Below are 62,259 nucleotides of genomic sequence, written 5' to 3'. Positions count from 1 at the left end.
AAGTGTACTAAATCCACAACCATAAAATTAGTCTGTATATGCAATAAAGCATGCTTGTTATACTCACTGTGGAACCTAAGGGGTTAATCCTCTGCATTGTGTAAAAATGCTGTTTGATCCGATCTTCTCTGATCCTCCCTTTATTCCACTGTCCTCCTCTTTATCTCCTGCTAAGACATATTGTGTGGAGATAGTCTCAGTTTGGTGTGTATTGCTAGAGGTTTTTTTTTCTTGGGCGTGCATGTGATCAGCAAAGGACCAATCAGCACTGTCCAGACAGAGGTCAGGGGTTCTACATCCTCCTAGAGCAGAAAAACTTCTCCTACAAGCTTTAACCAGTGCTCTGCTGGACACTGATAAAAGTTACAAGACTGCTCTAACTGCTGATGGGAAAAGGTATTTAGCAGTTTCCATTTACTAACATAATTGCACTTCCATGATTCGGTGTACTGTGGGAGACCAGATATAGTGAATGCACGGTCCTGGGTTTAGTAACAATTTTACCATGGCTGTGGAATGCTGACATTGTTTCTGCAAAACATCCATCTCTGCTTCTATTTCTGCTTTCTTTTGGCCAAAGGCTGCCTGAATTTTAGAAGCATCAGCATAGACTTTAATAAGTTGTTGGCTGAGAGTGGAAGATCTTGATTGTAGAGACTGGGCAGATCTTGGAGAGTGTCTCATATACAGTGCACAGCATAAATAAGTACTCCCCTTTGAAAAGTAAGATTTTAATCAATATCTCAATGAACACAAGAACAATTTCCACAATATTGACAAAACTGAGTTTTATAGAACATTTGTTTAGCTCAGTACATGAAAGTACGGTTAATAATATAACTTAGATTACTAAGTCTTCCGTTTTACTCAAATTAGTTGATGAAAAAATGAATACACTCCACATGGAAAACTACATCTAGTATTTTGTATGACCTCCATGATTTGTAAGGACAGCACCAAGTCTTCTAAGCATGGAATTAATAAGTTGGCAACATATATCTATTTCCATTCTTCAAGAATGACCTCTTTTAGAGCCTGGATGCTGAGGAGTGATGCTTAACTTGTCTCTTTAGAATTCCCCATAGGTGTTTGAATGGGTTCAGATCAGGAGACATACTTAGCCACTGAATCACTTCCACCCTGTTCATCTTCAGAAATGCAACAGTGGCCTTACATGAGTGTTTTGGATCATTGTCATGTTGGAAAAGTGCACAATGACCATGAGCACAGAGTGATAGTAGCACCTTCTCTTTCAATAGAGAGCAGTATATCTGTGAATTCATGATACCATCAATGAAATGCAGCTCTCTGACACAAGCAGCACTCATGAAGCACCACAGAAAGAAACTGCCACCACCATGTTTCACTATAGGCTCCATGCATTTTTCTACATACTCCTCATCTTTGCAACGCCATACAGTTTTGAAGCCATCAGTTTCAAAAACATTTGTCTTGATCTCATCATTCCAGAGTAGAGTCCAAGTAGTCTTTTTTTTCAGCATGGTCCCTGTCAAATTCTAGGTGGGCTTTAGGAGAGATGTCCTTCGTGGACAACACCCATGCATGCTATTCCTGCAGTGTACAACATATTGTGTCATGGGAAACAATCACCCCAGTTTGGCTTTCTACTTTGGCTAACTGCAGTGAACTTGCTTGGTGATTTTCTTCAACCCTTCTCATCAGAAGACACTCCTGTCGAGGTGTTAGTTTCCATGGATGGTCTGGATGTCTCTGTGAGATGGTTGCAGTTCCATCTTTGTATCACTTTTGCTACAGTATTCTGACTGATAAGTAAAGCTTTGCTGATCTTGTAGCTCTTAACTTTTGTTTCCATGTGGTGCCATTTGTTATGATTTTGATATATAAATTATTAAAGGAATACTCAAACAAGTTATGAAATAGCAGCTTTGTGAGAAACCAGTTGTGTGCCCTGTACAAGATACCATTTCAAACAAAAGACATTCACAATGATTCTCATATAATAAAGATGAGCCACAAAACCAGCTTAAACATATGGACATTATATAAAGGGTTATCGATAAGAGCCACTTTCATATTTCAGCAGGACATATATTTTAACAAAATCATACATAAGCGGGAAGATCACTCATAACCAAGTGAAAATGCAGTGCTGGTATGAAAAAGACCAGGATGTACTAGGCCACTGATGCTCACCAGTCACCAAAAGATAGTGCGGCACTAGTACTGGCACTCTGCTGTATATGAGACAAGTCATGCTTTTTATGCTTCATGGAGTCGGGTATGTCTGATCTTAACAGGGACCTCTTCTCCGTCATCTGAGCTACCTGACAGGGTGCCACTGCTTTTTACAGGTTTGTATTCTGAGGCGGATGCTGTCAGAGAGGCTTCCCCTTCTCTCATCTGACATGCTCAGAAACCTGTAGGGCTCTTCACTAATGTACCTCTTTTGGGATATTTTGGCCTCTAAATGTACAGGTACCTAATGTGACTCCTGGGAAAAAGAGCACCTGGCTGTCAGGTACTGTTTGAACTGCTACCAATAAAATTCATCTGCTAGTGCTAGCAGAGATCAGGCCTGATTCTGCCAACGCTGACATTTTGTGTGCAATATATCACAGGTGACAGTGATCATAAATTGCACTGCTAGAGCAGAATGAAGACTGCTCTAACTGCTGATGAGAAAAGGTGTTTAGCAGTTTATACACTGCTCAAAATGAAAGGAACACTTTTTAATCAGAGTATAGCACCAAGTCAATTCAACTTCTGGGATATTGATCTGGTCAGTTAAGTAGCAGAGGCGGTTGTTAATCAGATTCAGCTGCTTTGGCGTTAGTGAAATTAACAACAGGTGCACTAGATGGGCAACAATGAGACAACCTCCAAAACAGGAGTGGTTTTACAGGTGGAGGCCACTGACATTTTTTTCTCTACTCATCTTTTCTGCTTTCCACTAGTTTTGCATTTGGCTAGGGTCAATGTCAATACTGGTAGCATGAGGCGATACCTGGACCCTACAGAAGTTGCACAGGTAGTCCAAATCCTTCAGGATGACACGTCAATATATGCCATTACAAGGTTTGCTTTGTCTCCCAGCACAGCCTCAAGAGCATGGAGATGTAAGGAGACAGGCAGTTAATCTAGGAGAACTGGACGGGGCCATAGAAGGTCCTTAATCCAGCAACAGGACCAGTATCAGCTCCTTTGTGCCAAGAGGAACAGGATGAGCTTTCCAGAGCCCTACAAAATGACCTCCAGCAGGCCACTGGTGTGAATGTCTCTGACCAATTAAAAACAGACTTCAAGGAGGGTGGCCTGAGGGTCCGACATCCTCTAGTGGGCCCTGTGCTCAATGCCCGGCACTATAGAGCTTGATTGGCATTTGCCATTGAACACCAGAATTCGCAGGTCTGCCACTGGCGCCCTGTGCTTTTCACAGAAGAGGGCATGTTCACCCTGAGCACATGTGACAGACGTGAAAGGGTCTGAAGAAGCCATGGAGAACGTTAGGCTGCCTGTAATATCATTCAGCATGACTGTTGTGGTGGTGGGTCTGGGGAGGCATAGCCGTGGAGGGACACACAGACCTCTACAGGCTAGACAATGGCACGTTGACTGCCATTAGGTAGGAGGATGAAATACTTTAACCCATTGTCAGACCCTACACTGGTGCAATGGGTCCTGCATACCTCCTGATGCACAACAATCCCTGGCCTCATGTGGTGAGAGTATGCAGGCAGTTCCTGGAGGATGAAGGAATTGATACCATTGAATAACCCCCACACTCCCCTGACCTAAATCCAATAGAACACCTCTGGGATATCATGTTTTGGTCCATCAAACACCACCAGGTTGCACTAGGAGCTCAGTGATGCCCTGCTCCAGATCTGGGAGGAAATACACCAGGGCACCATCCATAGTCTCATTAGGAGCATGCCCCCCAACATTGTCAGGCATGCATACAAGCCCATAGGAGCCATATAAGCTACCGAGTACCATTTTGAATTGCTGCAATGAAACTTCAGCAAAATGGACTGAGCCTGCTGCATCATTTTTTCACTTTAATTTTTGTGGTTCACTCCCCTGTAGATTAATTTTCATTTCCATCAAACGATGGAGCAGCCTTACGTTCCTAACACATTACCCAGTCCATATCAGTGTCGATAACCAGCATGATATTTTTCCCCATTGAGATCTGATGTGTTAAAGTGTTCCTTTAATTTCTTTTAGCAGTGTATTTACTAAAATAATTGGACTTCCATGTTCTGTGTACTGTGGAAAACCAGATATAGTGAATGCAGGATGGGGTAAAAAATCACTAACATCTAAGAATTGGTAAGTTACAATATAATTCTTGGGCTTAATATCACCTTAAAGTGGTTGTAAAGACTCATTCTATGCATTAAGGTTTAAAAAAAAAAAAAACCTTCCACATGCAAAAGCCCCCCTACTCCTTACCTGAGCCCCATCGCGATCCAGCAAAGTGCACGAGAGCTTTAGCTTTACTGGCTGAGACAACAGCAGAAGACATTGGCTCCCGCTGCTGTCAATCACAGCCAGTGAGGAGAGTGCAGGGCCGGGCCGGGCCGGGCCGCAGCTGTGTGTAAACGGACACACAGAGCAGTGGCTGGGGAGCAAGCCTGCTTTAGGAGTGCCAGCAGGGGACCCAAGAAGAGGAGGCTGCTCTGTACAAAACCCTTGCACAGAGCAGGTAAGTATAACATTTTATTTATTTTTTTAATTAAGAACACCCAAAATATTCCCGTGCCCATGCAAATGTGCGCGATAATGCACACCATCCCCACACACGCCAGGGCCATCATTATGTTAACTCTACATAGTTGCACTGTAAAGTCTTTCTGTGGATTTTATCATATTTACAAACAAAAAAGAATTTAGTTAGGATTTGAGATCAGATTAAAAAAAAAGTGTTTAATCATCGCTCTTTTTTCTTTCTGGTATTTTGACACTAGCAATAAAAACAGCCAAACATACTTTAATTTGCAAAAAAAATAATAACAGATAACAACATTGATAGAGAACAGATTAACAGAGAACATTTAAATACCACACACTAAAGTTATATTTTGAGTGGCTTCTTTGATTTGCATATTAATGTATCCACACGACTGTACATCTCTACCAAGCTTTCTTTCAGCTGAAAATAAAGTAAATAGAAATACATATTAATAGAATGCATTTTTTTTTTACTTTAACCATTAGTGATTATAACCAGTAGAGCTAATTTACAAGCATGAGTTGCAAGATCTCAATTACACTGGTTAACCACTTGACCTCCAGTGGATTTACCTCCCTCCAGCATCCTTCCTGACCAGGCCTTTTTTGGCGATCTAGTGCTGCGTTATTTTAACTGAAAATTGCGCGGTCATGCAATGCTGTACATAACTGAAATTTATGTCCTTTTTTTGCCCATAAATAGAGCTTTCTTTTGGTGGTATTTAATCACCTCTGCTGTTTATGTTTTCTGCTATAAACAAAAAAAGACCGGCAGTTTTGAAAAAAGAAAAAAATAAATAAATATTATATATATATATATATATATATTTTTTTTTTTTTTTACTTTTTGCTATAAAACATATCCGATAAAAAATCAAATTTCTTCATAACTTTAGGCCAACATGTATTCTGCTACATGTCTTTGCTAAAAACAAAAAAACAATACCTGTATATTATTTAGTTTACATGAAAGTTCTTTTTATACCAGTAATGGCAGTGATCAGCGACTTATAGCGGGACTGCAGCAGGCATTCTGGCACTGTGTGGAAACGGATTAACTGCCACAGACATCCTCAGTGACACTAATACAGTGATCAGTGCTAATAAAAAGCACTGACACTGAACTAATGACACTGGGCAGGAAGGGGTTAACTTTTGGACGATCAAAGGGTTAACTGCATGCATTTAACTGTGTGTGCGGTTTTCTCTCTGCTGTGGTAAGAGATTAAAAAAACAGTATGTCTATGCTGACAGGGGAAAGACCTGTGTTGTATACACACAACGATCACGGAGTGGCGGCAGGGAATCTCCGGCCGGGACTCGGTGATTGACAGCCCTAGCCACCAATAGTGGCCCGGGTAGGGCGGCGCACGCACGTCCCCCCTACCCAGATATGCAAATCGTGTGTGTACACACACACACACACACACACACAATTTTGCACAGCCTTGCCGCCCTGTAGTAGTACTAAAGGGTGGCGGGCAAACGGTTAAGTTAAACAATAGAAAAAACAAAAAGACAGGCACACCAGCCTACTGCATTATCCCAGGGGTACTTTATTTGTAAATTATAAAAACATACTCACAAACAATGAAGACATTCCAGCATGTAAAGCTACCAACTCATTGCACAATGGGTAGTGGAATCCAGAAAGAACCAACACCCGATGGATGCCATCCAGGGTCCAAAAACTGCTTATGCTTTTCGAGGGTAACCCCTATTCATCAGAGCCAAATGTGTACAAGCCTAACCCACACACTTAAAACCCCCCCAAAAATGCCAAGGGCAAGAACTCAGGGTCCTCTTACCCACACCTCTTATATCTGTTCTAGACCAGGTTATGAATCTCCGGGTCTTTACTTAGCCCTATACGTCCCAGATTGACTATTCAGACTGCTTCTTTCTTGCATAACCGGTCATCTCCTACTTGGGTCAAGATAACCCTCTATAGCCTCTATACCAAAGACTCCAAGGACCGACGGGTCACCATCGTGGGCTTCCTTGAAATGCAGAGCAACAGAATATTTTTCTATATATTTTAATTGTGTTCCTTTTAATGGTTTTCTGGATATATTATGAGTACAAGTATTATTACTACTATTATTGCAGTTGGTTGTGCTAAGCTAGGGTCACATGGCCCATCTACAGGCACCGGCCCACCAAAAGGTGGGAGGACACAGAGTTTCCAATGGCATTTTTAGTGGGGTTTTTAAGTGCGAGGGTTTGTCTGTACACATTTGGCTCTGATGAAGAGGGGTTGCCCTCAAAACATGTAAGCTGTTTTTGGACGCTGGACGGCACTAGGCTAGTGCGCCCTCTGTCTTTTGTTTGTTCTAGTTGGTATCTGACTTCCCCAGCCATTAGAGGGCAGCAAGACCTGGCACCCCCTAGGATGTCGTTACCAAGAGAGATATGGGATTAGATCCTGGTCCACCACACTTATACGCAGGTGATGTTTTCTTCTTTGAGCTCAACATAAAGTTAAACAATACCTTATCCATGTGGAGCATACTATCACATATGGGTGCTCTGTGATGCAAAACTTCCCAGTTGCCGGTTCCTTTTCTCACAAGTTTTATTGCTTGATTAGCAAGACCACCCATCACAGTGATGGTCCAAAACAGACAAAGCTAGTCAGGATTTTGGCGTCAAGGTATATTCACCAGTAAATGTGAAGCGAGGTACCTGCCAACCATCTTAAAGAGGTGCTTTACATCCACTTTTAACCTCTTGAGGCCAGATCATTTTTGCAATTTTTCACTCACTGGTTTCAGAGTTTGTAAAAAGATCCCCTAAACCATAAATCTTACAAGCACAGAACTAGTGGAATTTTGATACTACATTTGTAGGTCCTACACTTGCACAAATGTTTATCAAAATATTTTCAGTAAAAATACACAAACATTTGAACAGACAAACACAGCATAACTTACAAAACTCCTACTGAATACATTTTAAAAAGTGCTTCTGTGAAACAGTGAAAATTGAAAGTACCATAAAAAGGTAATACGCAAGTTACACTAAAAATCCTTTGGTTGGCCTCACACTTATGTGTTGTGATAATGCTTGTTCTGCAATGTGCGTTCCACTCACCGGAAGTGACGTCACTCAGTTTTATCATCCAATCGTTGGAGTTGTTTCTGGAGGATATTTAGTACAGAGGTATCTAGGAGGACACGCCCAGTCACTTTAAACTTGATTGACTCTTTTGCCATATCAGCAAAGAGTCCACTCTATCTGGTGAGTGGGGATAGAGCATTAATCACGGATGGTGTCAGCACATTTGTTTGAAGAATTTTGGAGCACGTTTTTTTGGGGGGGGATTGAGCACAATTCATATATTTTGACAAAAATTTATTTTCTGTTTTTTTTTTGGACTTTTATTTATAGTATTTTAACTTTTATATATATATATATATATATATATATATATATATATATATATATATATATATATATAAATGTATTTACACTGTAGAGTGTTTATAAAAAAAAATATAAGACAGTGTCTTATTTTCAGGGAAACATGGTATCAAGGATCCACTGAGTGTAGCACTCATGTGTAGCACTTTTCCATTAGACTTATCTTTTGGACTTTTTCACATGATCTTAGCTGTTTATATATGTTTGCATCTATTTGATCACTATTTTATAATTATTTTGTTTCAAGCACACCTTTTGGCACAATGTATTAATTACAGTATCTCACAGAAGTGAATACACCCCTCACATTTTTGTAAATATTTTATTATACCTTTTCATGTGACAATACTGAAGAAATGACACTTTGCTACAATGTAAAGTAGTGAGTGTACAGCTTGTATAACAGTGTAAATTTGCTGTCCCCTCAAAATAACTCAACACACCGACATTAATGTCTAAGCCACTGGCAACAAAAGTGAGTACCCTAAGTGAAAATGTCCAAATTGGGCCCAATTACGTGACTCGTTAGTGTTACAAGGTCGCAGGTGTATTAAATTTGGTGTTCTGGGGACACTGAGGGAAGCGGATTGTGGGCTGAGAGCAGGGAGGATCAGTAGGGCGATAGTATCAGTTGGGGGGTAAAGGAGTGTCACATTTAAATGAACAGCTACAATCAGCAGCTTGTAAGCCGATGACCATATCTATCCATTTAATCATCCGAGTCAGGGAGACAATTCTACTTGTTCATGGTCGGGGAGCCTCTAGCAGAAAGGGGAATGCAAGGTTTGTATGCCTTACTGTACTGGCCAGTTGAAAGCAGTCATGTTCCAAAGCTATACATCCACAGCAGCAAAAAGGTTAAAATGTGTTTTCCACACTATACAAAATTCACAAAATTTTGTAACAAAAAGAGGTCCTCCTCTTATAAGCAATGCCTAGGCACAGTTTTACATTTACATGCTGAATGAAGGCTGTCCCTGCCAGTAAAATAACAGGGCCACATAGGAGTACCAAGAGATTAAAACAGAGAATGCAAATTAGGGAATACAGAACACTCAAGTGAAAAGGAAAAAAATCTTACATGTCACCACAACTAAAATCGATTGAAAATAAGATTTATGTATTCCTGTGAAATCTTTCTTTGAATCTATTGAGGGACACACAACTTTACTAATTCTTAGTCAAATGGGTTATACTGCTGCCTTCAGGATGTTGAGTTACTATCAAGCATGTGTTAGATCAGCACCTGTATAACCTCACCTCCAAGAGCCATGCTTACATTTTGTGAGCAAGCAGTACATAAAGCAAATAAATAGGGTCAGGATGCATGTTCCTCAATGTACTCAAAGAAAAAATAGTACCACTGACTACAAAAAAAAAAAAAAAAAAGGAATTTTAACTTGACTGTGAATTCATGCCTTCAGTTAATTGGATACTGACAGAGCAGTTGAAGACTCACCCCCATGGGGTGCTTCCCCTATAATCCTGCCTCAGTCTATAAATTATCAGTTTTGTACCAAGCAATAGTGGGGAGGATGCCTTGTGTACTTTACTGTACTCCAATATGGAATATGCATATATGTAAAAAATCCTCTCATCTTAGGCCTCATCCACATGGGGCATTTTGATTCACGCCCCACGCAGGGCAACATCTTAGCGGCATGGGGATGCACAGGTGCTGCATGCATCCTTTTGCTGGCAGTTCCATAGCTATCTATTGGGACACAGTGGCTGCACAGACACAGCTGCTGCTCCCAATGTGACATCTGTGCAGGTATGGGTGCAAGGCCCTGAACACATCCAGGGCAAGTTCATAGGCATGCACCCCCACCCAAACAGATGTCATAATGAGAGTAGTGGCTGTGTCTGTGCAGCTGCTGCTTCCTAACAGACATGATTAGGACTGCCCAGACAGGGATGCATGCAACACCTGGGGAACTCCTTGCAGGTAGTCATGGCCCTGCACGGGGTACGGATCAAATCATCCCGTGTGAAGGAGGACTAAATTGTACAGGAAAGGACACATGCATAGCATTCACTTAAAGTGCTTATAAACCTCAGAACATGAAATATAAAAAAGCATATCCTTCTATGCTGTGTACTTGCCTCTCTCCAAAGCATTGAGTGTAATTTATCTCTGCTGCCTGGTTCATTGGTTATCAGCATGGATCATTTCTGGCAGTTTTTTCCCACACCAAGAGTTAAAAAGATGATGGGGGGAGGGAGCTACAGAGCTGTTCTTGTTCTCCATGTGTACCTTCCCTCCACTTAGGGCTACTGTCAGCTCTGTGAAGGCTTCAGATCCCCGCCACCCCGCTGCTAGAGTGAAGAAGAAATCCTCTCTTCTTTGTGCTTTCAGAACAATCTACAATCAAGAAATGACTGCAGATAACCAGCCACAACTTATTTGGGAGGATTCATTTCATCTATGTTTATTACTTAATGCTAGTCACTTCACTGGATATATGTAAAGGTTTACAACCACTTTAAAGATTGACTGACTCGGCCTCAGAATTATGTGATCAGTGTAACTGGAACCACCATTGTCCTGGAATGGACATACCATATATGAGAAGATAAGTAGATAATCAGGCACTGAAAATATATTATACACCAGTCATAGCTTTATGACCACTGCCAAGTTAACTGAATAACATTGATTATCTCATTACAATGGCATCGGAGGATAAATTAAGCAGCAAGTAAACCCATTGTTCCTGAAGTCATATTAAACGCCGAGAAAAATGGGCATCACAGTTTGTTGTGTATGCAACTGTAGCCGCAGACCAGTCAGAGTATCCATGCTGACCTGTGTCCACAGCCAAAATCACCTACGATGGGCACACGAGTATCAGAACTGGACCACAGAGCAATGGGAAAAGGTGGCCTTGTCTGATGACGTTTTCTTTTACATCATGTGGATGGCTGAGGAAGAGACGGCACCAGCATGCACTATAGGAAGAAGGCAAGCCAGAAGAGGCAGTGTAATGCTTTGGGAAATGTTCTGCTAGAAAACCTTCATTCCTGCAATTCATGTGGATGCTACTTGACACATACCACCTACCTAAACATGAAAACGATATATCCTGATGGCAGTGGTCTCTTTCAGCAGGATAATATGGTCTGCAAAACTGCAAAAATAGTTAAAGAATGGTTTTAAGAACACAGACTTTGGGAGGTGTTGACTTGGTTTCCTAATTTTCCAGATCTCAATCCAATTGAGTATCTTTGGGTTGTGCTGGAAAAAACAATCCCAATCCATGTAGGCCCTACCTCACAATTTATAGGACCAAAAGGATTTGATATTGCCAGCTTATTGCTAGATACCACAGCAAAGCTTCAGAGGTCTAGTCATGTCCATGCTTCAATAGGTCAAGGTTGTTTTGACAGAAAAAGAAAAGAAAAAAAAAAAGGACCCATTCAATAGTCGGTGTGTGTATATACTTGTATATAAAATATATATCAGGCTTTATGAAACATGACAGCCCCCCCCCCCCCCCCCCACCCCAGAATTAACTACCAGGGTGTTAAATAAGGTTAGCTTGAGTGGCAGAGTAACATGGCCGAAAGCTGGTGTTGAGTGGTGACAGAATGCGAAGAACCCAAGTTCCACAAGCAGGACTTTAGGAGCGTTTTCAGAAAACACACCCAAGCCAAGGGACATAAGAGAAGTTTATGACAAAGAACAGCTAACCCACACCAAAACTGAAAGTACACTGTGCTGCAGCCAAAGCACAGAGGATCAGTGTGAAACTGCTCTTATGTATCCATATGTTTAACAAATAGGTCCATAGAAATTATGTCAGGACAAGTTGTCCCTGTTCTCTGAGGGAACAATGGATAATCGGTTTTCCAAAACATTCAGAATTTGTGCCGTAGAGATCGAGCAGTATCTGATCAGATCAAAAGGTAAGATTTAGCAAGTTAGGCTGCCTTACTTTAGAAGTAAAGTGAAGATTAAACAACACAAAAACAGCGCAAAATCTAAAATTAAAATAACACAAATAAATAAACCCTAAATTTATAATAAGTGTCCGTGAAAAAATAAGTCCTTATTCCCATCAAAACCAATAAAAAAATAAAAAAAAATAGAAAAAATATTCCAAATGTGCTTCCACCTAACCACCACGTGAGAAATAATGTTGACCGCACTCACCAGATGGAGGCAAGTAGTGAACCTTATAGGATATAAGGGATCCTATAACTCCTCCAAGGGAACTCAAATCTCCTTCACCCTGCTATGGTATAGCAATCGTCTCCACTCTATTTCTCCATGGATTCCTCAATAGTGTGCAGAGAAAAAAACTACATACTGTAATACTGCCACTCCATATAGAATATGAAGATAGAATAAGGCCACTCACATGTGTAAATAAAATTAAAAGCCTTGTTTATTAGCCTCAATGGCTTCAAGATAACCAATATCCAGAATGTAGATATAGGGATCTCACGCTTATATAGTCACTGCAGAGGATGAACAGCCTTCCCCCTCCAAGATGGCCACTTAAACCGCATAAGCCGGCGTGCGTTCCAAACACCGGAAGTGCCGTTAACCAGAATGACGGCGGACCGGAAGTGCGTCAACGCGTTTCGCCCCACCCACAGGGCGTTCTCAAGACCTTGACCTTAACCAGAGTGACGGCGGACCGGAAGTGCGTCAACGCGTTTCGCCCCACCCATATGGCGTTCTCAAGACCTTGGAAATGGAAGAGAGACATTCTGAGTTAGTTACCTAAACAAAGACCTTTTGTTTAAATAATCCTATTGACATAAAATACCTTTTTTTGTAGGGAGAGAATGTCATCTGCAGCAAGAAACTTCTGTGACTTTCTAGAAGAGTCAAGAATTGCAGGTACTCACAATGGGCATAGGGAATAGCGCAATGAATTTTATCCACAAGGGAAAAAAAAAAAAAAAAAAAAGACTGTAGGAATGTTTCTGGTCATAAACCAGACCCACACACCTTAAGGCTTTGGTATCTGGAGCCTGTATAGAATAAGTTTTGTAACCCATTAGGAACAGAAATTAATCCCTAGAACTGGAGTAGGGTGTTCTGTGATTTTGACTGACTCGGCAGAACAGAAGCAAAAATTGAGGCGGTAGAGGTGTAAAATCTACATCATAATGCTCAGAGCCTTTGCTGGAAATTCAAGGTCTGAGATGCCTGTGCCATGGAGAGCACACAGAGGCCCCCTGACTCCTAAGAGTGAGTATGGGCTTTCAGAGGAAGCGGAAGGCTTTGTAAAAGACTTGTTAAGCCTTAGACTTCTAGGCGTGTGTCTAAAACAAGGGTTACATCTAGATTTATTTGTTGCAGCCCAAGTGGAAAAACTAAGCGTTCTACAGTTTAAGGGGATAGAGGCTTTTAAAAAGGAGACTTTTGAGGGCATCCCCTCTAAAGGAATAACCTATTATTTTTTTCTACTGACATTTTTCATGAGACTGTCAGAGCATGAAGAAGAGCATCACAAAATAGATGACTGCCTTCATAGGCTAAACATATGAAGCATTTTTTGCATGCAGCTTTTACCAGTCATAAAATTCTACACATGTGGATGGAAATCAAAGCCATCCTAAAATATGTGAGATGACCAGTATAAAGCATCTACACAACGAAGTAGTAGAGGGAGTAAGCGTTGCAGGTGCTCTGTTAAGACAGGATTTCAGGAAACAGGATCACGCCAGTTGCACATGTTTCAAAGGTCCAGGTAGCTGCAGCCTGATGAGAACTACAAAACCTTAGTGCTCCTGTGTTTGGAAAGTGGGCCAAAAATGTCAGTAGGTTGCAATCATATCCTGGCTTTCATAGCATGCGCTCGCTTTGCTGCCCTCACGAGACTGGGGAAGTCTACAGATACTGCAATAACAAACAAAACAGAGGGTGCATTGGCCCAGTGCGTTATCCTTAAAATATGGCTTTATTGTGTAGAAGGGTATTATACCCACAGAGTAGGCCAAAAATACAAGCTCATCGCATGGAAACAGCACAGTCCAATCTACAGTGCATCATAGAGTAACAGGACGATGGAATCTCAACGGGCTGATGTGTTTCGAGAACTTAGCCTCTTCCTCAGAGCCAACCTGCAGTCTGATAGATAGAGAAAGTGACTTCTGGCTGCCGGACCTGCCAGCCTAAAGACAGCTCTTAACCACTTCCCGACCGGCCGTTGTCATTTCCCGCCCGGAACCACGAGATAGCCCAGCGGCCATTTTAACTTAGGGTCAGTATCATCGCTGCATACTCTGCTGTATATCATATACTTCACACAGCCATTACTACCCTGTACTCACCACTATATTTGGTCTAATAAATTTGTTTAAAATACTACACTATGGGCACCTGTCTTTTTGGCTCCTATTGGGAGCTAAATCAACTTGCAGAATCCCTGTAGTTTTAACCTACTACCACCAGAGGGACGGAGCTTTGGATTCTGGCTGAGCACCATACCATCCTTAAGGGGACCTCCGGACTTCCCATATATTTTCCCAGGCTGATTGACGTACAGATTGAAGTTTAACCTCTTCATCTACTATAAAGATTCCAGTGGATATTCATTATATGCACATTTTCCATGCGCGTCCAATGAGTGCGCATTCTTTCCATTGTTTCCTGGTTTCATCAGCTATCTTTTTGGGACTTACTCATATGAATCAATTTACTAACCACGGACTATCTTCTTTTACACTTTATATATTTTTTAGCGCTGCACTCTGTTTTACTTGTCATTTTATGGGTACACTGTGATTACCTTTAGTGCTTTAGCTGCTTACTCAGGAACGCTCACTTTATACCATTTTATCAGTACTTGTAGTTCATTCACAGAGCTCTGAATGAATGACAGTGTTGTGTGGGTGGAGCCCTGCAAACCTTTGTCCCAAACCTTGTAACTGCCACTTCTGCTGGACAACTTGGCCTGTTACAGGAAATATAAGAATAATGGGTCTAATGGCAGGATCACCAAATACAACTGTTAAAAGGGGAATTGAAAAAAAAAAAAAAGCCACCCATCCAGTTATTTGCTTTCCAAATAGGCATATACCATTCACATGATTAGTGCCCTCTATATGTATTGGTGTTCTTCTAGAGTCCTCTTTCACTTAGGCTGTTATGAAAAGTAGCCTCCACAGTGTCCACACAGCAGTTGCAGTCAGGGACACAGAGCACTGTGGCATCCTGTGGAGTGAAATTTCTTCTACTGGCTCATATACATACACACAAGGCTCCAGTAGCATGGCTGGAGATGCCATTCGTCTCCCGTAGCAAGTCTGCAGTCTGCTTATCTCACACAACATAGCTGCAGTCTTTTTATCATTTCTCAACATACATCAAATAAAATGCAATTATTGCCATTGAAGAGCTAGCAATAGTTTTAAAGGAGACAGAAATCCATGAACCTCTGGATTTTTTCGCTTCATCTTTTAGAACATGTATAGCGTCTATAGTTTGCTTTACAAAAAAGTGTCTCTTCTGGACAGTGATGTATTATGAAAACTGAGAAATGAATATACAGTACATATGTAAAAACAAATACAGGTGAAACTCGAAAAATTAGAATATTGTGCAAAAGTTTATTTATTTCAGTAATGCAACTTAAAAGGTGAAACTAATATATGAGATAGACTCATTACATGCAAAGCAAGATAGTTCAAGTCGTGATTTGTCATAATTGTGAGGATTATGGCTTACAGCTCATGAAAACCCCAAATCCACAATCTCAGAAAATTAGAATATTACATGCAATCAATAAAACAAGGATTGTACATAGAACAATATCGGACCTCTAAAAAGTAGAAGCATGCATATGTACTCAGTACTTGGTTTGGGCCTTTTTTGCAGCAATTACTGCCTCAATGCGGCGTGGCATGGAAGCTATCAGCCTGTGGCACTGCTGAGGTGTTAAGGAAGACCAGGATGCTTCAATAGCGGCCTTCAGCTCTTCTGCATTGTTCTGTCTCACTCATCTTTCTCCTGGCAATGCCCCATAGATTATCTATGGGGTTCAGGTCAGGCGAGTTTGCTGGCCAATCAAGCACAGTAATCCCACGGTCACTGAACCAGGTTTTGGTGCTTTTGGCAGTGTGGGCAGGAACCAAGTGTAGCAAACTTGCTCATCAGAGTTGGACGCGGAGTTCCCCTTTTCTTTTTATTTGAGGTATTCCTTGATCATTCACTCCCTACCCCCTCCCTGAGTGACAGATGGTGGGGGGTCAACACAAGTGAAGGCATCCCTAGTTTGGTGCCGAGCAGTCTGCGAAAGTGTAACCTTTCTCCCCCATCATAAAACAGATAAGGCAGCTTCTTCCCGGACTTGAAAGAAGTTGGAACCTCATAAAACTGACCAGCAGTTAATTGAACATTCCTCAGGTCAGCTGTCACCTATGTTTCATATCATGGAGTATGAAGCTGTTAGTTTTAATTGAGAGTCCACTGACATCCTGCCCAAAATATTGTATTGGGCAGACTCAGAGCCACTCCCCATCCTTGCAGAGGGATTTTTAAAAAAGAGACAGGCTGGCAAGCCTGGTAGAAGAAACACACATCTCCTGATCTTAACATCGTAACAGAGGAGATCAAAGACCCTTCCTGCTCTACACTTGGATCTGCTTACAAACCAAGGCACATTGGCAAGTAACTTAATCCTTTAACTTCCTTCCTATTATCTCTTTGCTGTGTTGTGGGTCATATATATATATATATATATATATATATATCTTAGTTACATGTCTTTGTAAATATTTTATTGCACCTGTTTGACTCTTAGTAATAAATCTTTCTTTCTGAAAGTGTTAAACTGTTTCTAAGCGCTTACTTGCAATTCACGAATTCCTGCCTCTGAAGAGACGCTACTGTGTTTGTTTAATCCTCTGCCCAATCGGCCTGCGGTGACCGTATTGGACAGGCGACTTTTCAATCATTATAGTGTATATTTGATAACGGGAGTTTACCAGTCTCCGACAAAAGTGGTGGTGGCAGTAGAGGGTTAGTTGCATAATTAACCCGGCCCAGTAACAAGCGCATTCAGGCTGCAGGCACCGATTGTAGCCCATTAGCTGGACAATCGCTGTGCAGGGTGCAGCTGGGTGTGGCCTTGTTACGTGCGTCACACCGCGGTTTTAGATCGGCCGGTCCTTCGGTCACGAGCTTGGTGAGAAGGTCTGGGGTCTGACGCCGTGGGCGTGACGTATTACTGTTCGTCGCGGTCGTGCGATTGTCGCATGTTGGTGGTGGCGACCGTGTGATCGTGACACTAAGTCCTGCTGGAAAATGAAGTCAGCATCCCCATAAAGCTTGTCTGCAGAAGGAAGCATGAAGTGCTCCAAAATCTCCTGGTAGACGGCTGCGTTGACCTTGGACTTAATGAAGCACAGTGGACTAACACCAGCAGATGACATGGCTTCCCAAATCAACACAGGCTGTGGAAACTTCACACTGGACTTCAAGCATCTTGCAGTGTGTGCCGCTCCATTCTTCCTCCATACTCTGGGTCCTTGGTTTCCAAATGAGATGCAAATGTTGCTCTCATCAGAAAAGACCACTTTGGACCACTGAGCAGCAGACCAGGTCTGCTTTTCTTTAGCCCAGGTAAGACGCTTCTGACGTTGTTTGTTGTTCAGGAGCGGCTTGACAAGAGGAATACGACATTTGAAGCCCATGTCCAGGATCCGTCTGTGTGTGGTGGCTCTTGATGCTCTGACTCCAGCCTCAGTCCACTCCTTGTGAAAGTCCCCAACACTTTTGAATGGCCTTTTCCAGACAATCCTCTCCAGGCTGCGGTCATCCCTGCTGCTTGTGCAACTTTTTCTTCCACACTTTTCCCTTCCACATAACTTTCTATTAATGTGCTTTGATACAGCACTTTGGGAACATCCAACTTCTTTTGCAATTACCTTTTGAGGCTTTCCCTCCTTATGGAGGGTGTCAATGATGGTTTTCTGCACAACTGTCAGGTCAGCAGTCTTTCCCATGATTGTGATTGTAACAGCGTACACACAGAGATGGACGCGGTTCAACCATTTTTGGCTTCAACCTCCATCTTGGCAAACATATTTCCCCCTCATTCTCTACCTCCCTCTCTGAGAGTCACAGCCACATTTGGCCAGTGTGTATGTGTGTTAGGATTGTCACAGGAGGCCAGGGCCTAGCAGGGGGCTAGGAGCTCTAAAGTCCCCAAAGGAGCTGGGGACTAGCTGTCCAAAGAACCTGTGCAATGTAACACCTTATATAAGATAAGGCAAGCTTTCCCAGGAGTTCAAAGAACATTCCCAGGAAACACGATCAGATAACCACTTTTCAAAATCCATTTTTCCCTATGTCTCATATCTTGGAATATGAGAGACTTACATAAAAACCAGACATATCGTCAGATTGGCTAAGAGGAGGTGAACAATTTGATAGGTCACTCTCCTTGTCTCGAATACATAGGAAAGTAGAAAAGTAGATCTCGGCAACCATTCAATGTATAATTTCATAATTCATATTTAATCAATCCTCAGACGTGTCTGCATAATAATCTACCCGCGGGTGGAGTGTCACTTGTGCATAGGAAAAGCTATGAGCCAAAATATGAACTAAACGAGATTTTGGCTCTAGTTTAGGTCCACGCCCAGAACTCCACACCCTAAACGGGGTATTGATCCTTGACTTCAGAGACACCCCCTGCTGGGGAACTACAAATTGGGCTGTCAGGCCTAAGAAAAAAAGAAGCTGAAGACCTCTCCCATTTTAACATCAGTACCACCTGGGGAGACCCGTGCCCTTTCGCTCTGAAACTTGGATATGCTAACCCAGGACTTTGGCAAGTACCTTAACCCTTTTACCTCTCTCTGATATCTCTTTGCTGTGCTGTTGGTCTCTGTATATTTATATATATTTCGTAGTTACATCTTTTTCTGTAAATATTTTTATTGCACCCGTTTGACCTTTTAGGAATAAATCTTTCCTTCTGAAAGTGTTGAACTGTTTCTATAGCGCTTTATTGCAATTTACGAATTCCTGCCTCTAAAAGAGACGCTACTGTGTTTGTTTAACCCTCTGTATAACCGGCCTGCGGTGACCGTTTTATACAGATGATTATCTCAACCATTATACTGTTATAGCTGATATCGCCGCGTTTCCTCTTTCTCTGTACAAAAAGGAGGTGGTGGCAGTGTGAAGGGTTATTTGCATAATTAACCTGACCCAGTAAAAAATCGCATTCAGGCTGCCAGTGCATCGATTGTGGTCCAATTAGCTGGAAAATCGTTGTGCAGGGTGCAGCTGAGTGTGGCATTGTTACGCAGTGCAGTTTTAGATTGGCTAGTTCTTCGGTCACGAGTTTGGTGAGAAGGGCTGGGGTCTGACGTCGCGTTTGTGACATATTGGTGACAGCGACCGTGGGATCGTCGCATATTGGTGGCAGCGATCTCGCGTCCGTCACAGTGATTCCTACTGAACCAGACTGAGAAACCATTTAAAGGCTCAGGAACCCTTTGCAGGTGTTATGGCTTAATTAGCGGATTAGAGTGGGACATTTTGAGCCTAGAATATTCCACCTTTTCACAATATTCTAATTTTCTGAGATTGTGGATTTGAGGTTTTCATGAGCTGTAAGACATAATCATCACAATTATGACAAATCACGGCTTGAACTATCTTGCTTTGCATGTAAAGAGTATCTCATATATTACCGTATTTTTCGCACCATAAGACGCACTTTTTCCCCCCCCAAAAAGGGGGAAAATGTCAGTGCATCTTATAGAGCGAATATAAAGCGGCCGGTCCGGTATTTTTGCGGCCACCATGTCAGAATACCAGGCCGGCCGCTCAGCTGTTGTCTCCTGCAGGGCCTTACCTGTTGCTCGCTCCAGCGCTGCACAGTCTTCCCGCGCTGGCTTCTGTGACAGCCGGGTGCCCACTGCGCATGTGCTGCGCTTTGTGAATGATCCGGTGTCTTCTGGGACACATGAAAGGTCCCAGAAGGCGCCGGGCCATTCACAAAGCGAAGCGCTTCTCGCACATGCGCAGTGGGCACCTGGCTGTCACAGAAGCCGGCCCGGGAAGAAGAGGGAAGGCAACTCCGCGGAAGTGGGAGCGGGTACCTGTCAAATTCAGGTACCCGCTCCCCCTTCCTCCCCAAAGGTCAGTGTCTCTGGTTATCCCCTTCACTGTCCGCAGTCTCTGGTCATTCCCTGCACTGTCCGCAGTCTCTGGTCATTCCCTGCACTGTGTCCGCAGTCTCTGGTCGTCTCCTGCACTGTGTCCGCAGTCTCTGGTCGTCTCCTGTACTGTTTCTGCAGTCTCTGGTCATCTCCTGTACTATGTCCGCAGTCTCTGGTCATCTCCTGTACTATGTCCGCAGTCTCTGGTCATCTCCTGTACTATGTCCGCAGTCTCTGGTCATCTCCTGTACTATGTCCGCAGTCTCTGGTCATCTCCTGTACTATGTCCGCAGTCTCTGGTCATCTCCTGTACTATGTCCGCAGTCTCTGGTCATCTCCTGTACTATGTCCGCAGTCTCTGGTCATCTCCTGTACTATGTCCGCAGTCTCTGGTCATCTCCTGTACTATGTCCGCAGTCTCTGGTCATCTCCTGTACTATGTCCGCAGTCTCTTGGTCATCCCCTGTACTTTATCCGCAGTCTCTGGTCATCTCCTGTACTATGTCCGCAGTCTCTGGTCATCTCCTGTACTATGTCCGCAGTCTCTGGTCATCTCCTGTACTATGTCCGCAGTCTCTGGTCATCTCCTGTACTATGTCCGCAGTCTCTGGTCATCTCCTGTACTAGGTCCGCAGTCTCTGGTCATCTCCTGTACTAGGTCCGCAGTCTCTGGTCATCTCCTGTACTAGGTCCGCAGTCTCTGGTCATCTCCTGTACTAGGTCCGCAGTCTCTGGTCATCTCCTGTACTATGTCCGCAGTCTCTGGTCATCCCCTGTACTGTGTCTGCAGTCCATTGGTTCAGAATATTTTTTTTTTTTCTTGTTTTTCATCTCTAAAACCTAGGTGCGTCTTATGGTCAGGTGCGTCTTATGGAGCGAAAAATACGGTAGTTTCACCTTTTAAGTTGCATTATTGAAATAAATGATATTCTAATTTTTCGAATTTCACCTGTATATAAATAAAAACAGACATATGGAAAAAAAATTAAAAAATACACGCCATGGAAATGGTTGACGGTTTCAACATATTTCAAACAAGCAAACTTCACGCCGGTCTCCCACAGTGAGATTTTTTAACTCTCCTCCATTCAAAATTTCTTTAGTTGCATGTCCTCTGTTGGTTTCCTGGCATGAACTGCCTGTTTCCAATCCCCTTACAACAATTCAATGGGATTAAATTCAGGGAAGTTGGTATATGTTTCTTTTCCTGAATTGTGACCAACAGGTCTGTGATTGCTATGACCAAGCCATATGGATGGATGGTTCAAGTTTAAAAGAACAGAAAACACACACTTGGAGTGTAAAAAAAATAAAAAATTAAAAAGAAACGGAAAGCTGTGGATTTTGGATTTGTGTACTACAGGTGCATCTCGGTAAATTAGATCATCAAAAAGTTAACTTATTTCAGTAATCCAATTTAAAAAAGTGAAACTCATATTATATAGATTCATTGCACACAGAGTGATATTACTAGCATTTCTGTCTTTTAATTTTGATTATGGCTTACAGCTAGTGAAAGCACAAAATTCAGCATCTCAGAAAATTAAAATATTGTGAAAAAGTTAAATATTGTAGACTCATGGCATCACACTCTAATCAGCTAATTAACTCAAAAGACCTGTAAAGGCTTCCTGAGCCTTTAAATGGTTTCTTGGTCTGGTTCAATAGGTTACACAATCATGGGGAAGACTGCTGACTTGACAGTTGTCCAGAAGACAGTCGTTGACACCCTTTACAAGATGGGTAAGTCACAAAAGGTCATTGCTAAAGAAGCTGGCTGTTCACAGAGTGCTGTATCCAAGCATTTTAATGGAAAGTGTGGTAGAAAAAGGTGCACAAGCAACAGGGATAACTGCAGCCTTGAGAGGATTGTGCAGCAAAGGCCATTCAAGAATTTGGGAGAGATTCACAAGGAGTGGACTATGGCTGGTGTCAGTGCTTCAAGAGCCACCACACACAGACATATCCAGGACAACTGTCACATTTCTTGTATCAAGCCACTCCTGAACCACAGAGAATGACAGAAGCGTACCAGTACCTGGTTTAATGACCATGGTACCCTGTGCTTGATTGGCCTGTAAACTCATCTGACCTAAACCCCACAGAGAATCTGTGGGGTATTGCCAAGAGAAAGATGAGAGACACCAGACCGAACACTGCAGACGAGCTGAAGGTCACTATCAAAGCAACCTGGGCCTCCATAACACCTCAGCAGTGCCACAGGCTGATCACCTCCATGCCATGACGCACTGATGCAGTAATTTGTGCAAAAGCAGCCCTGACCAACTATTAAGTGCATACTATACCGTACATGGACACACTTTTCATTAAGCCAACATTTCTGTATTAAAAATCCTTTTTTTTTTTTTCTTTAATTGGTCTTTTGTAATATTCAAATTTTCTGAGATACAGAATTTTGGGTTTTCACTAGCATTAAGCCATAAATCAAAATTAAAAGAAAGAAATGCTTAAAATATATCACTGTGTGTAATGAATCAATATAGTATACGAGTTTCACTTTTTGAATTGAATTACTAAAATTAACTTTTTGATGATATTCTAATTTATTGAGATGCACCTGTATAGGTTTAAGGAATATGGTTTGTGTTAGTTCACCAGGCCTGGTCTGTGCCTATATGTTCATTGGCAAGCTGTAATCCTGATTGAATGCTCTTTTGGACAGCAAAAGTTTTTACCTAGCACACCTCTCCTGTGTTAATTTGGTACACTCAGATTGTAGATACATGCACTGTGACATCAATTTTTATAAAGGGGTACCTGCACATCCCGCAATTACATTTTTTGGGTTTTTGAAGACTTTTTAGAATTAGTCAGCTCTTGGGCTGAATTTGCTGGGCCTGCCAGTTCTTGACAAATTAGCAGTAGTTTGAAATCTACACCACTTTTGTTCTAGGATTATTTTACTTCCAGTAAAACAGGGTGGATAAAAATCAATGATTTTTTAAAAAAAAAATAAATAAATAAATAAAATAGGATTTTTTTGATTTAAATCAGATTTTTTTAAATAAAATGCTTTTTGAGTATAATATATTACCATCCAAAGGTTATTCCATCATGAAATAAAGATTCGTTTTTGAATTATGTAGAATAAGGCTGTATATGTTTAATTTTTTTGGTAAATAAATTCCATGAATCCATTCACAATGTCATGCTCTTCCAGAGGTTTCTGTAAGATTATTGGGCAGTTTCTCTGTCTACAAGATATTATCACAGATGATTGGTTTACTTTTGCAGTTCTCAAAACTGCCTCTTCTTCACAGCAAAAATGTTATAACATGAACAGAGTTAAGAAAAAGACCTTCATCCTAACTTCTACAAACCTATGAATACAGAATCAACCCCTTCAGTGCTAAGTTTCAAGAAGTTCAGTGAATAGAATAGAAACAATATTTTTCTGATTGTTTGGAGTGGAATAGATCTGCACAAGAAGAAAGTGAAACTAAGTGTGAGGAGGAAGGGGCTGACAGTCTAAGTTTCTTCAAATATATAGATTTTGTTTAGCCAAATTAGTTACCAAACATGGATGTTTAAGCAAATAACATATGCTGGAATGTTATTGTTTCAGATGAATAAATCTATTTAAATTGTTATTATTAAGGGAATGATTATTTTTCTCCTTCCTAAGTACAACAGAAAAGTTGTCCAAATATGAATGATTAACCTATTAAACTGGGGATAAAAAAACTAATATGAAAAGTTATTCTAAAAATCTTCATCTACTTGCATATTAAAGTTATACCAGCAAGAATTAGTCTTTATGTAGAAAACTAGGATTTAAATCAAGCCTTACTGACTAGTGATTTAAATCAGTTTGATTTAAAGCAAATCCACCCTGCAGTAAAATAATTGATTTAAAATTTGACCATGCCTTGCAAGATTTATAGGTATTCAAAGCCTTTTTTTCTGAGGGCCTCAGATAGCTCCGCAGATCTTGGCATGATGACACCACACACCAATAGCAAAAAACACCAGACCCTAAATATTTGTGGTTTAGATATTCAGGTGAAACCTACCCTCTAATTTCATCGATTTTAAGTGGTGATATAGAGATGTGGTTACATGTTTTATGTGACAAAAAAAATCTGCATTTAAATTAGAGTATGAAAATTAGTATACCGTGTCAATTTTATATGTAATCTGTTCCAAACATCATCCCCAGGAAATGTAGGCAATGTCTGAATAAAGATATGTTATTTGCCTGTTCGAGTATGTAAAAAAAAAAAAAAAAAAAAAAAAAAAAAAAACAATTTCCATGGATTGTACACATTTTATAACATAGCATGCAAGCCAACATTTAAAAAAAAAACAAATAAATAAGATACTACCTCTCGTATGCGGTCTATAAACTGAGCAAAATCAAACTGCAGCTGAGAACCTTCAATGATGGTTTTACTTTCAATTAGGTAACTAGACGGAAAAAAACAAAAAAAAACAAACAGCCACAAGAATTATTTATTTTAGATGGCAGTGCACACTTATTACAAATAATAACTGTTTCTTGACAGCACTTTAATAGAAAAGTTGCCAGTCAGTGGCATTGAAATCTTGTTCGCCCTAAACGGTTTAGCCTGCAAACCGAATGCAATGACAAGGAGATGGGGCTTAGGGTACCCAGACAGTAATGATCTCAGCTACTGTAAAAATCATTTGTTCACAAAATACACATGTAATAGTGTATTTTGCTCAGCACTCAGGCATGACTACTTTCAAGAAAAAGACTTGGGCACTGCTGCATGAAGATCTCCAGAGCAGGGCTTACCCATGTGTCTATGTGTAAGAGAAGATAAGGCAGTACAGGTCAAATTCACTGTTATTTAACCATTTCAATACCGGACAATTTTACACCTTCCTGCCCAGGCCAGTTTTCACGTTTCAGCGCTCTCACACTTTGAATGACAATTGCACGGTCATACCACATTGTACCCAAACTAAAATTTTATAATTTTCTTCACACAACTAGAGCTTTCTTTTGGTGGTATTTAAACACCGCTGGGGTTTTTATTTTTTGCTAAATTAACAAAAAAAGACCAAAAATTTTGGGGAAAAAAAAAAAAAAACAACACATTTTTCTTTGTTTCTGTTATAAAAGTTTACAAATAAATAATTGTTCTTCATAAATTTAGGCCGAGATGTATTCTGCTACATGTCTTTGGTGAAAATAACCCAAATTAGGATGTATTTGTTAGTTTGTAGGAAAGTTATAGAGTTCACAAACTTTGGTATAGATCTGAAAATTGATCAATCCTGAAGTACTGACAGCCAATCTAATTTCTTGAGGTCCAAGAATGTCAGAATAGTACAGATATCCCCCAAATGACCCCTTTTTGCAGAGCAGACAGTCCGAGGTACTTCATAAGAGGAATGGCGAGTTTTTTGAAGTTGTATTTTTTTTTGTCATAATTTTTCGGAAAATGAAAAAAATAAAAAAATTATTTTCACTTTTTTTTTTTACATACTGTCACCAGTGCAGTACAGCGTCATCATATAACTGGCATGGCGGTGAACAGGGACACTGACTGGTGACAGTATGAAAAAAATATATATATATATATATTTTTTTTTTATTATTATTTTTACATTACATTTTTTTGATTTTTTTAAAGATCTTTTTTCATATTTTACTATGACCAAAGTAGTACAATCTTACCATAGTAACATTGTACTACTTTGGGGAAGTGATCAGTATTTTTTTTTTTTTTTTACACAATTTGCTTATAGCAAAGAATTACTTTGCTATAAGCAAGCATTTACCTGAATGACATCGATTCATTCAGGGTTTTTTTTTTTTGGTTTTTTTTTGTGCTCAGCTGTGATTTGGCCACAGCTAATCACGACATGTGCATGTGACCTGCTGTGACCATTCACAGCTAGGCACTAGTATACAATGGATGGCATGAATGAAGCCATCCATTGTATACAACTGTCATGTGACCTGCTGTGATTGGTCACAGCAGGTCACATGGTACCGGCAACGGGGGCCGGTACTCAGATCTGTCATCGGCCGTGTCCGAGGTACACGGCCGGTGACAGATCGTGCCCCTGTGCGGCTCTGCAACCGCGCATGTGCGGGAGGACGCCAAATGGCGTACACCCCGGAAAGCTAAAGCATTTTTGCGGCCGCCAAACGGCTATAGGCCAGGCGGCTAATGGTTAAAGAGGAGCTCCAGTCGTTTTTGTGGTTAAAAGTCAGCACCTACAAAAATGCTAGCTGCTAACATTTAGTAAATACACACGCACCTGTTCCAGGATCCAGTGTTCACCTGAGATGTCCCTTCTCTCCCTGGCATCTCATCTGTGGGCATCAGGCTGTGACAGCTTGCAGCTTCACAGCCGGGTGCTCACTGCGCATGTCACGCTGCGCCTCCTGAATGGACTGGAGGTCTTTTGGGATCTAGGAAGTGTCCCAGAAAACTGCAGGAGGAAAGGGGGGGGGGGGGCGAACTTCCGTTTCAATTGGCTGTTGCAAACTGAGACGTAAAAATTGCATGCCAAATGTGGCAGGGAGGGGGCGGTAGGGAGTACTTAAAGCAGAACTTCCCCTTCCCCTTTTGGGTGGAGCTCCGCTTAAAGCCATTTTCATTTATATTTTGTTATATAGCAAAAAATAAAAACCCAGTGGTGATTGAATACCACCAAAAGAAAGCTCTGTCCAAAAAATGATTTCATTTGGGTAGTGTTGCATGACTAATTGCCAAAGTGTGACATCACTGAAAACTTAAAAATGGCCTGGGCAGAAGGGGGTGGAAGTGTCCAGTGTTGAAGTGATTAAGGTGATTCCTGAACCACAAATCATGTAAATATAGGTTTATAAGTGCAGGTGAAAAATGTAAAACAGGTTTGGGAACTGCAATTGTAGCAGGTTAAAAAGGGTTTCAAAGAAAACATCCTTACCATAAAAGGTGGTCTTTAAGGAGGCAGAATAATCCCCGGAGGTGTGTATAGGGACGTGTTGCGGAATATAAATTAAAGCCAATGAGGGTATCACAACCTTTGCAAGACAGGCGGTTGAAAGCACTATAGGTAAAATAAATAAAAATTAGGATGTTAAAGTTGGGACAAAAATAGGACTTTTTACTTACCTGTATAATGCAATTCTTGGAGTACAGTACAGGACACGAGCAGATTCAGAGACAACTGGGTTATAGTGGACAGTTACCATCAGGCGACTTGGAAAAAAAAAAAAAAAACACATACACACACCACTAAGGACCCCCATATAACTCCCAGAGAAGACTGGGACATCTCCCAACAATACTGATGAGGGGAGGGTAACAACAAAATCAGACAACATACCCCTCACAAAAACCAAAAAGAGGTCCAGAACCATGTGAAACAGCAGCCTGAAAGCACTTTGCTGCCAAAAGCATCATCATTTGAGGGCCAAGCAACCACGCAGTAAAACTTACCTTACTTAAACATGTAAACCAAAGACTAGGTGACAGCCTTATACAGTTACAAGAAAAAGTATGTGAACCCCTTGGGATTACGTGGAGTTTTGCATGAATTGGGCATAAAATGTGCTCTGAACGTCATCTAAGTCACAACAATAGAAGAACACAGTCTGCTGAACATAATACTACACAAACATTAGATGTTGCCATGGTTTAATTGCACATAAAATGTAAACATTCACAGTGCAGGGAGGAAAAAGTATGTGAACCTTTGGACTTAACTGGTTGACCCTCCTTTGGCAGCAATAACCTCAACCAAACGTTTCCTGTAGTTGCAGATCAGACCTGCACAACGATCTGGAGTCATTTTGGATCCCTCCTCTTCACAAAACTGTTTCAGTGTAGCAATATTCTTGGGATGTCTGGTGTGAATCGCTCTCTTAAGGTCATGCCACAGCATTTCAATCGGGTTGAGGTCAGGACTCTGACTGGGCCACTCCAGAAGGCGTATTCTGTGCTGTTGCAGCCATTGTTTTGTTGAATTACTTGTATGCTTTGGGTCATTGTCCTGTTGCGTCACCCATCCTCTGCGGAGCTTCAGTTGGCGGACAGATGGTCGTACGTTTTCCTGAAAAATGTCTTGATAAAGTCTGGAATTCATTTTGCCATCAATGACAACAATCCGTCCAGGTCCTGAGGCAGCAAAGCAGCCCCAAACCATGATGCTCCCTCCGCCATGTTTTACAGTGGGGATGAGGTTTTGATGTTGGTGTGCTGTGCCTTTTTTTCTCCACACATAGTGTTGTGTATTCTTCCCAAACAACTCAATCTTGGTTTCATCTGTCCACAGTATATTTTGCCAGTAGTGCTGTGGAACATCCAGGTGCTCTTTTACAAACTTCAAACGTGCTGCAATATTCTTTTTGGACAGCAATGGCTTCCTCCGTGGTGTCCTCCCATGTACTCCATTCTTGTTTAATGTTTTCCTTATTGTAGATGTGTCAACAAAAATGTTAGCATGTGCCAGAGATTTCTGTAGGTCTTTAGCTGACACTCTGGGATTCTTCTTTACCTCATGCAGCATTCTGCGCTGTGCTCTTGCAGTCATTTTTACAGGACGACCATGCCTAGGGAGAGTAGCAACAGTGCTAAACTTTCTCCATTTGTAGACAGTCTGTCTTACCGTGGACACATGAACATCAAGGCTTTTGGAGATACTTTTGTAACCCTTTCCAGCTTCATGCAAGTCAACAATTCTTGATCGTAGGTCTTCTGAGAGCTCTTTTCTGCGAGGCATGATTCACATCAGACAGTGCTTCTTGAAACCAATAAACCCAAAACAGGTGTGTGTTTTTTAAGGGCAGGACAGCTGTCAGCAACACATCCAATATCATCACACTGATTGGAGTCAAGGTTGGCTCACTCCTGGCTCCAATTAGCTCTGGGAGAAGTCATTAAGCTAGGGCCTCACATACTTTTTCCTCCCTGCACTGTCATGTTATGTGCAATTAAACCATGGCAACATCTAATGTTTGTGTAGTATTATGTTCAGCAGACTGTGTTCTTCTATTTTTGTGACTTAGATGACGTTCAGAGCACATTTTATGCCCAATTCATGCAAAACTCCACGTAATCCCAAGGGGTTCACATACTTTTTCTTGCAACTGTAAATCTGCAACACAGAAGTCTGATGCCCCTGTGAGATTACCGTGAAAAAATAAAGAGAAAATCCGATCATCTCAACTTGGCTGTGGCAGCGAGGTAGACAAACAGTTTGAACCACTTCCAGAGTGGGAATAACCAATTACCGAGGATGTTTTGGATCAGGACAAAAAGGACAGAAAAAGCATGTCCTTACTGTGGTGAAAAGAGGACACCATAGACCAAAGAAATAGCAAAATGGGTTCCTTACAAGATAAGGTCGCCGGCTCTGTCAGAGGTGACAAGAGATCAAAAAAACACCTTGCAAGTAAGGTTCACCAAGGAAATATAACTAAAGGGTTCACGAGAGGAATCTTGGCACTGTGTGGAATCAATCGGGCACAAAGCCTACCTACTCAACAGAGACCTCCATCGAATGAAAAGAGCCTTGCTGGCAAGTAAGGGCACTCTTAAAGGACAAGGTGGTGGAATTTGAGTGAGGTTTAGGCCAGAAGTCAAGGCCTCAAGCTTGGCTCTCTTTAAAATCAGCCAATTCCCAAAATACCTTTTTTTTCCTCTTCAATACTTTTAATAAATGTGCTATATTCTAATCAGTTATCAATTCTGCTTAAATGCCAGATTTTATTTAGCTGTACATGCAGTGCCCCACATCATGTAACCACAGGTCTGACACCATATCGCCACAGAATATGGAAATTGAGGGCTCTTTCTATGTTGTGGAAGGAATAGGACCAGAAACAATTAGCAAAGACATCTAAAAAATATGCTTGCCAACAACATGCATCAGTTAAATCATAACTTTCATCTTTCAACATACCTACCACTGCAGACAAACTCCTTCCAAAAACCCCAGAAATATTTCCTGCATTTAGTCTATGCAGTGCGTGGCAGAATTGCTGTAATGTTGAACTTTATGTTCCTGAAATTGGGCTTTTTTCATATATATGCAGCTCTCCATGCCATATTTCTGCAGTTATGTCAGCCTATATATTTGAATAGGCTGCTGTGCCTGCATTTCCTGCACGTAAAAAGGTCCCTGCGCCTGTCTTTAAAACGCAGCTGCATAAAAATCACGATTCTTTTGCACCATATGGTTTCCATATGCAGAAAACCACATCACATTTTTCAGTGAGTGGGGGTGCCATTAAGATTAAGAGGCACCCTCCTGCATTTCCTGTGCAGCACCTCTTTTGTATGTAAATGTAGGAATGCATGCAATTTACATGCACTCCCACACTCACATATATGTGAACATAGCTATAGGCTACATTCACATATACAGTATGCCGGTGCAGGAGTGCATGTAAAATGCACGCATTCATGCACAAAATTAAAAAAAAATAATAATAATTTTGCCAAATTTAGGCCAAAAATGTTTTTGCTAAAAAAAAAAATCCCAATATGTGTAAATCAATTGGTTTACGTGAAAGTTATAGTGTTTACAAATGGCAATATATATACTGGGATTATTAAGAACTTTTTTTTTTTTTCACTAGTAATGGCGGAGCTCAGCGACTTATAGCGGGACTGCAGCAGCATTCTGACACTTGGGGGGGGGGGGGGGACTGACTGACTTTATGTCACTGACATCCCCAGTGATACCAATACAGTGATCAGTGCTAATAAAAGCACTGATACTGCACTAATGACACTGGGCAGGAAGGGGTTAAACGTGGGGCGATCAAAGAGTTAACGGTGTGCGGTTTTACTAGGGGTTGTGTGTTAGTGCTTCACTGTAAGCACACTACTTTGCTTGGCTGTGCCTATGCAGATACTCGGCAATCACCGTGCGCCAGCAAGTAATCACCGGCCGGAACCTGGTGATTGACAGTTGCGGCTGGTGCACGCCCCTACCCGGAAATGCGAAATCACGTATATACACACGTGATTTTGCGCACCCATGCTGCTCTGTAGCAGTACTTCTGCTATAGGGCAGACAGGAAGAGGTTAAGCCAATTAGGGGAGATCTCAGACATCCAGTTGTTGCTAAACAACCAAAGGCTTTACAGGACCTGGGAGGTTTTGCCAAGAAACGGCAGCTTTAAAACATTAGAAAATAAAGGTCATTTGTCACAACTATTACTGAAGCCATCATTTAAGTTAAAAGGGGGAAAATGGAAAATTGTTCTTTAACCTCCCTAGCGGTATGATTATTTCAGATTTTTGGTGCTGAAAGCGGTACCATTTTTTTGCATGGAAATATGTATTTTTTTTTATTGTAGACCTGCAATTTAGGAATAACTCACTGAAATCTGTCCGAACAAGAGTCTAGTAAACATTCCGGATATGATAAAACTAGAAACACAAAATCATAAATTATAATTTAATAAATAATCATAAAAAATAATATAATAATAAATAGCGCCAAGTTCGCACATCACTGAGCAAAGTCGCAGAATCGTTTTCAGTGTCTGATGACGAATTTCCCCCACGAATCATTATCACTCAATTCTGCAAGTGGTTCTGATTTACTATCGCTGTTCTCTAGTCGGTCAAAAACCGCTTTTGACCTAAAAGGGATGCTTTTTGGACTCCATGGACTTTTCTAAGTTTCCAGGCAGAAAGAACAGTCAAAATGCAGGCAGGGCACAGGACAAAGCACTTGGGACAAAATGTATGTGAAATGTTTTGAAACAGCAATGTTTTACTATGTAATAATCATTTTTTTAAAAAACGAAATTTTTTTAAAAAATGTCAGATCTGCCACCGGTTCCGGCGCCTGTACATCCCGACGTCACAGGGACCGGAACACGGAAGCCGGATGCCGGCATCGGCCGGAGGAGATGGCCGGGGATGCTGCAGGGGACACATCGCGGGAGCGAAGGACAAGGTAAGTGCTGGAGGGACTCCCTATGCAACGCCGCATGGTAAGCCTGAGTGTAGCTCGGGGTTACCGCTTTTGGTACTGAAACTTTACCCCGAGCTACACTCGGGAATACCGCTAGGGAGGTTAAAGTTACCGCAATTGCAGTATGAAAAACAATTTTCTGTTTTCCCTGGCAGCTCAATGGTAGCTTAGATTGTAATGTGAAATAAATGTATGTATAGAAGTCCACGTTGCTGCCTGGCATTTCATCATTGGCGACTTCCAGAAAGCCACTGCCCACAAAGTTGAAAGGGTTATACAATAGTGTAGATGCCTTTGAGAAACTAAATGATGCACACTCTAGTCAGGGAAATGTGAATAACACCAAAGTAAATATTAAACCTAAGGTAGAGGAAATCATGGTGTCCCTGTTTTATAAACTAAAGAATTTGTTAGAGAATGAGATGACCCAATTTTGAGATATTGTATCACTACAGAAATACCTGGAAATCAAAAGAGCACCTAGGGGTCTTTGGATAACAAAAGTGTAATTTTTTTTAGATGAGGACTGGTTCAATAGCTCCAGAGAGTGTGATAAAAAATTTTAAATAATCATACAACAGAGGGACAGAAATCCCATTAAGGTTCAGGCACAAATTACTTTACAAGATGAACTAGGGTCCCATGCACAATTGCACACCTTATTGGAATGGGATACGAGAATTAATGAAATTTGAAACGAAGCTGATTAGCACCAAATCTAGTAAATTTAAAAAAAAGATAGGAGCAGACTACTGGGTCATGAACATGGTTGGAAAAGAAACAGGTTGGAAGATCATGAGGGGAAAAGGCACTTACAACCCCGTAAACATGGTAACCCTCAGGTACAAACAACTGCCACACAGGGACTGTTGCCCAAATAATCAGTCTGGACGGGCACTTAGTGAGATACCCCTGAAATTTTGGAACATTGAGGGGCTAAGTCACCAGCTCCAGTCTGTAAGATATACAGTACATGTAAAAGTTTTGGTTTTTTTTAAAAAATAATTAGAAACAGTTTATATTTCAATATTTTTATTGAGAAATAAACATATTAAAACAAGATGGCAAACAATAAAAGAAAAAAAGAAAGGGCCCACCAACAAAATGGAACAAGATTCAGAATCATAAGCATAATACTGGTAGGTAAAAAAACAAAAAAAAAGAAATTTAGCAGATAATAGCATTACAATGCACATAAATAAAGTCACAGCCATCAAAACATATAAGTTTCAAAGATCAATAAACAACAATTATATCAAAATAGAGCAAAAATAACAAAGAAAAATAAAAATGTTTCAACAAATAGTAGGAAAAGAGAGAAAAAAAAAAAAAAAAGAAGAAGAGATGAAAAGGAAAGTACTCTTAATTAAAAGAAAAAGGGGAAAAATAGAAAAAGGAGGGGGGGGGGGGTCAGCTGCCAGACACTCACGATACAGTAATATAAGCAATCCAAGGATCCCAAGTCCTCTCAAATCTGGACACATCATCAGAGACGATACTCGTCAGTTTATCATTAACCATTATCCAATTCAGTTTTTGAATTAGAAACAGTTTAGATATTCATATGGTAGCAGTCATGTACAAGGTGATGCAGGCAACAGCACTCCAGAACAAGGTAGTACTACAAAAGAGATCGACATCCAGGGAGGTTAGAAGCAACATGAAGGGTCTTCCCCAAGCGGAGTGTCAACAGAAGTTAGAGGAGAAGGAGCATACTGAATATCAGGGAGACGTCACAAATTGCCCTGACACCATAGAGGTGGCGTGCTTAAATGGAGGGGACCCAGGAGTCTTGAAGCAAGGGAATGCACAATTGCCTTCCTCTTTTTCATCTTTGTTTCATCTTTTAGAAGTGGTCTAACCCACCTGGGGGAATTAACAGGAGAAAACTGTCAGAAAGACTAGAAAAGGAAGAAGGGGTGGTTTAATAAGATCTTTCACACACATGCCATGGGTACATCTGGAATTACACCCCAAAACACATTATGTTACTGCTCCCGAGTATGGGGATACCATGTGTGTGAGACTCATTTCACTTCTTGACTACCTATTATAGTTTCAGAGGCCCTGAAATGCCAGGATAGCACAACCCCCCTTCGGCCCACCCCTCCCCAAATGACCCATTTTTGGACAGTATATACCCCAAGCTATTTGTCAGAAGGCATGTTGAATCCATGGAAGATTTTTCTTTTTGCCACAAGTTTTTTGAAAAAGGATAAAAATGTTTTTCTTTTTTTTTTTTTACACAAAAGTTGTCACTTAAATTATATATTGCTCACACACATGCCATGGGTATAAGTGGAATTACATCCCAAAATACATTCTGCTACTTCTCCTGAATATGGGGATACCACATGTATGAGACTGGAGGTCTAGTGCTAGAATAACTGCCTCAATCTGACGTTCACGGTGATACCTCACATGCATGGCGCAGTCTCTGTTTACATACTGACACAGGACTGATGCATGTGTTCACCCTTGCGCACGACCATGGAGGGGACCTGGGGGGGGGGGGGGCTTTGATTTTTATTTTTACACTGTCCCTTTAATTTTCTCATCACTTTTATTGTCATCACAGGGAATGTAAATATCCCCTGTGAAGGCAATAGGCAGTGACAGGTACTCTTTCTGAGAAATCTGGGGTCTATTAGACTCTAGATCTCTCCAATGCCCTTCTAAAGCATCTAATCACACCAAGATCGATGTGATCAGATGCTTTCCCAATTTAAAAATGACACTGTTAACTTCATACCTTCTGGCAACCTGTGCTCCAACTCATTCAAACATTTACTGACGTTTCCTTGTGAGATGGTCCTGCATCCCTAGTTCCACCAACAATGTCTCAATGGTTTGCAAGGGTGAAGGATATAGAACTGGAGGACCTGGTTATAGAGTCAGAAACTTCATTTTTACAGAAAGGCAGTCTCTCAATTTGTTCAAGTTATTTTTGGACCTTAACAGATTCACTTGGAACCTCACAATTAAGAGATTATTTTACTAAGCGAAACATCAAAAGATATCAAAATGGACATTATAAAAAAATAAAAAATTGTGGTTCCACCGGAGCTTCTAAGATACAGGAGGACAAGATCCATTGGCTCTTCACATTTTGGAGGACTTATGGTTAGAAGGGGCTTAGGGAGACATCCCAACAATGGATCCATCTTGGGAGTCTGAGTCTAGGTTAGTCATACTCAATTTAGACAAAAATGTACCTTTTTCTCCACACTGGGCCAAAGGAAACTTTATCCCTACCTTTTACGAGGTGATGTACTCAGAGCTGGTAAAATCTGCAGAGATGCCAAGAAGGAGCACATTTCTTTTTTTGTTACCATTGGAAAGGAAGACACTAAAGGCCTAAAATCAAATACTACCATCATCAGACAGGCCAATAAAGGAGGAGGCCTGGTTATCCAAAATAGGGATGCTTACTTAGCAGAGGTTAGAAGGCTCTTTGGATGATGTCCAACAGATAAAAAATTGAAGGGAGATCCTACTGAGCCTTTCAAACACTAAAGTCACTGCGGCGTGACGTCACGGTGTGCGGCTCCTCCTTCACGTGTTTCGTACCAACGTACGCTGTCAAAAGGGGTGTGCTATGTGTTGGTACGAAACGCTTTGAGGAGCCGCACACCGTGACATCACGCCGCCGGATCACGGAGGTCCGGCAGCCATCTTGACTTTCCAGCTGGTTAGTGCACCAAGCAGCTCCATGCTGCATCTGTATATTCTGCTACCCCACGGATGTTCTCATATTTTATCGCTTATATTGCACAAATAACCTTTTGCATTTATCAAAGTACTACACTATGGGCATCCTTCTGTTTTGCTCTGTACCAAGCCTTTAATCCCCAGGATCCCAGGCACATACTCCATTATCCATAGAGGGATATCCACACCAGGCTGCATTCTATCCCACCTAAAGGGGACCTCTGGATGACTCCTAATTACCCCAGACTCCAGAGGAGAGATTTCCAGACTGGGCTATATTCCATTCCATCCAAGAGGGGACCTTGGGCAGACTGCAATATATTTACACACTGCGCATTTAAAATGTGCATCAGGTGAGTGTGCATTTTTACCATAGCCCGCACATCACTGGAATATTCGATTGATACTACTGAGATCACAAGATTGTGTTCACATTTGTATTTCCTGCACTTTATTGGGACTATTATTTATTTATGCATATATTCCAGTCATTGCATATCTGGACATTATTATAAATTACGCAATATGGTGATTAATCACCAAAATGATTATCTACTGAGTATCTATTGTATTAACTAAGCACGTTACTGTGGTACTTTATTTGGGGAGTAATCAGATATTTATCCTATATCCCTAGGTCTATTATTAGCGCTGCACGTTTTACATTTATATTGGTTTTAGAAGGTATATGGTTTCCTTTTTAGTGTATCAGCTGCTTTCTATGTTGAGCGCTCGCTGAGTCCTGTTTTATTTCCTGGACACCTATATTGATAGCTTCAAAGTGTGAGTTACATCCCTGATACCCAACGAGCAAAAGAAAATTTTGTACAATCTTTCACCGCTGGAGCGAAGGGCCATACACTATTTACACAACAATCAGGCCATCACCATCAAACCAGCATAAAAAGGGGGAGCAGTTGTTGTGATGGATACAAACAAATACATAAAAGATGGCCAGAGGCAGCTGGAAAATACTACTTACTATAAAAACAAAAATTGGATTATGATCCGACCCAGGACTTTACCAAGCAATTAACCCCTTTGCGCCGGTACCTCCCGGCCCTTTAAGAATTTCAGAAGCTGGGGTGGGGTTTTAGGGTCATGTGACCACCATGATTCACTGTCACGTGATCAGAAAAGGTCCCGATCGCAAGAGGAGATCGGGACCTTTCCATGAGTCACGGACATATGTGCTGGGAGCGCGCAGGACTTCGTTCTTAAAAGGGAATTTCAAACCATTCAGGAAAGGAAGACTTTTGAACTAAGAATGCTATTTCTATTTGATACAAAAGATAACGGCCTTCATTTAGACATGGGTTTTCTCAAGCATTATTCAACAGTTTTACGACCCCCTCTGTGACTGTCATTCCCCCCCCACCCAGTCTTTGCTTTTGCTCTGTCTCATCTCCAGTCTAATCCTAGTTTTATAACTATTGATGTGAAAATGTGCATTTTGTTTTTTTCCCCTCAGTGATTGTTTCTTTTAACATTCTGCTAAAACTTTGTGAAGTAGTACTGCTTGGACCTTCAAGAAGGGGACATACTCCGAAAGCTTGTCCTTAAAATTGTATGTTAGAGAAAAAAAAAAAAAAAAGCATTGTGACGGGCGCGGCATCAGACGCCCAGCCCTTCTCACCAACTTGTGACTGCAGGACTAGCCAATCTAAAACCGTGCTGTCACATGCATAACAATGCCACGCTCAGCTGCAACCTAGCAGTAACACTATGGTGTTTGAATAAGCGTCTGTATACACACTTTCACCGCAGGCAGATGTATGTAGAAGTTTAAAACACACATTAGCGCTCTTCAGAGACAGGGATTCTTAGTTTGCATTAAAGAGCTTTAGAAACAGTTCAACACTTTTCAGAAAATAGGATTTATTACTAAAAAGGTCAAAATGGTGCAACAAAAATATTTACAGAAAAAGATGTAATATACACACACACACACACACACACACACACACACACACACACACACACACACACAAAGAGAGAGCAATAACACAGCAGAGAGATAAAGAAAGAAGTTTAAGAAGGTAGAACACTTGCAGAAGTCTTGGTTTAAGCAGCGTTCAAGTGTCGTGAACAAAAAAGGGTACCTTTTCTCCCAAAGTTGGTTCCTGATGTTAAAAGGGAGGTCTCTTCATCTTTCTTCCCCTGGGGAAGAAAGATGAAGAGATCTCCTTTTTAACCATAGGGACCTTAGATTGTAAACTCCTGGAGGGCAGAGACTAATATGAATGTACAATATATATGTAAAGCATTTTGTAAATTGATGCCACTACATAAGTACCTAAAATAAAGGGAAACCTTGAAAATGTTCCTTGCTTGAGACTGGGGCAACAACTCCCTACAATTGGAGCTGCAAAACAGCAGCAAGAAGATTGACCTGTTTTAGCTGGGAGAATGGCAAATTTCAGAACATGACGCAGGGAGGAGGAAGAGTTCAAAACTCCAGTCTGTAGCCTCTGGAAATGATGCCTTGGACCAAAAGTCTGAGATTTCCTGGGAGTAGAAGGCTGAAACAGCTGACAGACATCCTTTTTTTTTATTAATATCCTCCCTTTATTAATATTTATTAAGAGCACTTGGGGCCAAACTTGACGGACCACGTTCCCGATAAAATCTTCTTCCAGACTTAGTTTCAGAACTGGGAGTCTGATGGGGTATGACAAAATCTCGCCTCTGGGGTAGAAGGTCTACCTGCAGAAATGCAAGAAGAGTAGGTATGCCCCTTGTGATGTCTTTGGTATACCTATCCAAGGAAGGACCAAAGCAGGCCACCTCTTTCAATGTGCAGACACTCTAGATGTTTCTGGCACAGGAGTTCAGCTGAACAGCATTTGAGCCAAAGAATCTTCCCCATGTGGAGAGAAAGCTCATCCTGGATATCCAGCAGAGTGCATCACCAAGGTGTTCACACAGTAGTCCAAGGCCACAGGTAAAAGCTTTAGTTGTTGGTGTATGAAAGAATTTGTTAGGATGGAACTAGGATCTCGGTCCATGCACTTAGTCCAGACAAGCAGGGGTCTGGCAAATTGCCATGGAAGCAATCTCTCTTTGCATGGTGTGGTCAGCCAGGGAAGAAAGTGCCCCTGTATCTCTTTACAGGGATACCAAATATCCTATTAGGAGAAGAGATACGGCAGAGTCCATTACAGGGACAACTCTGTCTTGCCGAAAAATTTCCTCAACAGGATATTGCTGAGAAAATGTTTTGAAGGGGCAAGCGCTCCATCCTAGAGGAAGTAAGTACAGCCAAATGGCAAACAGAGCCCAGAAAGAGGGTGGGGGTCATACTAGGGACAACTGTCCAAACAGATTGTACTGTGGCTCTTAAAGATAGACCCCCCCCACCATATGCAGAGTCTAAACTAGTAAGGCTTTCTGACCCCTTTCTGTAATTAGCCATGTGCAGTGTGAAAGATGTGTCCCAAAGGGAAATAAAGTCATGTGCTGCTGTGGAGAGGGAGTGCCTTCTATGCCAAGTACTGTTGACTGCTGAAAAATACAGAGAAGGCATCTGGAGTCTAAACTGCACAGATAGTACAGGCACTCTGGGCAGCATAAGAAAGGGTTTTCACCCTGCACTTATTGCAGTAGCCAGTAGATCTGATATGGGAAAGAATAAGGGGACCAGATCCCATCAGGGCTTAGACCTCCACAGTGGGCATGCCCCTGAAGGGGTCTTCAGGGACAGGACTCTACCACAGGCACAATATGGCCCAGATTAGCATCCTGTAGTTAACACAGGGTGATGCACTATGTGTCAAGATGAGCATTCACACAGGATTTAGGTCCAAAGCAACATTACAGGCTGGCCCTGCATCTTTGGTGCAGCAGGGTCTGGGTACAGTCTGTGACGGACGCAAGATCGCTGCCACCAATATGTGACGATCCCACGATCGCTGTCACCAATATGTGATGAACGCGACGTCAGACCCCAGCCCTTCTCACCAAACTTGTGACCAAAGGACTAGCCAATCTAAAACCCCGATGTCACGTGCGTAACAATGCCACACCCAGCTGCACCCTGCACAACGATTTTCCAGCTAATTGGACCACAATCTATGTACCGGCAGCCTGAGCAATTCTTACTGGGTCAGGTTAATTACGCAATTAACCCTTCACACTGCCACCACCTCCTTTTTGTACAGAGAAAGAGGAAACTCGGCAATATCAGCTATAACACTATAATGGTTGAGATAATCGTCTGTATAACCCAGTCACCGCAGGCCGGTTATACAGAGGGTTAAACAAACACAGTAGGAATTCGTAAATTGCAATTAAGAGCTATAAAAACCGTTCAACACTTTCAGAAGGAAAGATTTATTACTAGAAGGTCAAAAAGGGTGCAATAAAAATATTTACAGAAAAAAGATGTAACCAATATATATAACTATACAGAGAACAACAGCACAGCAAAGAGGTAACAGAAGGAGGTTAAAGGGTTAAAGTACTTGCCAATCAGCCTTGGGTTTGCAGATCAAGTTTCAGAACGAAAGGGTACGGGTCTCCCAGGTGGTTCTGATGTTAAAATGGGAGACTTCTTCAAACTTACTTTTCTTAGGCCTGACAACCCCAGTCTCTGAAGTCAAGGACCAATACTCCCTTTAGGGCGGGAGGGTCTGGGCGTAGACCTAAACTAGAGCCAAAAAATCTCGTCTAGTTCATATTTTGGCTCATAACTCTGCATATGCACTATTGACACTCCACCCGCGGGTAGATTATTATGCAGACACGTCTGAGGATTGATTAGATATGAATTATGAAATTCTACACTGAATGGTTCACAAGATCTATTTTTCTGCTTCCCTATGTATTCGAGACAAGGAGAGTGACCTATCAAACTGTTCGCCTCCTCTTGGTCAATCTGACGATATGCCTGGTTTTTATGTAAGTCTCTCATATTCCAAGATATGAGATATAGGGGAAAAATGGATTTTTAAAAAGGTCATCTGGTTCAATGTCATTTGAACTGCTGGGAAGGCTGCGATATCTTTTTACGAGGTGTTAAATTGCACAGGTTCTTTGGACAGCGAGGCACTTCGTGGCTCCGTGCTGGGCTCTGGCCTGTGACACTTTTAACACACACAAACACACACACACACACACACACACACACTGGCCAAATGTCACTGTGACTCTCAGAGGGAAGGGGAGGGAGAATTCTTAACAAAATGGAGGGTTGGAGCAAAATGGTTGAACCGCGTCCATCTCTGTGTGTACGCTTGCTACACAGTCCACCAAAAGCTCAGATGGGGAGTCAACTGATCCAAAGCTGAAGAAGGAGCCAGAAATCTTGATCAAAGTATTCTTTATTAAATAACCTCCACAGGACACAGAGGAGTTTCTCTCAGAGAGAAAAGATCCATCACCTAATGACACTATAAAGAAAATGAGGCTAGCTAAGACTGAGAGTTAAATAGGGGATGTCCCTGAAGCCTTCACTTTTGCCAGTGTCCAATCACCTGAAAGTAGCTGCATATAACCCATGGTTCAAGACTAATGATCCTGTGTCCTATACAATTTGGAAATAAAGAGTCCACACAGTTATGAAAATATTGTAAGCAAGATTGCTTTTATGAATGGAGTTTGAGGTTTGCAAAAAACATCAATAAAAATGACCTACCAGCCTTCCAGGTCATCATGTATTCCAAATTCAAGGGTATCGGTCATGTTAACATCGCTTGTAACCCCTACAAAAAAAAAGAAAAGTTAAAAAAATGAATATGGTACACAGAAGTTATTAAGACAGTATGTAAATAGTTAAGATATGCTATAGTTGGAAGCGTTGCAAGGTAGTCTGTGCTGTGATACTTTGATAGAAAAAGGGGATATTTCCTAAAAAAAATAAAACTAAAACTTGTGCAGTATAAACCAACATATCATTTATGTATATTAGATTTATCTAAAGAAAAAAAATTCTCCATAAGTAAGCAGGTTGAAAAAGGACTTCAAATGTGCCAAAAGCATACAATATGTCACATTCAAGGCACTATTAATATTTATACATTTTGTTATGGTGCATTTTAACCACTACAATACCGGGCACTTTTACCCCCTCCTGTTTAAATTTTCAGCTGTCAGTGCTCTCTCACTTTTTTTTTTTTTCTTTCTTTTGGTGGTCTTTAATCACCACTGGGCTTTTTATTTTTTGCAATATAAGCAAAAAATTAATTAAAAACATTTATTTTTTCACACATTTCTTATATTAAGTTTCTTCTCTCACACGGCATAGGCATATTTGCAATTATACCCCAAAAAACATTCTGCTATTCCTCCCGAGTATGGAAATACTAAATGTGTGAGACTTTTTTTTTTTCACAGCTTAGCCACATAGAGAGGCCTAACATCCGAGGAGCACCTTCAGGTGTTCTAGGGACTTTACACATCTAATTTCCGATCAAATTTTGTAAGGCCCTGGAGAACCAGGACAGTGTAACTACACAGAAAATGACCACATTTTGGAAAGCAAACACCTAAATGTATTTTCTATGAGGTAAAACGAGTTTTTTGAACATTATTTTTTTTTCCCACAGGTTTTTGGAAAATGTGGAAAGAAAATGCATTTTTTTAAAAAAACTTTTTTATGCACAAAGTTGTTAATTTATAAAAATATTCCTAACACACCATGGACATACCAAGAATTACACCTCAAAATACATATTGCTACTCCTCCTGAGTATGGCAATACAGACTTTTTCACAGCCTAGCTGAACAAAAGGTAGGCAAATGATTACCTGTGTTTTTAAGAGAGCAGTTGTCCACAGAGGTGAGCATTGGTCCAGGAAGCAGGTAGAGATGTGAACAGCAACAGCCAAAAGCATCATTTTCAAGTCCTTAATTTTTATAAAATCTCTTTTCTTATTATTAATAGCTTTTTTAAAGTGATTCTAAAGGTTTATATTTTTTTTCAATAAAAAAAACAACACGCATGTCTATACTTACCTGCTGTGTGCAGTGGTTTTGCAGAGCAGCCTGGATCCTCCTATTTTCGGGTCCCCCGCAGACTCTCTTGGTCCCTCCCAGCTTGCTATGGGGGCACCCACTGTTCCGTGTGTTCACACGCGGAGCTGCGGCTCAGCCCCGACCCCGCTCTCCTCATTGTGATTGACAGCAGTGGGAGCCAATGGCTCCAGCTTCTGTCTCAGCCAATGAGAAGAGGGAGTTCCAGGATACCCAAGACTACAGTGCACATCACTGGATCGAAAGGGGGCTTAGGTGAGTATTAGTGGGGGCAGGAGGGATGCTGCACACAGGTTTTTTACCTTCATGCATAGAATGCATGAAGGTAAAAACCCTTGAGCCTTTAGAACCACTTTAACTTTGGCCATAAGCCATAGGTTTTATTTTTACACTTTTAAACTTGTTGCCTATAAGAATATATTTTGCAGTGTGTTTGCATACAGTCTTTTTGAAGAATTCCCAATTCTGTCCTGTGTTCATTGATGCCAATATTCCCTCTCAAACTAAGTCTTGTAGAGCAGCCCTCATCCTTGGAAAATTAGCTCTCTTAAAGTGCAGTGTTGTTATCTTTCCTGTATGTGCTTGTTGCTTACAGCTAACACTAACAGGTTACCGCCCGCCCACAGTACTGCAAAATCAAATATATATACGTAATTCGCGCTCCCGAGGTTTTCGTGCCCCCCCCCCGACCCGTGGGTGTCTCAATTCGATCCCCGTGGAATCATTCGATTTAGGCCAGTGACATCCGTCCTAAGTCAAATGATTGATCCCCGACCTATCCTGTCCTGTGCTGACAGATATACAGGACAGGAAATTATGTCAATCTTCTCTGCCTGGGAACATTTGGTCCCAGAGAAAGAAACACAATTACAGTTAGAACACCCTAAGACACATTTAGCCCTTTGATCATGCCCCCCCCCAGTTAACCCCTTCACTGCCCTGTCACCAGTGTCATTACTACAGTGTACTGATTTTTTGCTGTTCACTGTATTAGTGTCGCTGGCGACTTCCAATAGCGTCAGATTGTCCATCAGTACACCAGTAATCACATTTACCCCTTGATTACCCCTCACTTACACCACAAACCTCCATTGCTAGTATAGTGTCTGAATGGATCAATATCTTTGATCAGATCAGAACTATACCAGAGTTCACATTAGCATAGCGTCCTTAAAAACGCAGCGTTAGCGGGATCAGCCCCGACACCTGCCAGCACCTGCGTTTAGCCCCTAATCTTACCCCCCCTTCTCCCCAGCAAGTGCAGTGTCAGTAGATCACTGTCACTTGATACATTGCATACAAAACCGCAGTGTTCACAGAATCAAGCCTGATCTCTGTTAGCACTTGTCGCTAAAATTTTTTGTAGCGGTTCGCGTAATCCCAGGCTGCCAGGGATTTTTCCCTGTGAGCCGCACTAGGTACCTATAAATTTAGTGACCAAAATGTTCAACCAAATGTACACTAGTGAAGAGGCCTACAGGATTCTGAGCCTGTCAGGTGAGAGCAAAGGGGAAGACTCACTGACAGAATCCGCCTCAGAATACGAACCTGTAGACAGCAGCGGCACCCTAACAGTTAGCTCAGATGACGGAGAAGAGGTCCCTGCTAAGATCAAGTGTATCAGACCCCGTTCCCAGGTGGTACAAACGCATGATGACTCTCATATGCAGCAGAGTGCCAGTACTAGTACCGTTCTACCTTTTGGTGAGCTGGCAAGCACCAACGGCCTAGTACATCCTGGTCTTATACATACCAGCACTGTGTTATCACTTTGTGACGTGGCGAGTCCCATGAGTGCAGTACAAGCTGAAAGACTATAAACAATAGTGCCGCGCTCCTGTGTTAAATAATGTGCTAAAAAAAAAATCAGTATCAGCTGCATAAATATAATAACTCAAAAATATATAATAATATATATAATTAGTGACTAATCCTATAATCATCAAATTATAATGACAGTGTACATGCCCAATCTGAAAACAAATAAATAACTAATTCTCAATAAACCGCATAACCAAATTCGATATATGTAGAAACAAAGTCCTCTTTCAATTCAGAAACTCCCACTCCAGTATCTGGATGCAGTGTGATCTATTTATGCGCTCACCTTATACTTCACCTTATTGATATTAGGCAAAGCCAGCTTTTTGTCCTTTAAGGACAGATGTAACAATTCTTCTGCTTGCAATATTTCTCCAGATACTTTTTGGATGGCTGTAGTTATGGTAATATTCCACCTGGGGTCTCTCCAATCTGTTGATCCCTGTATTAAGCTATGGATGGATGGATGGATGGATATCTCCCTCTTCCCCTCCAGGGGTCTCCTCCTTCCTTTAGTATCCTCTCTCTAATGTGTCACATTAAAGGTAGCATGAAGGAAAAAGAAACCATAGTGCCTTATCCTTTTAAATTTTAAATTTATTAAGTGCCAATATTCCACTCACATATATGCAAATGTCAATGAGCTTAAAAAGGTGAAGGGTAGCCTGCTGTGTGTGCCATACTCGCCGTTCTGTCCGAGACAACGCTGTGACGTCAGAGCCCCTCCCCTACACATTACGGCACCGGGTCACGGACCAGCTTTAAGGACAAAAAGCTGGTTTTGCCTAATATCAATTAGGCGAAGTATGCTGTAAGGTGAGCGCATAAATAGATCACACTGCATCCAGATACTGGAGTGGGAGTTTCTGAATTGAAAGACTTTGTTTCTACATATATATATTGAATTTGGTTATGCGGTTTATTGAGAATTAGTTATTTATTTGTTTTCACATTGGGCATGTCCACTGTCATTATAATTTGATGATTATAGGATTAGTCAATAATTATATATTATAATAATTTGAGTTATAATATTTATGCAGCTGATATTAGTTTTTTTTTTTAGTACATTATTTAACATAGGAGCGCGGCACTATTGGTTATAGTCTTTTAGTCACAAACACTATTTAATGAGTTGGTGTGAGTGCCAGCAAACCTTACGTCAATTTATTTAATTGCATCTAATTAATTAACACAGTCACTATTCAGCATAGTAGCTCACAAGTATACATATATTTTTTGATGCAGTACAAGCTGGTCCCGCAGCCACCAAGAATTTGCACACAGGCCCCCTTCCTGCCCAGGCCAATTTCCAGCATTCAGTGCTATTGCACTGTGAATGACAATTGCGCGGTCATGCAACACTGTACCCGTATGAAATTTTTACCTTTTTTTTACGACAGAGCTTTATTTTAATGGTATTTAATCACCTCTGGGTTTTTTATTTTTTCTTAAACAAACCAAAAACCACTGAAAATGTAAAAAAACGGAAAAAAAATTTTTTTTAAAAATTTTATAAAATTTTGTAAATAAGTGATTTTTCTCCTTCACTGATGTGCGCTAATGAGGTTGCACTGATGGGCACTGATAGGTGGCACTGATGGGCACTGATGAGGAGGCACCGGTAGGTGGCACTGATGGGCATTGACAGGCATCACTGATGGGCACTGAAAGGCAGCACTCATATATGGCACTGTTAGGCGGCACTGACTGGCACTGTTAGGCGGCACTGACTGGCAGCTCAGATGGGCACTGATATGTGGCATTGATGTGGCACTGAAATGTGGCACTGATGGGCGCTGGCAGGTGGCATGGATGAGCACTGAGAGCTGGCACTGATAGGTGGCGCTGCTGGGACTACACAGATCATCAGTGCTCTGATGATCTGTGTACATGTCCCCTCCGAGGAATGCCGATTACCGGCTCTTCTCGCCTCATGAGCTGTCAGAGTGACAGCTCGTGGGGAGAGAAAATGACGATAACCGGCATTTCCCTGTTTACATGTGATGGACACAGCTGATCACATGACCGAGCCGACATCTCCGGCTCTTTCCATGGATCGGTGATCCGCTGTGTCTGAGGGACACAGCACTCCGCCGATCGCCGCGTGCTCTTGGAGCCGCGCATGCGCGGTTAGAATGGGAGGACGTCCTCCCAGAACAAGAGAACCACCTTGCATCTGTAATATTACTATATGGCAGGCAGGAGGTGGTTAAAGCATGACATGTTAGGTATATATTTACTTAGCGTAATATCGCTTATATTTTACCAAATAATTGGGTATTATATGGTGTTTTGTGCGTTAAAATTAAAGTATCTTCTCCAAAACCATTTTGCTTGAAAAACTGCTGTGCAAACACCGTGTAACATAAAACATTGTAACACCCAACATTTTATTCTCTAGGACCTCTGCTTAAAAAAAAAAATAAATGTTTGGAAAAAAAAGAGCAGATTTTTACATTTATGTGAATAGGGTCAAAATAGGCTTGGGAAGCACGTGGATTTATCATTTAAACCACTTACGAACTGTCCACCTTTTACTGCAGGAGGGCGGCTCATACAGGCACAGCAACAAACCTAACCATCACTCCCCTCTGCTGGGTTCGGAAGATTCCCACTGTGATTGGACACAGCGGCATTTTGTCGGCAGATTTCAGCCAACAATTCATGGCCAAGACCTGCTGATCGGCTGTGGCCATCACAAGCCCAGAGCCCTGTGTTGACAAACACACAGGGCTCTGTACAGTGGGAACAATCTGTTTCAGATTTTAGGTAAAATGCAGCATACATTAAACACTTGTTAGGCACACCCCTTGATTAAACCAAGATGTTAACCTTTTCTCAGCCAGTGTCATTACCACAGTGACAGTGTATAGTATTATCACTAATTACTATATTAGTGTCACTGGTGATATCAGTCAGTTTGTCTACCCCTCAGCCAGTGTCAGATTGCTTGCCACACTCCCATACGGCCCGGCGGACCTTTTAATCCGGCCCGTGGAGCGTGATGCTGTCAGGATGTGTGTAGGCGGGGCAGCGTGACGAACATGAGGGGAGCTAGGCTCCTCTCACAGTCCGCCCTGAAGAACGGCGGGGGAACACGGCGAGAGGAACGCGCGGAGCAAAGGTAAGTGAATGAATTACTATGGGGGATGAATTACTATATGGGGGATTAATTACTATATGGGGGATGAATTACTATATGGGGGATTAATTACTATACTTACTATGGATGACACATCATTCATCTACTCTTGGTCCGGCCCCCGGGTCCAATATATGAACCCATTGCGGCCCTCAACTCAAAAAGTTTGCCCACCCCTAGTATAGATACTGCAATTTACACCATTTTTCTGCTATACAGCGCTGCGCTAGTTTAACGGACAATTGCGCGGTCATGCAATACGGTACATAAATGAAATTTACATCTTTTTTTCCCACAAATTGAGCTTTCTTTCGGTGGTATTTGATCACCGGTTTTTATTTTTTGCGCTATAAAAAAAAAGGCTGACAATTTTGAGGAAAAAAAACAATATTTTGGACTTTTTGCTATAAAACATGTCCAGTAAAAAAAAAATGTAAAAATCAAATTTAGTCTTAAATTTCTGCCAAAATGTATTCTGCGACATGTCTTTGCTACAAAAAACCCCAATACGTGTAAATTAATTGGTTTACGTGAAAGTTATAGCGTTTACAAATGGCGGGAAAGATACTGGGATTTTTAATTTTTTTTATACTAATAATGGCGGCGATCAGTGACTTATGGTGGCGATCAGCGACTTATGGCGGGACTGCGGCGGACATTCTGACACTGGGGGGGAACTGACTTGGGGTCACTGACATCCCCAGTGACACCAATACAGTGATCAGTGCAAAAAAAAAAAAAAACACTGACACTGTACTAATGGCACTGGGGAGGAAGGGGTTAACTTTATTATTCAGTGAAAGGGTTAACTGTGTGAGGGGAGTGTTTTACTAGGGGGCGGGGGTGTACTGCACAGAGACACACTGATCCGGACAGATAAACTCTTCTCTCCCGATCAGTGTGTCCTGGAGCTGTCAGGGAACTGACAGAAAGCACAGCTACTGCAGCTGTGCTCTCTGTCAGTGATTGCCGCGACACAGCTGGTAACGACCGGCTGTGACCCGGGGGAACAGGTAGGGCGGCCGCGTGCCCCGTTTTGAAAACACATTTTAAAACGTGGTTTTGCCCAGCCGTGCCGCCCTGTCAACGTATTTCTACAGTGGCTGGACGGCATGTGGTTAATTCGCTGGATTTATTTATATATATATATTTTATATATTTAAATAAAACATATATAAATAAATCTGGTGAATTAACAGACAAGACTATGGGACTATTCAGAAAGCGCTACTCGCGATCGCGGTGCACATACAGCTATGAAGCCGCAAGCTGTCACAGCCAGGTGCCCACACTGAAGATGGCTGAGTGAGAGAACGCCCAGACAAACGGTAAGATGACGGGATCGAGGGACGGGTGAATTTTTTTTTTTTTTTTTTTAAAGTCAGCCGCTACAGTTTTTGACTTTTTTATGTTGTGATTGGATCTCCGCTGTACTCAGCGGCCTAAACCAGCTCCCGTCTAGAACAGTTTTTGGCACGCTGGTATGCCGGGTTCATCATTCTATAAAACGTCAAGAAGCATTGACCAACGTCAGCCTATCACAGCTCACTTTCCACACACCAAGTGTCAATAGACTGCTCACCATTGGTCACTTCGCCCTGTACACCTCTACACTGAATAGGTGAACTAGTAATGGCTGATTGCTGACAGAAACTCACGTAGAAAGGCTATGACCGTCAGGTTCTCATTGTGTCCGCACAAAGACTTCCCCTCACCCAGGACTCTGTGACAGGCTTTACACAGGTAAAGGGAAAGAATCTCGTTCCCACAAAACGTATACGTCGCCATCGAGTTCCAACGAGAGTTTCCAGTCCTCAATGAGACTTCACCGCATCAAACATTGGCGCCGAACAAAACAGCACGCCCACAAACTCTTACACGCCAATAGAGACAGCAGCACGGGCTAACAGTAGCCAATAGAAAACCTCTGAGTCATCAGGCAGACGCGCGCGCAGTTTTCTTCACTGAATTTCTGTCACGGAAGTGCTGGTTATGCGAAATGTGGCGCAGCGATTGTTGTTCCTGATGGAATGGCCGTGAGCGGAGCGGAGGAGCTTATCACCGTTTGCGTAGTTAGTTCAGCCTTATGCGTTATGAAATGTGAAGCAGGGAAGTTGCTCTTGTAGGAAGACGTAAGCTTTCATTTTAGAAGCTGCTAGTAGTCGCAGTGTGACGCCAGTTCGGGTACCAAATCCACATTAACCACTTGCCCTCCAAAGGATCTTCTACTCCTTCTTCCCTTTCTTCCTCCTCCTCTTCTTCCCTTTCTTCTTCCTCCTCCTCTTCTTCCCTTTCTTCCTCCTCCTCTTCTTCCCTTTCTTCCTCCTCCTCTTCTTCCCTTTCTTCCTCCTCTTCTTCCCTTTCTTCCTCCTCCTCTTCTTTCCTTTCTTCCTCCTCCTCTTCTTTCCTTTCTTCCTCCTCCTCTTCTTTCCTTTCTTCCTCCTCCTCTTCTTCCCTTTCTTCCTCCTCCTCTTCTTCCCTTTCTTCCTCCTCCTCTTCTTCACTTTCTTCCTCCTCCTCTTCTTCACTTTCTTCCTCCTCCTCTTCCTTTTTTTCCTCCTCCTCTTCTTCCTCCTTCTCTTCTTCCTCCTCCTCTTCTTCCTTTTCTTCTTCCTCCTCCTCTTCTTCCTTTTCTTCCTCCTCTGCTTCCTTTTCTTCTTCCTTTTCTTCTTCCTCCTCTTCTTCTTCCTCCTCTTCTTCTTCCTTTTCTTCTTCCTCCTCCTCTTCTTACTTTTCTTCCTCCTCCTCTTCTTCCTTTTCTTCTCCTCTTCTTCCTCCTCCTCCTTCCTTTTCTTCCTCCTCCTCCTTTTCTTCTTCCTCCTCCTCTTCTTCCTTCTCTTCCTCCTCCTCTTCCTCCTCCTCTTCTTCTTCTTCCTCCTCCTCTTCTTCCTACTCTTCTTCTTCCTCCTCCTCTTCTTCCTTTTCTTCTTCCTCCTCTGCTTCCTTTTCTTCTTCCTCCTCCTCTTCTTCCTTTTCTTCTTCTTCCTTCTTCTCGTCCTCTTCTTCTTCCTACTTCTTCCTCCTCTTTATTTTCTTCCTTCTTCTCTTCCTCTTCTTCTTCCTCTTCATCTTCTTCCTCCTCCTCTTCTTCCTCTTCCTCCTCTTCTTCTTCCTCCTCCTCCTCTTTATCTTCCTCTTCCTCCTCTTCTACTTCTTTCTCCTTCTTCTTCCTCTTTATCTTCTTCCTCTTTATCTTCTTCTTTCTCCTTCTTCTTCCTCTTTATCTTCTTCCTCCTTCTTCTTCTTCTTCCTCCTTCTTCTTCCTCCTCCTCTTTCTTCTTCCTCCTTCTTCTTCCTCCTCCTCTTTCTTCTTCCTCCTTCTTCCTCCTCCTCCTCTTCCCTCTTCCTTCTTCTTCCTCCTCCTCTTTCTTCTTCCTCCTCCTCCTCTTCCCTCTTCCTTCTTCTTCCTCCTCTTCCCTCTTCCTCCTCTTTCTTCTTCCTCCTCCTCCTCCCATTTTTTGCAATACAGCGCTGAATTCTTTATTTATTTCAGGTACTTATATAGCGCTGTCAATTTACGCAGCACTTTACATATATATTGAACATTCACATCAGTCCCTAACCCTCAAGGGGCGTACAATCCAAGGTCCCTGACCCTCAAGGGGCGTACAATCCAAGGTCCCTGACCCTCAAGGGGCGTACAATCTAAGGTCCCTAACCCTCAAGGGGTGTACAATCTAAGGTCCCTAACCCTCAAGGGGCGTACAATCTAAGGTCCCTAAACCTCAAGGGGTGTACAATCTAAGGTCCCTAACCCTCAAGGGGCGTACAATCTAAGGTCCCTAACCCTCAAGGGGTGTACAATCTAAGGTCCCTAACCCTCAAGGGGTGTACAATCTAAGGTCCCTAACCCTCAAGGGGCGTACAATCTAAGGTCCCTAACTCACATTCATACATACACATACTAGGGACAATTTAGACAGGAGCCAATTCACCTACCAGCATGTCTTTGGAGTGTGGGAGGAAACCGGAGTACCCGGAGGAAACCCACGCAGGCACAGGGAGAACATGCAAACTCCAGGCAGGTGGTGTCATGGTTGGGATTCGAACCAACGACCTGAGTACTTCCAGGTGGAAGTGCTAACCATTTAGTCACTGTGCTGCCCACTGAGAATTGCGCGGCCATGCAACTCTGCACCCAAATGAAATTTATGTTCTTTTTTTCCCACAAATAGAGCTTTCTTTCGGTGGTATTTTATCGCCTCTGCATTTTTTTATTTTTTGGGCTATAAACAAAAAAACCTGACAATTTTGAAAAAAAATATTTTTGACTTTTTGCTATAAAACATGTCCAGTAAAAAAATGTAAAAAATCAAATTTTGTCATAAATTTAGGTCAAAATGTATTCTGCGACATGTTTTTGCTAAAAAGAATTCCCAATACGTGTAAATTGGTTTACATGAAAGTTATTGCGTTTACAAATGGCGGTATATATACTTTTTTTTTTTTTTTTTTACTAGTAATGGCGGCGATCAGTGATTTATAGCGGGACTGCGGCGGGCATTCTGACACTGGCTGGGAACTGACTGCCACTAACATCCCCAGTTACACTAATACGGGGATCAGTGCTAATAAAAAGCACTGACACTACTAATGACACTGGGCAGGAAGGGGTTAACATCTGGGGCAATCAACGATGCAATGTGCTGTGTGTGTTTTACTAGGGAGACATGCTGCTTTGTATTTCTCTGCTGTGCTGTGCAGACAAATACAAAGCAGCATGTCCTTGCTGGCAGGAGAGAGATCTGTGTCGTTGACACACAGGTCTCTCCCCGTCACCTTTCCCTGATGTCACTGGGTGCCGGGGGAGAATCTCCACCCAGGACCCGGTGATTGACATCCCTAGCTGCCAATGGCGGCGCAGGTAAGGGGGCACGCGTGCACCGCCCCCTACTCAGTAATGTAAATCACATATATATATATATACGTGATTTTGCGCAGCCCTGTAGCAATAGTTCTACTATAGGGCAGCGGGAAAGTGGTTAATATTTCAGACCCATGTTTATGACTTGTATAACTGCCAGCGTACCTAGCTGTAGTCAGGATTTATTTTGTGGGAATTGCCATTGTTAGGCAGACCATAGATGATGCAAAAACCAAAGGTCTGTCGATCTTTTTATAAAAAAAAAAAAATACAGCATGTGGGATCAGGCAATTTCAATTGCGGTATGAAAATTGCAAGCTGCAGAAAACTGACAATTTGAAAATTTTATTCCTTTTTTGTCATGTCTATGGCCAGCTTTAGTCTGTTTAGGCTCCATTCACACTAGTGCAATTTAGCATGCGACTTGAGTCGCGCAGAATCGCATGACGATGGAAATCACATTGTTTTCAATGGTACCTGTTCATATCAAAGCAGCTCCACATGACATGGTTTCGGAAAGGGATGCTGTACTACTTACTGGTGCGATTCCGGTGCAATTTTGCCCTATAGAATATGCACACCGCTTCAAAGTAGCAGCCAAGTCTCACTGAAGTTTGGATCAAAATCTGACTGAGCCTTATACTTTTTTCTTCCCCTTAACCACTTCCAGACCGGACACTTTTACCCCCTTCCTGACCAGGGCAATTTTCAGTTTTCAGCGCTATCACACTTTGAGTGACAATTGCGCGGTCATGCAACACTGTACCCAAATTATTTTTTTACCATTTTTTTGAGACAGATAAAGCTTTGTTTTGGTGGTATTTATTCTCCGCTGGGATTTTTATTTTTTTTGCTATGTAAATGAAAATGTCCAAAAATTTTGAAAAAAAGTGTTTTTTTTAATAAAATTTTGCAAATAAATAATATTTTATTATAAATCTTGGCCAAAATGTATTCCGTTAACTTTTTTTAGTAAGAAAAAAAAAATCCAAATTAGTTTATAACCAAAAATTATCATTTGTAAACTTTTTTTTACATTTTTATTTTATTTTTTTATATTATTTCTTTTTTTTTTTTTTACATACTGTCACCCTAGCAGTACAGTGTCACCATGGTGGCACTGTACTACTTGTGGGGGGTGATAAAGATTTTTTTTTTTTAACACTGATTGCTTTTACACCCATATAGAATGTAAAAGCAATCATTTTCTCCTTCTCTCTGTCTGCATTCTTGCAGTCATTGAGAACTACTGAGTGAGCAGTGATTGGTCACATCTTGTCACGTGGTACAAGGCTGTTGTGAATTGCCTTGTACCATGTGACCTCTGTGATCATTCACAGATTTCACACATAGTAAGCAATGATGTCACAAGTGACATCTTGCTTACTACTTTGCATGTGATCACTGATTGGCCAATCAGTGATCACATGATCGGGACCTCGTACAGAGGTCCCGTCCGATCGGTGTTTCACTGTGTTCGGAGGACACAGCGGGCATCGGATCGCGGTGCTGCGTGCTCCCAGGGAGCGCGCACAAGCAGGGTGCGGGGAGGCCGTTTATAAACAGCCACCCGACCCTGCAGTGCCACCATCCGGCCATTTATATACAATGGCCGGTCGGGAAGTGGTTAAAACCTTCAGCATGTGGTATACTGTACTTGCCAACAATTTGATGTCTTCAGTCCCTCTCCATGTGGCCCATTAGCCTGCATCCACACTTGTGTAGCACATAAACACATTCCCAAAACAAGCACAAAAACAGTATTGCATTTTATTAATCGCACCTCAAACGTAGTAAGCATGTCAGGGACTGCGGGTCTCGCAGCGGCGCACAGGTCTGCACATACACAGATTGCCTAGGTGCACTAATGTGCAGGCACTAGGACCTGGGCGTCGGCAATTGCACCAATGACTGTGCAGGGCGCACTATTTAAACTGGCCAGACGATGACTAGGTTGCCGCAAGGTCTAGTTCCTGTACCCGTGTTCTGAAGTGTGTTCCTGTTGCCGATCCTGCTTGTCCTGATTTGTGTTGACCTTCTCCTGCTCTGAACCCCGGCTCGTCCCTGACTACTCTCCTGCCTGTTGTATATTACTATTGGACCTCCCGTTGCTGAACCTTGGCTCGTGACCCGGCTGCTCTCTGTCTACTGTTTGGTACCTACCTGCCTCCACCGTTACCGACCTGGCTAGTCTGACTACGCTAACTCCTGACTGTCATCCATCCATCCCGCTCGGGACCTGGACCTTTTGACTGTCATCCATCCATCCCGCTCGGGACTTGGACTTGTCAGCCTCTTCACAGCAGGCTCACCCCCCCGGCACGTAGGCTCGGCGGGACCCCTCTACCACAGTTGGGTGCACTCGGGGTCGCGACCTGGTTTCAGTCTCGCACCAAGTCCATCCCCACCATCAAGGGCTCTGGTGAAAAGGCAGACTGGGGCTTAGACTCCGCGCCCTGGGGAATCCTGTTCTGTGGGTCACTAGAGATCCCGCCGGCGGTGCCTGACAGTACCATGCGGCCATGACTGGGCCTGGAAGGGGAACTTCCCCTCTGGATGACATACGTCAACATTTGGTAACCCTCACAGAGAGGGTTAGGGCCCTGCAGGAGGGTTATACAGAATTGGGTGACCACATACAGACTTTAGCCACACCTACCAGACAGTCTGGGGACACCTCTGGGGGAGTACTAGTTTCGATACCTGCACCGGAACCCCGTGTCCCCACACCGGAACGTTTTGACGGGGATCGAGGTAAATTCAGGAGTTTCCGTAATTCCTGTCAGTTATACTTCAACCTCCAGCCTCGAACGTTTTTCTCAGAAACCGTGAGGGTCGGGTTCATTATTTCCTTATTACAGGATGAACCCCAAAACTGGACCCACCGACTACTAGAGACCCGAGACCCCCAGTTAGAAACAGTAACATTATTTTTTAAAGCAATGGCGCTTTTGTACGATGACCCACAACAGGCCGCAACGGCCGAGATGTCCCTACATACACTGAGGCAAGGTCACCGAGCAGTGGAGGACTATGCAGCCTAATTCAGGCATTGGGGTAGTGACACCCAATGGAATGAGGCGGCCCTGCATCACCAGTTCCGCATGGGTTTAGCTGAAACATTGAAGGACGAGTTGGCCCGAGTGGACATATCTGATACTCTTGAGGGCCTGATAACCTTATCCATTCAGATTGACCGCCGGTTGCGGGAGCGCAGGCAGGAAAGGTCCAACCAAGATCAGAGACCAACCTGGATATCACCTCATGCTGCAGCTCAGCCTAAGTCCCTATGGGTCAACCGGAATCAGGAGGTTGCAGATACATCGGGATTCGGGTTATCGGGAAGTATTCGGCCTCCACTTACGCTTGAGGAACGTCAGAGGCGTCAGATAAACCGTCTGTGCCTCTATTGTGGGCAAGCCGGCCATATAGTGCGTACCTGTCCAGCCAAGATGGGTAAGTGCTCTGCTGTGTTTTCTACGGTTACTTGTAAAAATAGAAGCAGTATCAGTTATTTAGCAGTGCCTATTTCACTTCAGCTGCCGGGGAGAACTGTGGTAACCACGGCAATTGTAGATTCTGGAGCATGTAGCTGCTTTATAGATCTGGACTTTGCAGCTCAGCAGCAGATCCCCTTACAGACAAAAGAGGTGGGGTTAAATATATTTTTAGCTGATGGATCCCGTATTAGGTCAGGGGTGGTGGACCGTGAAACCCCACCTATTTGCACTACAGTGGCAAACCATCACCAGGAGTTCCTCCGCCTGGATGCCATTGCATCCCCTCTGTTCCCAGTTATCCTGGGACTCCCTTGGTTACAAGCCCACAACCCACAGATTGATTGGAAGGCGGGATCAATTCGTTTCCAGTCACCCTATTGCCAGCAGCATTGCCTCCCTAGAACACCCCCGGGGCCGCAGGCCTTGCTATGTCTGGATGCAGATGCAGGATTGGCCCAAATCATTCCTTCAGCCTACCACAGCTACTTGGACGTGTTTAGCAAGCGGGGGGCAGATGTCCTGCCCCCGCACCGCCCATATGACTGCCCGATTGATCTTCTCCCAGGTTAGGAAATACCATTTGGGCGGATATTCCCTTTGTCCGAACGGGAGGGGCTCTAAAGGAATATATAGACGAGAGCCTCCGCAAGGGGTTTATTCGGCCCTCCACATCACCAGCTGGGGCTGGCATTTTCTTTGTGGAGAAGAAAGATAAATCCTTACGACCCTGTGTAGACTACAGAGACTTGAATAAAGTGACTGTCAAGAATCGTTACCCGCTACCTCTGGTCCCTGAACTTTTTCAAAGATTGAAGTCAGCTTCCGTCTTTACTAAGCTGGATTTGAGGGGTGCATACAATCTAGTCCGTATCAGAGAGGGGGATGAATGGAAAACAGCATTCCGTACCAGGTTCGGGCATTTTAAATATTTGGTCATGCCATTTGGCCTTTGTAATGCGCCCGCCACCTTCCAGCACTTCATAAACGACGTGTTCAGGGACTATCTGGACATCTTCGTTGTCATCTACCTGGACGACATCCTGATCTTTTCCCCATCATTGGAGGTCCATAGAGGTCACGTGAGGTGCGTGTTGGAGCGACTCCACCAACACGGCCTATACGCCAAGGCAGACAAGTGCTGTTTTGAACAGCATAGTATCTCTTTTTTGGGTCTGACCATCTCCACCACGGGAATAGCCATGGATCCTCAAAAGGTCTCGGCTATTTTGGATTGGCCAGTACCTACTGACAAGAAGGCGGTCCAACGCTTCATTGGCTTCGCAAACTTCTATAGAAAGTTTATCAAGAACTTTTCTGGCCTGGTTTCCCCAATCACCCAGTTGACCAGACAGGGGGTCCGTTTTCAGTGGACGCCGGAAGCGCAGGAAGCCTTCACATCCTTAAAGAAGTTGTTCACTGAAGCCCCTATTCTGAGCCACCCTGACCCATCATTACCCTATATCCTAGAGGTAGATGCATCTGAGAACGCAGTTGGGGCAATTCTGTCGCAGAGGAAGGGCATTAAGGAGCTCATGCACCCGGTGGCCTTTTTCTCTAGGAAACTGACTTCTGCAGAAAGGAATTACGATATCGGGGATCGGGAGCTTCTGGCGATTAAGGTAGCACTAGAGGAATGGAGGTATTTACTTGAGGGGGCCTTACACCCAATATTAATATTTACCGACCACAAGAATCTAGAATATTTGAGGACAGCCAAGCGCCTAAGACCACGTCAGGCCAGATGGGCACTCTTCTTTTCGCGATTTGTCTTTCACATCACCTATAGGCCAGGGTCAAAAAATACTAAGCCCGATGCGCTCTCCCGCATGTTCGGGGACCCTGACGAGACTCCCAAACCTGACACCATTCTGTCCTCGGGAAATTTTCTGGCCCTACAATCCGAGCTCCACTCTAGACTGCAGACCGCATCCGTAGGTATGCCAGGTCCACCCGGTATCCCCTTATTGAATAGGGAGGGGCTTCTTTGGAAAGAAAATCAGATTGTGGTTCCCGAGGAAGCCCGTACTATGGTACTTGGATATTGCCATGACCACCCATTAAAATGTGTTTACTTCTGCGTTTGGGGTGCCGTTCACAATTAATGGCAGCAAAAGTGTGACTAGTTAATTTTAGGGGTTCAAAGGTGCATACACTATACAATCTGATTGTACAATCTCCTTTAGATTTACCAAACTACATAATACGAGGGCACACCATGTATCCAATTAGGCAGGCTCCTGCATTACATAGTTGATGGTAGATCTAAAGGAGATTGTACCATCAGATTGTAAAGGAATTGGACAAAAAAATGGAAACACTACATAATTTGGAGGTGATGACATGTTTCATGTTTAAAGCGGAAGTGATGTAAAACTCTTTTGCTACTGCTGTGTGATGAGACACCTAGCTAACAGGTGGAAAGCCCCACTTGCATCATTCACTGCTTGCTCTGCTAATAGTACGGAGTCATGTCGGAGCTTACTGAGCTTCAAAGAGGACAAATAAGTGCGGTTGATATGGTCAACTGACCAAAAGAGATTAAAGGACATTGCGTAGGATTGTGACCTGGAATAAGAAAACAACTGCTGCAAAAGTTACTGCAGAGCTCAATCTCAGTCTTCACTGAGAGATCTGAACTATGAAAGAATTTGCTAAAAAACACAAATTAGTCATAAATTAAAAAAAAAGTAACATAGAAACCTAACGTTTATGTCCTTTCCAATTGTTTGCATATTTTTTGTTGTATTTTATTATTTCAGCTATTTTACACAAAAAATAAAAAAAGTTCAAATTGGTACTTTTAAAATGTAACTAGTTCCAGTTTGGGCCAATTCTGACATTTCTCTTACATGCATGTAAAAATCAGCATTACATCGGATGGGTTTTCTCTTGTGTTTTATAGATTGGTTGAGGACCCTTTACTCGAGGCCCCTGGCTAAGATACGGGTGGGTGGCCTTCTTTCGGCTGCCTTCAGTTTGCAACACGTCACTAGACAGGGGTGCCCCCTAGACAGGGGTGCCCCCCCTCCCCGGCCCTCTTTGCTGTGGCGATGGAGCATATAGCGGAGGCCCTTCGGGTCTCCCTTAATATTGTTGGCCTCCTGGTGGGATGGCTGGAGGAGAGGGTGGCCCTGTATGCAGATCTGTTATTGTTTCTTAATGATGCTGGACCTTCCCTTCAGGGAGCTCTTTCTCTCATGAACTCATTCTCTAGAGTCACAGGTCTGAAAGTTAACTGGCACAAATCACTGTTATTCCTGGTAGATGCCGGAGCTTTGGCTTCCTCTTTCCCTGATTCTCCCTTGCAGTGGGTGGATAAATTCACTTATTTGGGTGTGGTGGTCTCTGGGTCGGCTACTGATTTTGCAGAACTGAATCTCCACCCCATTTTGCCTGAGGTTAGGTCAAAACTGAAGGCGTGGAGTAATTTACACCTATCTCTGATTGGCTGCATTAATCTGTTAAAGATGAAAATTCTCCCCAAATTTACGTATCTCTTTCACAACTCCCCTCAGTGGCTTCCTAAGTCTTTTTTTGGGAAGTTGAACCTATTGTTTCTTTCCTTTCTTTTGGGGAACCAAATCTCCCAGATATAAATTCACTACCTTTACCAGACCTACGGACAAGGGGGGATTGGCTATTCCGGACTGTTTTAAGTACTTCTTTGCTGCTCAACTTGTCACTGTGCACTGGTGGTTGCAGCCAGATCTTTCAAATACATCTATTGTCCTGGAAGCGGCGATTTTACAGTCCTTGGAAGTTCTACAATCTCTAGTGTTCAGGGCTTCTAAATCGCCCCATAGTCTCACACCATCTATGCGTAGCACTCTTTGGGCCTGGGAGGCGGGGCTTAGACTGGAATCTCTCCCCCCTAACACTTTGTCCCCGCATACCCCACTGTGGTTAAATCCTTCTCTTTCCCTTTTTAAGCTTCACTCCCAGACCCTCAACTTTGGGCTAAATACCACATTAAAAACTTGGAGCACATCACGGGTCGTGGTGAGCTGTTTCACCTTTCCATTCTCCAAGCTAAATTCAATTTACCCCCCACTGTTAGTTCAGATACCTCCAGGTCTCCCATGCCTTCCGAGGTCAGTTCCCTGATCGACCGACCTCCCTTTCCTATTCTGAGCTGGAATCTATCCTTCGTGTACCACGCTTTAAAAAACCCTTCAGTACTCTACAGATATCTTCTTGTGGCGGCCAGCCTCGAATTGGTATCCTTACCAAGTGGAGGACAAACATTCCTAATCTGGATGATGATGACTGGTCTGAGATTTGGGATTATCCCTTCTCTCCCCTAGTGTCTGCCAGAGATAAATTGATTCAATTTAAAATTCTACACAGGGCCTACTTCACCCCTCATTGACTGCACAGAATGAATTCCTCTCTCTCCTGCGTGTTGGCGTTGTTCCCACAACGGTGGGGAGTTTTTTCATATTTTTTGGACTTGTACTGCTATTGTGTCATTTTGGCAGTCAGTGTTACATACAACTGAAGAAGTAGTACATATTAGAGTCCCCCTTGACCCGAAATATTGTTTATTGGGGCTGGTAGAATCTCAGGCTTCTGCTGTGGCCAATCGTACCTTATTAATTACCTTGTTATTTTATGCTCATAAAACAATCACTTTAAGCTGGAAAAAAACATCTCCTCCTGCCATCACCTACTGGAAATGACTGGTGAATTCTAATTTTCCCCTTTATCAAACTAATTATTCTAATAGAGGATGCCCCCGCAAATTTTATAAAATGTGGTCCTGTTGGCTTGATGCTACCTCCACTGCCACTATGGCGGACAATGTGGGGAACTAATTGGCGGGTAGTCACTCATGTGCCTTGTTTTCTGTCTTGAGCTGGTTTCCCGTTTGTTTGTTATGGTCTTGTTCTTCACCTGCAATTGATTAGACCTTGAATGTCATGTGAGGTCTCCCCCTCCTTCCCCTTTTCTCCTTTGGGGTTGTTTTGCACTTTTAGTTTGTTCCATGTTTAGATTTGTTGGGCTGTGGCCCTTCCCCAGCCGCTGCGAGGACAACTGCTGCTTGTATTTTGTGTTTTTCAACCAACTCAATAAAACAAAAAAAGATTTTCAATAAAAAAAAATCAGCATTTTATGCTAGAAAATTACTTAGGATCCCCAAACATTATATAATTTTAAGCAGAAATTTTAAGCATAAAATGGTGGTTGTTGTAATATTTTATGTCACATAATATTTACACAGCGGTTTATCAAACACAAATTTTCAGGAAAAAATACACTTTAATGAGTTTTCTATTTTTTTAACCGCATGCCGCCCAGCCACTGTACATATACGGCGGCAGGGCGGCACTCACAGGCAAAACCATGTTTTAAAACGTGTGTTTTGTAAACAAATAGGGGGCGCGCGCGAGGCGCGCTGCCGCCCTATTTGTCCTGTGGATCACCGCCGCAGATCGGCGGTAAACATTGACAGAGAGCACAGCTGCAGTAGCTGTGCTGTCTGTCACCTCTCTGTCAGCTCGAGGATGAGCTGATCGAGAAAGAATAGTTTCACACCTGAGTGGGGGTGCATGACAGGTACAGCATGGATCTTTTCAACACATTTATATATACTGTATTTTCTATCACTGCAATTTATTTTAACACCGGACTTTAATTTTGGAACTTTTTGACACTGTACTTTCAATTTTTCTTCTATCACGGGACTAATTTTGTATTTTATTTTCTTTTGTAATATATGGAACATCACTGTTTATGTTTACAGTCACTTTAGATTTACCTACATTACACATTATGTTTTTTACAGGGGTACTTATGAAGACAGAAAATGACACATACAGTGGGGCAAAAAAGTATTTAGTCAGCCACCAATTGTGCAAGTTCTCCCACTTAAATAGATGAGAGAGGCCTGTAATTGGCATCATAGGTAGACCTCAACTATGAGAGACAAAATGAGAAAACAAAATCCAGACAATCACATTTGGCTGATTTGGAAATAATTTATTTGCAAATTATGGTGGAAAATAAGTATTTGGTCAATATCAAAAGTTCATCTCAATACTTTGTTA

At 42.4% G+C, this 62,259-nt stretch overlaps 1 protein-coding gene across 2 annotated transcripts; it reads right to left on the bottom strand.

Annotated features, from left to right (window-relative positions):
• Window positions 1-4,891: 4,891 nt before the first annotated feature.
• Window positions 4,892-50,176, bottom strand: OIP5 (Opa interacting protein 5). Of its 2 annotated transcripts, XM_089669454.1 has the most exons (6): window positions 49,507-50,176; window positions 41,546-41,612; window positions 27,190-27,312; window positions 24,624-24,705; window positions 14,889-15,053; window positions 4,892-5,137 (listed from the first exon to the last, which is right to left on the bottom strand). In XM_089669454.1, the coding sequence occupies exons 1-5, from the start codon at window positions 49,634-49,636 to the stop codon at window positions 14,907-14,909; spliced, it is 549 nt and encodes a 182-aa protein (XP_089525580.1). In that variant the 5' UTR covers window positions 49,637-50,176; the 3' UTR covers window positions 4,892-5,137; window positions 14,889-14,906. The 2 variants fall into 2 exon arrangements, with proteins under 2 accessions (XP_089525580.1, XP_089525581.1); XM_089669455.1 differs by lacking the exon at window positions 14,889-15,053 and having other exon boundaries at window positions 49,507-50,162.
• Between the last annotated feature and the right edge of the window lie 12,083 nt (window positions 50,177-62,259).

This window comes from Staurois parvus, unplaced genomic scaffold (assembly GCF_062004578.1).
Source record: "Staurois parvus isolate SC_StPar_1 unplaced genomic scaffold, SC_StPar_1.0 ptg000077l, whole genome shotgun sequence".
Taxonomy (NCBI): Eukaryota; Metazoa; Chordata; class Amphibia; order Anura; family Ranidae; genus Staurois; species Staurois parvus.
The sequence above is the reverse complement of the archived record's forward strand: the minus strand, read 5'-3'. Positions and strand labels throughout refer to the sequence as shown.

Bases quoted from the DNA above. Each gene is read 5' to 3' on its own strand.
- OIP5 (XM_089669454.1), bottom strand. From the start codon at position 49,636: ATGGCGACGTATACGTTTTGTGGGAACGAGATTCTTTCCCTTTACCTG. The intron at 41,613-49,506 runs GTGAGTTTCTGT...TTTTTTTTGTAG, and splicing joins GACGGTCATAGCCTTTCTAC to GGGTTACAAGCGATGTTAAC. The intron at 27,313-41,545 runs GTAGGTCATTTT...TTTTACCTATAG, and splicing joins CATGATGACCTGGAAGGCTG to TGCTTTCAACCGCCTGTCTT.